The sequence below is a fragment of the Helianthus annuus genome, chromosome 13 (genome assembly GCF_002127325.2).
Source record: "Helianthus annuus cultivar XRQ/B chromosome 13, HanXRQr2.0-SUNRISE, whole genome shotgun sequence".
Lineage (NCBI taxonomy): Eukaryota > Viridiplantae > Streptophyta > Magnoliopsida > Asterales > Asteraceae > Helianthus > Helianthus annuus.
The window spans coordinates 83,474,593-83,546,681 of NC_035445.2; the positions used below are offsets into that span (position 1 = coordinate 83,474,593).

The following is a 72,089-nucleotide window of genomic DNA, read 5'->3' on the forward strand; positions in this document are numbered from 1 at the left end:
ATGACCTTCTTCTTGGGCCTACAAGTGCAACAAACTGAGTCTGGGATATTCATCCATCAGACTAAATATGTTGGTGACATCTTGAGCCGGTTCCAGATGTCTGATGCAACGCCCATTGGTACCCCACTGCCACAAAATCACGGAATTACTCCAGACTTGAAGGGTGAAGCTGTTAGTCCTTCATACTACCGCGCAATGATCGGATCTCTTATGTACCTCACAGCATCAAGGCCAGATATAATGTACCCAACGTGCCTGCTTGCCAGATATCAAGTTAACCCGAAGGCCTCACATCTTGCAGCTGTAAAAAGGATTTTTCGTTATTTGAAGGGTTACCCTGACACCGGTCTATGGTACCCTAGGGATAATAACTTTGAATTGGTCGCTTTCAGTGATTCTGATTTTGGCGGATGCAAAATCGACGACAAATCCACAACGGTGGATGTCAGTTTTTAGGAAATCGCCTAGTCACATGGCAGTGCAAGAAGCAGACGTGCGTCGCTACATCAACATGCGAAGCTGAATACATTGCTGCCTCAAGTTGTTGCTCCCAAGTTCTTTGGATCCAACAACAATTACGCGACTACGGTTTTGAATTCCTAACTACTCCTATTTACGTTGATAATTCTGCTGCATTACAGATCACTAGAAATCCTGTGCAGCACTCAAAGACCAAACACATCGAAATCAAATATCACTTCATACGTGATTGCTTTGAGAAAAGGCTAATCGATGTTGTTAAGGTCCACACCGATGACCAACGTGCCGACCTTTTTACCAAAGCATTTGACAAATCAAGATTTGACTTTTTATTATTGGTAAACGGCATTAAGGTCAAGCAAGAGTAAAACCAACATCGGAAAATCATTTTTGTAAATATCTTTGTGTTTTAAATTTTATCTTAGTTTATTGATTTTAGGGGGAGTAAATCCAAAAATCTGAAAATCCAAAAACATCGAAAAATTTCAAAAACACAAAAACAATAGAAAAACAAAAATGAGTTTCCTGGCGAGCAAAAGAGAAAATGATAGTACATCAGTGGTCTATCCAAACCTCTTTAAACCTTAAATGAAAAACGATAAGCAGCTCTATATAAGATGTATCGGTAGGCTCACAATCATTTTAAAGTGTGCAGGGTGATATAAATCTTAAATCGACTGAAGACCAGGTGGGAACTATTCATTGGCATATGGTCTTAGTACCGAAATTTCGTTTGATAGATTGCCGAGGCTCTGAGATATTCGGTCTTTATGCTGCTTATCATCTGGGTATCATGGTTGTATCTTTTACCGAAAAATAACGGGGACGCAAGTCTAGATCTTCCATGATACTATACATACGTGTACATACTGCATTCGACCTCAATAAGTGATAAACAATCACATGTCCAAACAAATAAGTGATAAAATATCACATTTATCCGGGAGTCAAGTTCGTCTCTCTGCTGTACGGAAGTACTGACCTGTTCACGGACTTGCTCCTGTGCCCTCATGCATATGAAAATCAAGTTCCTCACCAATAAGTGATTCTATCACATAGGGCTTGTTTTCAAATCAAAATAAGTGAGAATCTCACATCATATACGGTCAAACAGATGATAATCGGTATACTCACCGGTAAGATGAACCCTCGTGCATACCTTGATACGGGAATGTGTCGTGATGTGGATGAACACCGGTCGGTAAGTATAAATCATACCTTAATGTATCCCCTCGCCATGATTACATCTGATAAGTTGAGCTTAAGTGGACAACAATACCGATAATTGTTATAGGATGCTTATCTTAATGTTAACTAATTGAACAACAAGAGCGTTTTGGCATGACCTTACACTGATATGATTCTCTTACCCTCGAAACTCGCAAAAAGAATGTCTGTATATATTTATTTACTGCTTTCAGTCTTTACATTTGAAATATTCAAAAAATACCAAACAGATTTTAAATATGTTTTAATATAAACTTTATAAAAGCCAAAAAGATTTTATTTCTATTTTATTTTCGATCGTACGATGTTGGATCTCGAGTCTTCGTTACCTGAAACCTGAACGAAAACTGAATTGACTAAATCTTCATAAGCGGTCGAAATTTGCAAGTTTTGAAAGCTGGAAACTAAAATTGACAAATTTATTAAACTTTCAAACTGTCGGACGGTGTTTGATTGAAACATGGTCATACGTGTGTCATTTGTTTATATAAACTATATTCCAAGCAGTTGTTCTCATTACGCGTTTAGATTTCTTGCATGTGCAGATTCTAAAGGCAAGGAGAACATAGTCGATGACAAGCTTCGGAATGAAGACACGACGTGAAGGCACTTGTTGGTGCACTTGTGTCTGTACTTTGTCTGTATTTCGGTCACGATGTAAACGATGTCCTTGTAAGTCATGTAAGTTGACCAAGTCAACCGTCCTCCTGGTTTGACTCAGTCAACAGTAAGTAAACTTGTTGAAAGTTGTCTGGCTCGAAGGATGAGTGATCGAAGGATAATGTAGATCCTTCGATCACCTCGAAAGATATGCTTCGACTGATGGTCCTCGAAGGATGATCCTTCGAGGTCCTTGCTGATCCTTCGAAAGCATTGTATCCGAAAGATGATCCTTCGGACCATCTATCGGATCCTTCGAGCAGACCTGCTGTGTATGGGTATATATACCCATGCAGTGTGTTGTGTTAGATAGTTCTGAAAGTTCTGCCATTTGCACATCCGAGAGATAGAGAGCTTTGAGAGCATTCTGTCCAGAACTCACACACACACTTAGAGAGTTTATAGAACATTTCTGTAAACATTGAGCTTGTAACCGAACCCTCATTGCATTAATACAAGTTGTGTTAATCGGTGAACTTGTGTGTTTGTTTCTCTACTTGCTACTAACTCGGTTTGCTTGCTAGCTTGGATTCCGCACTCGCTAGTAGGTTTGTATAACAAGGTTTAGGTTCGTAATCCTCCGCGAAAAGGGACCTACAAGTGGTATCAGAGCTTTGGCTCTCTACCTTGTTTAAAACCGGGTTTTTACAAGTTTTGGTGTGTTGAAACACTTGGTTTTGCACCTGTTTTTACTTAGTTTCTTGCATTTTCTTTGGGTAAAAACGTGTCTAAACTAACCGGGAGTGTTTAAAGTGGGGTTGGGTAACTTAGAAACTTGTTTTTGAGTGTTTTGGTGATTTTCGGCATACTCCGGTAACTATTCCGGTCACTGGACTGTGTGGATAAGATTGTCCATATTTGGTAAACTTTCAGGTCATTTCAAAGTTGGTAGAAATCTGTGTCAGACCTTACCTCCTTTTGCCGAAAGTTGACTTACCAACCTGTCACCTTTTCACCAACCCATCACTTTGTGTCTGTGTGTCAGAACCTCTCGAAAGATATCCTTCGACTTCGAAAGATCATCTTTCGATCAAGGAAGGCTCGAAAGATCATCATCCTTCGACCCATCCTTCGAAGTCTGAAACATATCCTTCGATTAAGGAATATTTTCGAAAGATAAGTGTCCGAAAGATAGGGATTTATCTCGAAAGATAAGGATCTTTCAAGTGTGAATCTTTCGAGATTTTGAATCTTTCGAAGCCAGTGCTCGAAAGTCAACAGTGATCCTTCGAACATTGTTGATCATTCGAACAAGTGTGATCTTTCGAAAGTGAGCTATACGAAAGATAAGGATATTTAACTCGAAAGATAAGGATCTTTCAAAGGAGAATCCTTCGAGTTCTTGAATCTTTCGACATCATTGTTCGAGATTCAACAGTAATCTTTCGAGTACTGTTGATCCTTCGAACAAGTGTTGATCTTTCGATTGTGGACAGTTTATTGTTAACAAGTTTCTGTGATTTCAGATCTTTCGGAACAGGATCCTTCGGCCGTGATATCTTTCGGATTACTCACTTAGCATTTATTTTGCTTATCTATCATGAATCCGAATTGGTGGAATCCGGCCCCCGACAGCGGTAAATATACAAGTTCTGGTGTCACTCCCTCATGGTGGGGTACACCGGCGCCAGACAGTGGAAAATACACGTGTACAAGTCTATCACCATCATGGGCCGAATCTCCAGTATCTACATCTTCACAAGCAAATGCTTTACCATCAAATCAATGGGCATTAGTAACGGGTCAAACTCCGAGTGTACAAAGTATCTTATTAAGCGAAAGCGAAACAGGAAGCTTGAATCGACCCCCAAAACTGATGAGTTTGAATGAATATCCAGGATGGGCTGAGAGGTTTAAAACATATGTTCTTGGTCAAAATACGGAACTGTGGATACGTTTCACCACATATTTCGATCAAGCCATAGAGGTTGCTGCTTCAGAGACTGCGTCATTTGCTGATCTTCCCGAAGATAAAAAGAAAACGTATGATCTGGAAAAGAAAGCATACGCCATTCTCACCCAGGCTTTGAGCAAGGATATTTATCACCAGTTTGTCAGCTTCAAGACAACTAAGAAGTTGTGGGACGGGTTGAAAACAAGAGGAGTAGGGAATGAAGCAACACGTCAGCTGCGTCATGATCTACTCAAGAAAGAATTTGACAGCTTCGCTTGCCTGGATAAGGAGTCTCTAGGAGACATGACAAGTCGTTTCTATCACCTGCTTACTGAATTGAACAATTTTGGAGTTACAACAACTCAAGCAGAGGTGGTAAAGAAGTTTGCTGATGCCTTACCTCCGCAATGGAGTAGTTTCTTGGAAATCCTTAAGTATAACGGAGCGTTGAGAACTACAAGTTTTAACGACTTCGTGCAGCTTTTGGAAAACAAGGATCAGGAGGAAACATTGAAGGCGAAGAGAGTTCCATTGCCACAGAATCCGGAAATGTATTATGGAACTTCCAGCTCTTCGTCTGCAAGAACTGGTTCACATGCTCCAATACAAACGGCGTTTGTCACAAGCACAGATTGTTTTGGCAATCCAATACAAGTCCCTGTTAAGCCGCCTCCCACCACAGACATATTTGGAAATCCAATCCAACCACCTCCACCTCCTCCTGCTCAACAACAACGTGCATGTTATGGAGGAACATCATCTGCTGGTCAACAATCAAAGCCAAATACAGTACAGCTCGACACTTCAAGCTTTTCTAAAGTCAGTGTAGAAGTAGCCAAGGAACACATGGAGCTACTTAACACTATAGTGAGCGCGTACTGTGGGTTGATAGAAGGTCAGATTGGTAACATTAATCTGACACAGGAAGACTATCGGCAGATAGATAAAGAAGAGATGGACTTGATGGACATCAAGTGGGCCTTTGCGAGTGCTGTGAGAAGAGCAAAGGATTGGATGGAAAGTACTGGAAGAACCAGCTTGGAAAGTAAGCGAGACACCAAGTATGGTTTCGATAAGCAGGCCGTTAAATGCTTCAACTGTGGTGAACGGGGTCACTTTAAACGGGAATGTGCAAAGCCAGCACAGCATGGAAACCAGAACCCCTTCAGAAACCAGGGCAACCAGCAGAACCAGAACAGAAATAATGAACGTACATTAGTGCCTGTCAACAATCAAGCCAACCGGGCACTTGTAGTTCAGATGGATGAAGGTTGCGACTGGTCAATCCAGTTTGGTGGTGATGCTCCAAATGGTACAGCTTGCTTTGCTCAAGTTGTGAAGAATGTAGTTAACACCAGTGGTGGAGAATCTTCCGCCAGTGGTGGTGAATCTTCTGAGGATGAAGACTCTTCTGGGTACAGCAGGAGTGTTGATGATGATTCATCTAGGTCAGGCGAAGAGAATATGGGTGAGACATCTGGTGTCTCAGTTGATGCTGATATTGATGAACTTTTGGAGGAAGCTGCAGCAGAAACTCAAAGAAGATCTGTTCTGATGGATCAAGCTGCTTGTACTTCGTCTTCTCTCCATTCAGCCTTTATGGCTAATGTCGACAGTTCTTCAAGTCAGGTATGTGTCGATGAACCCATTGCTGTAAACTGTGATAACTGTGATAGCTTGCAGGCTAAATGTGCTGAGTTTGAGGCAAGCATGTCTGAGTTGCAAGCCAAACATGATGCTTTACAAGCTAGTTTGTTTGACTTGCAAGACAAACATGGTTCCTTGAATGATGAGTGGTGTGCATTGCAAAGCAAACACGAGGCTTTGCAAGAAAAATATGATGTGACATTCATCCACAATCAGAAGTTGACTGTGGATCTTTCAAAATGCACAGAAGCCAATATGTTTTATGAAAACCATGAAAAGGAATTTAAGTCAATGATAGAGACATTAAAGAAAGATAAAACTGAATTGACTAAAATGGTTTCCAGAAAACAAACGGACATTAATTTGTACATCTCACGTCTTGAGGCAATGCAAAAAGAAATGGTCTGTGTAAAAACGGAAAGTGAGGCAATCCAACTCAAGCTAGACAGCTATTTGAGCTCTAGCTACGTGTTGGATCACATCATTGACGTTCAGAAAGAAAAGAAGGATGTCACATGCATAGGATACAAAAAATGCCCACCACCAGTCAGACACAATTATGATGCCATGCCTGATGAGGAGGATAGAGTGTTCTTCGAACCATCTGTTCCTCTTGATGTGAAGGAGTTTGCAGCAGGACTCGGATACCAGAAAGAAGTATCCTCAGATTCAAATGTGTCAGCAGATACATCTGTAACTGCTGAACAGAAACAGGATCCCCCAGTTGAGGTTGAGGATGCTGATTCTTCAGATGATGAATCTGATGATGCTGCTCCAGCAAAGTCTGATGCGGTAGTCAAAAATGAGGACATACCTCTTGAGAATCACATTTTATGTGATCCCCCTGCCACACCCGCTAAGACTGTTGCAACTGAGTCCTCGTCTGAGAAGGAGTCGGAGAGTGTGACCTTGCTGTACACTTTGGTTGGTGATGATAAAATTTACTCAGACAAAGATTTTCCGATTAGGAACGTTAATCAATCCTTAATCGATAAAGTCTTTGAAAATTCGACAAGTAAGTTTTTGGGGAAGAAAGGACCACATGTTACAGTTACACAGTGTCCTCAAATCCCAAAGGCTGAAGTTCGAAAACAATTTGGCAACAAGAAATTACTAGCAATGCCAAAACAGCAAAATCACACCAAGCCCAAAGGAAAGGCACCGGCTCAAGTCCAGAAGAAGCCGAATCAAAAGAAGAAGAAAAATGTTAACTTTGTGAAATCGACGGGAACGGACAAAATTGAAACGTTTGAAAATAAATCTAACTTAGATTTTGTCAAGAGAGCTACTGTTTTGAAAAGAAATGAACAAAACAGTTCACAGCCTAGTACCTCGGGTTCACAAAGTTCAACATCATCGGCTAAGAGAACACATGGTTCTTCGAGGTATGTTGAACGAAGATCATGTTTTGAGTGTGGAACCATTGGGCATATAATTCGAAATTGCCCTTATCTTCATAAGCAAAAAGGGAAGGTTGATGATCCCCGTGACAAGACTGACCGTAAGCCATCTGTTTCCACAAAACAAGATCCCCGACTTGTAAAAGAAAGGGAGAAGAAGCAGAAACGCCAACAGGTCAAAAGGATTGAAAAAGCAATTAAAACCGATGTGGTTCAAAAACAATCTGTTTCTGTAAAATCAACAAATTCAAAAACTTCAAACTGTAATGAAGTTAAAATTTTAAAGAATGACACTGATAAAACAAAACAGACATGGAAACCTAAATCGGTTACTGAATCAGGGGGACCATCACAATTTACAAACCATCAAAGACAAGAAGTTATTGTCATTGATGAAAATGGAAGACCCAAGACCACAATGGCTTGGGTCCCTCTCTCCAACTAATCTCTGAATGAGTGTGCAGGAAGTTCCAGGAGGAACTATTGATAGTCTTAGGATTGTTGATAGTGGAATGTCCTTGCACAAGATAGGCGACAGAAGAAATTGTTGCCTTTGATGGAGAGAGAGAAAAGAAAAAGAAAATTTGGATGAATGAAGTTGCAAAATTCGACCAAATGAAGAACGTGTCAAAATTTGGTCATTATGGTTTTTGATCGGGTCCACAGGAACGAATGAAGTGAAATGTGTGTCGATGCCTTGGCGTGGATTTAACATCCGCACACCATTTCTGAAAGAGAAAGTCAAAGACCTTCGCTGGTGAAATGTGGAAGACCAGCCGGACCCGGAGGTTTATGATTTTATTGCTGTCAAGAGACTTTTCAGTAGTTGCAAATTCGACCTTGAAGTCCACACCGGGTGGATATCCAGTTGGGAGAGTGCTTAGATTCCTTGCAATGAACGGAACAGTTGCAGGATACGCCTCTAAATTCTTAATCTCTCCTATACTTGTCGATATTTAAGCTACTTTGTGAATTGTTATTATCTCGTACAGCACTCTTTGACCTGACACGTTGATCTCGGATATCACCTCACACGTGATTGTTTCAATATGAAACTCATCAATGTTGTCATGGTCCGCACCGCTTACCGACATGCCAACTCACTTTTCCAAAATTTGTTAAACCTTTTCTGATAAAACTTAATTTTGGTAAACGACATAAAGGTCAAGCAAGAGTAAACCAACATCGGAAAATCATTTTTGTAAATACCTTTGTGTGCTTTTAAATTTATCTTAGTTTATTGATTTTAGGGGGAGTAAATCCAAAAATCTGAAAATCCAAAAACTTCGAAAAATTTCAAAAACACAAAAACAATAGAAAATCAAAAATGAGTTTCCTGGCGAGCAAAAGAGAAAATGATAGTACATCAGTGGTCTATCCAAGCCTCTTTAAACATTAAATGAAAAACGATAAGCAGCTCTATATAAGATGTATCGGTAGGCTCACAATCATTTTAAAGTGTGCAGGGTGATATAAATCTTAATCGACTGAAGACCAGGTGGGAACCATTCATTGGCATATGGTCTTAGTACCGAAATTTCGTTTGATAGATTGCCGAGGTTCTGAGATATTCGGTCTTTATGCTGCTTATCATCTGGGTATCATGGTTGTATCTTTTACCGAAAAATAACGGGGACGCAAGTCTAGATCTTCCATGATACTATACACACGTGTACATATATACATACTGCATTCGACCTCAATAAGTGATAAACAATCACATGTCCATATCAAATAAGTGATAAAAATATCACATTTATCCGGGTGTCAAGTTCGTCTCTCTGCTGTACGGAAGTACTGACCTGTTCACGGACTTGCACCTGTGACCTCATGCATACGAAAATCAAGTTCCTCATCAATAAGTGATTATATCACATAGGGCTTGTTTTCAAATCAAAATAAGTGAGTATCTCACAATTTATACGGTCAAACAGATGATAATCAGTATACTCACCGGTAAGATGAACTCTCGTGCATACCTTGATACGGGAATGTGTCGTGATGTGGATGAACACCGGTCGGTAAGTATAAATCATACCTTAACGTATCCCCTCGCCATGATTACATCTGATAAGTTGAGCTTAAGTGGACAACAATACCGATAATTGTTATAGGATGCTTATCTTAATGTTAACTAACTGAACAACAAGAGTGTTTTGGCATGACCGTACACTGATATGATTCTCTTACCCTCGAAACTCACAAAAAGAATGTCTGTATATATTTATGTACTGCTTAACTTTTATTATTTCTTTTAAACAGTTTCGTCGTTTGGTGCATATCAGCACGACATTAGCGGTGATGTCGTTTGATAACACTCAAAGGATTTTAAATTGTTGTCTTTTACTTTCAAAAATACCAAAAAGATTTTAGGTGTGTTTTAATATAAACTTTATAAAAGCCAAAAGGATTTTCATTCTACTTTATTTTCGATCGTACGATGTTGGAGCTCGAGTCTTCGTTGCCTGAAACCTGAACGAAAACCGAACTGACTAAATCTTCATAAACGGTCAAAAATTTGCATGTTTGAAAGTTAAAAACTAAAATTGACAAATTTTAAACTTTCAAACTGTCGGACGGTGTTTGATTATGACATGGTCATTCGTGTGTCATGAGTGTATGTTAACTATATTCCAAGCAGTTGTTCTCATTACGCGTTTAGATTTCTTGCATGTGCAGATTCTAAAGGCTGGGAGAACATAGTCGATGACAAGCTCTGGAATGAAGACACGACGAGAAGGCGCTCAAGTGATGAAAATGATCGAGTTGCCGTTAGCCATCTTCAACACCACAAGGATCTCACTTCATAAAGATAAAGTCTTTTCACGAGCATAACTCAAGGGGGAGCTTATGTTAAGGGGGAGTTCGTCAACACACTTCCTACATGATACGGGTAGTTTGTTGATACACTCTCTGCTTTCAAGACGTGAAGACTTTGAAGATCCTCCGACATTGAAGACTTGAAAGGACATCAGAGTTTTGGGAACTCGAAGACCAAAGACCGTCGAAGTTCGAGACGAGTCTACAACTATAGAAGATAAAGACAAAGCTACAGCCAAGGGGGAGTTTGTTGGTGCACTTGTGTCTGTACTTTGTCTGTATTTCGGTCACGATGTAAACGATGTCCTTGTAAGTCATGTAAGTTGACCAAGTCAACCGTCCTCCTGGTTTGACTCAGTCAACAGTAAGTAAACTTGTTGAAAGTTGTCTGGCTCGAAGGATGAGTGATCGAAGGATAATGTAGATCCTTCGATCACCTCGAAAGATATGCTTCGACTGATGGTCCTCGAAGGATGATCCTTCGAGGTCCTTGCTGATCCTTCGAAAGCATTGTATCCGAAAGATGATCCTTCGGACCATCTATCGGATCCTTCGAGCAGACCTGCTGTGTATGGGTATATATACCCATGCAGTGTGTTGTGTTAGATAGTTCTGAAAGTTCTGCCATTTGCACATCCGAGAGATAGAGAGCTTTGAGAGCATTCTGTCCAGAACTCACACACACACTTAGAGAGTTTATAGAACATTTCTGTAAACATTGAGCTTGTAACCGAACCCTCATTGCATTAATACAAGTTGTGTTAATCGGTGAACTTGTGTGTTTGTTTCTCTACTTGCTACTAACTCGGTTTGCTTGCTAGCTTGGATTCCGCACTCGCTAGTAGGTTTGTATAACAAGGTTTAGGTTCGTAATCCTCCGCGAAAAGGGACCTACAGCACTCAAATGATGAAGACGATCGAGTTGCCGCTGACCATCATCAACACCACAAGGATCTTAAGCATTGAAGATCAAGTCATTCACGGGCATAACTCAAGGGGGAGCTTATGTTAAGGGGGAGTTTGTCAACATACTTCCTACATGATACGGGTAGTTTGTTGATACACTTTCTACTTTCAAGACGTGAAGACTTTGAAGATCCTCCGACATTGAAGACTTGAAGGGACGTCAGAGACTTGAAGACACAAAGATGGAGACAAAGCTACAGCCAAGGGGGAGTTTGTTGGTGCACTTGTGTCTGTACTTTGTCTGTATCTTGTCGATATAAAACGATGTCCTTCGTTAGTCTTGTAAGTTTGACCAAGTCAACCGTCCTCCTGGTTTGACTTGGCCAAACAGTTAGAAATTGATTGTAACATGTCTGTGTCGAAGGATGTCTCATCGAAGGATAGTTTAGATCCTTCGATGAGCTCGAAAAATGAACCTTCGATGGATGATGATGGACCTCGATAGATCATCCTTCGAGATATATTTAGATCCTTCGACAGGTTTAACATCGATAGATGATCCTTCGATCAATCTATCAGATCCTTCGACCAGACGTCCAGTGTTGGGTATATATACCCATGTAGTGGGTTCACTTCATGCTAGACACTAGAGAGACTTGGAGAGACACTTCTGTGAACACACACACACTTAGAGAGTTTGCAAAACAGATTTGTAAACATTGAGCTTGTAACAGAACCTTTCATACGCATTAATACAAGTGGTGTTAATCGGTGAATATTGTGTGTCTTGTGTTTGTGCTTGTTTCATCTCGGTTTGCACTCTAGCTTGGATTCCGCACTTGCTAGTGTGTTTCACATAACAAGGTTAAGGTTTGACCTCATCCTCCGAGGGACCTACAAAGAGGTCTTAATTATTAAGTGTTGAACTAGTAAGAGGTCTAAACCGTTAAGAGCTAGTATAATGCTTAACCGTTTAGAGGCAAATGTCTGAACAATTCAGATAAGAGGCCTTTACCATTCAGACTGACTGACTGAGAATAATTTTTACCCATTCAGATGCAAATGTTTACCCATTCAGAGACAAATGTCTGAATCATTCAGACAAGACATTTGCTCACGAAACAAACAAGTCTGAGAATTAACAAAAGCAGCGATCAACAGTCAAATAACTTTAGCTACAAGTAATCTCTTCCTAATAGTAATAGTGCTGATACTCCTAATAGTTGGTCGGTTTGAGATCCAAGCTTCATAGTTCAGGGTCAATGGTTCTAACAATTCACTTTGGAACATGGAACTGACCATGTAAAACGACTAATACATGCACACACAAACACACACATATATATAATATGCATACAAATTTCTTTTTTAGAATATGTAGATATGTATATGTCCTACAATCCTCTTTATGATTTTAAAATTTACTACATACTAATGTTTTTGAGAACAAAAACAATTCAAACTGCCAAAACCCAACAAACCCGGTTCGGCTTGTTGTTTCCAAACTCAGTTAGCTATTCTGTCTAGACTTTACATCAAAACCAATCAAATCAAATCAAATGGGATGGCAAACACCACTAGAAAGCTATGAACATGTATCTTTTACTTTAACTATGACACATCAAACTTTTATGTAAGTGCATAACTCACTCTCTCAGTATCTCTAATGCTTTGTACAAGACATTACAGAAGCTATTGGTCTAAACTCATTAACACAGTCTGGACTTTTTGATTTAGGAATGAAGTTGTGTGAGGTTTTGATGGATAAAGGAAAATCACAACAAACCAACTAGTTCCTCCATAGTTGCAGCAAATTTTCAACTCCGGTTGAATTCACAAAACAAGTAATGAGCAAAGTTGAATTACAGATGGTTAAATCAATTTATTCATAACCCGCTCTCATACGTCAGTTTAAAAAAAAAAAATTCTAGAAATAATTACAAAAGACTAGACAAAATTTAATATCATAACACAAAAGGATTGAATGTAGCAAGGATTGAATAGCATGCAACTTTGACGTAAAGGCCCGTATTAATTGCAACTTAAACTTGTCAAAGATATTTAGAAAGTGATTTGCAAGAATATTTCAAACAAGTAAAACGTCCAAATTTAGGGATGGATTGTGTAATACTGAACCGTCTAAGATACACAAATTATAAGCAATACCTCTGGACATATATCACAAATAAAGATCATGCAATATACACTTGTGAGAACTTGGCTTACAATTTTCTTTTTATCTTGTTAGATTTGACACTTTGGTTTTGTGTGTCCACTTGAAACATGGAAGGAAATTGTGTCGGACCAAAAATAGGCCGGAACAAATAAATGTTACCCAACTATGTTGATGCACTTTTGTGTGGATGGCGCTAGTGATGTTCGAGACCATTCGGGTCACGACCGAAGTCGACGGCCTTCCTCTGTCGGTTCGACTCGACGTACGAGATTCGAGTGGCGAAGATACGAGAACAACATCATCATCATGGCATCATGATGATAATGTCATGAATTGTAGTTTGTATGAAAACATCTGCACAACATTCGTGACTTCATATCCACTTTCGCATGAAGATATACATTGCCACGTTCAGATGGTGAATGACAAAGACCTTCGTTCAAGATGTCATCTTCGCATGAGATCTTGGACAGTTGGACCTTCGCATAGTCTGTATGTACTGTTTAGTATAAATACCATGTTAGGCCATTTGTTTTATAGAGCTTGCATGAGCCATAGAGAGAGAGAGTGTAGAGAGAGAGCGCTTTGTGTGCATTGATTGTACCAAATATTGTAACGAACTCTACTCGATCGAATACACGAACCCGTTTAACGTTGAACCTTTATTGTGTCTAGCTTGGATTCCGAACTCGCTAAGGCATTCGAAACAAGAAATCATCGTAGTCCGACGATCCGTGTCGGGACTACAAATTAGTTTAAAACGAATTTTTCTAGCGGAAGGAAAAAATACACATAAATAACAAAATCATTGTGCAATGATCGTGGGGTTTGTAACTTCGTATCTAAAACTAGGATACTTGGATGACAAATCCTGGAAATTTAAAAAAAACGACCCTTACTTTGTCCAATGTATATAAATGGTTCACCTCTTAATGTAAATATTGTACCATATAGGTACAAAAATGTATATGATTTAAGAAAACCTCATTAAACACTGAGATTGCATTAATCAATTCTTCTTCAACATGTTCGAACACCCCATCGTTTGTTTCACAACATCGACATCTCAATGTAATCTTCAAACACTACCCGTTTAACGTTGAACCTTTATCGCGTTATACTTTCTCTCGCTCGGTTTGTGTGTAGCTTGGATTTTGCACTCGCTACGGCATCCGAAACAAGAAATCATAGTAGTCCGACGATCAGTATCAGAAACTACAAACTAGTTTAAAACGAATTTTTCTAGCGAAAGGAAAAAATACACATTAATAACAAAATCAATGTGCAATGATCATAGGGTTTGTTACTTCGTATCTAACACTGCGATACTGGGATGACAAATCCTGAAAATTTAAATAAAACGACCCTTAAACTTTGTCCAATGTATATAAAAGGTTTACCTCTTAATGTAAATAGTGTACCATATAGATACAAAAATGTATATGTTTTAAGAAAACCTCATTAAACATTGAGATTGCTTTATTCAATTCTTCTTCAACATGTTCGAACACCCCATCGTTTGTTTCACAACTCCGACATCTCAATTTAAAGTGAAATGTTTCTATATGCATTTATTGGTAGCAACATATATTGAGTTATAATTCGCATGCAATATTGAACATCACTCCCTCTTTAGATCTAATACAAAATGACATCGTTGTTTAATATTCGAAGCACAATTTGTGTATCTATAATAACTTATATATTTTTCCACATGGCTTTCCGATTCTAAAAAATTGAACTCATTGCGGAAACATCCATTCTAAACTACTCTCTGATTTTTTTTCTTACTTTGCACGTTTCTTTTACTGCTAACATACCGCCTTCTTCTTCGCATATTAATTGTTTATTCACCCACATAAGGACAATTAGGTGAAAAAATTAAGACATTATATTATCAAGATATGAACGATTAGATTAATAAAAATAGACAAATGAGAGTAAAAGGAGGGGCTAAAATGAAAAAAGAATTCGTTTAGAATTGTAAATATTTCTAGGTTAAACTGATTATAAAACCCTATTAGTTGTTATTCGTTTGTCAGATACTTAATTTTCCACAGATCGACTGCGGCCGCAGCAGTCAGATTATTTATAATCGATGGTTACTGCTTTATCTCCTCTGATTGATGAAATCTGGCCTCTCGATATGGCAAAATCATCTGTAAATTCTTTTCATCAATATCGTTTTTAGTTTGATCAGAAACTGGTTCTGGTTTTATTTCAGTCTTTCGTTTTTTTTTTTTTCATGACATAGAAACGGTATCATCATGCTTGGTGTTGAAGAAAGATTGTTGGCTGTTCAGAGGATTTCGGAAGACAATGTCGTCTCAGGTAACTTTTAATCCATTTAATTTTGTATTCATTTTAACAAGCTTTAATTTCCTATATATTTAAATTTAGAACTTAACTTGATTTGTTGAATTGACTGAAATTTGCCAACATAAATGTTTTTTTTCGGTAAAAAATATGGAATAGTCATAAATCGCGTAGGGGAAAATTAGGTTCCATTTAGTTTCTGTTTAAATTTAATAACGTTTTTATTTAAATTTTGAGCTGATTTGTGGATCTATAATTTTCTATATATTTCTCTGGGGCTTGATTTGGGGTTTTTAATATTTCACTAGGCTTTTTTTCTCGTCGCGCGTTGCGGCGAAACAGAGCAAATGATAATGTAAAACAAACGTTGTTATTTGAAATATAGCATGTTATTTAGAAAGCCAAACCGTTAAAACAGAGCAAATGATAGTGTAAAACAAACGTTATTTGAAATATAACATGTTATTTAGAAAGACAAACCGTTAGAATGGCTTCAGTATATCATTGTATCATTTTACTACCATACAAAATAAATACTTTATTTTGAATATAAATTCGTTTTTAATAAAACTTATACTGATCGAGGGTAAAAATGAAACACAACTACGTTATTAAAAAACTAAAATTAATTGATAAAGTAAAGATGATTTAACAAAAAGCAAAATAATTATTAAAACAAAAATAAATAATAACTGAAATATGGTTTTAGAAAATGAAAATACGTTAAAAGCGAAAATTAAATAGAAAAAAATGAAAATATGTTAAAAGTAAAAAGTAAATATTAAAAATAATATATTAATATAATAAATTATAAAAAAGTATATATTATTTTAAATTGAAAATTACTATGCATGGTCCTTAGTAAACTATATATATGTATAATGTATAATATAATAATGTGCCTATCTTACCAAACGTATTCCTTATGATTTTTAAGAACCATAGTCTTGTTGCTTTTTTTATTTTTTGTTTCATGTAAAATGAATTTTGACCAAGATACAAATGTTAACGCCCTTGCTTTGGGGTTCAATAAAATTTTAAACTTTTGGTTAACTTTTTGGTAATATGAATCAAGATTCATTTTGATTCTTTTGGTAGGTTTTTTAAAAGAGGTTTTACAATAACACATAAAGCTTCAAGTGGTTCATATGCATACAACCTGTACAAAGTTTATACTAAAAAAATTGTGTGGGCTATGACATTGTCATCAAAAACACAAGTACCGTATAAGGCAGAAAACTTGAATCAAACTAGCATTTCATGTGAGGGCTTAACAACTTAACATTCTATGTTATTTCATTTTTTAGGGCAACGAGTCTTCATCTTATCAGGCTCATTTGACTCAAAGAACCACTTACACTACTAAAAAAGTGGTTGCTAGCCACCCTACGTCGCCCGGGTAGTTAGGGTGATCGGTAGGCTCGTAAGGCATTGCCACCTGGCAGTTGGTTCTGCTCGATCGAATGTGGGAGACTTAATTATGTTGTTAAGGTTTTGGTTAACTTTGGAGCACAAGAGGTCCCTGGCAAATCTTGTGGACACCATAACAAATCTTGATGTGAAGTGGGTTGTTGTTCATGGCAAGCATGCTTCAGAAGAAAACAAATTGGAGACTTGGGTGGAATATTTGTCAAGGTATCATAAGAAGACTCTTTGTTGCAGCAGCAGTTCAAGCATTGTGTAATGGTGCAATTCAAAAAGCATATGAAGTTTCTGCCACACTTTCTGGTGCAAGCTAGTGTTTTTTAGCTTTAGTTGAATAACAATCACATAAATGAATCTTGAAGATTATTGATAAAAGTATTAGCTATCTCGTTTTTAATGATAGAATTATACATGTTTGTAGATTAATGATGAAAAATAGTTTTTATCTAATCCTCTATTAAACATGTTATGATAGATTTTGAATTTTTATGTTGATAATGGAAAGTGATGATTTTCTATTCTCCTTTATGATAATTTTTTATCTTTTGGGTTCGTTTTGTAATGCCGTTTTCATTTTTTGTTAATATTAAATTTTAGACACGGACAACTGGATTAATATAATTAAACAGATACGAGGACAATATGATGAAAAGAAAAGAACCATATTAAATATACTATTGTAGACATTAACAACTGGATTTATATAATTAAACTAAATCCAATTATTTAGAGGAAAGAGAATTATATCATATATTCACTATGTATTGCATCAAATTAAATTAGTAATCACATTGTATCATATTACATTATTACATCGTACACTGTATCACTATATATATATATATAATTAAAAACTAATTACACATCCTTATCTAACAAAGGATTTCAAATATTGTCGCGTGTCAGCATCAAATCTTTTCTTCCGATTTTAATTTTATGAGCAAATTGTATTTTGTGTCCATTAGGTTTAAGCCAAATTGCAGGCGGCGGTGCCTTTGGATGTCCTTTATGTTTTATGTTCTATACAAGAAAAGTTTTGGGTTTTTTTTTTTTTGTTTTTGTTTTTTGTGCGAAAATTGTAGAAAAATTGTAATAAAAATTGAGTTGTGGGAAATTTGTGGGAAACTTTTGTAGAAAAATATATAGTTTTCTTGTAGTGAACCTATGTGCCACTCACACACGAGGGTAAAATAGTCTTTTTACTTTTTTACTTAAAAACATATTAAAAGAAATATTTAGTTATTAAAAACCCAGTCTATTTGCGTTATTGTTGATGCATTTTTTGTGTGTCTGTTACTAGTCTTGTAATTATGTGTATTTTGTACGGTCTTTATCAGTTATCGAGTCTGTATTCGCAGTCGACCAAGTCGGATATCCTCCTATCCGCTTGTGTCTGACGTGTTTGTCTCCTAGTTTATGTATTTGGTCTTAAAACAATGCATGTGGCATATTGAGGGTATTTCTGTCATGTTATAATGCAATTTGTGCCATCTGTTTCTGCAAACTGTTATGCAGAAACAGTTAACTGTTTGCAGGCCTTGGCGAAACACTCTGTTTAGTCAAAGACAAGTCGACGAAAGAGAGTTGATGACTTTGGTTTTTGTTTCGTCAAGGTGGTCAACGAATCACATGTGATTCGTTGACTGTTGGGCTTAATGTTGGGCTTTCTCCTGTTTCGTCAGCCCAGTTTGTGTTTCGTCAAGATGTTAAGCCCAGCTGCTATATATAGGCACAGATAGTTCACAGTTTAGTCAGAGATGAGAGAATACCCTTCAAGCTTGTAAGAACTGTGTTTGTATCAGTTGTTATATCTCATCCAGTTAATCAAAAGAGTGTGTTTCTTTGGTTAACCTTTGTGTTCATTGTGTTCTATGTTTGATTGGCTAAGTTAAGTGGATTCCGCACACTTAACTTTGTTTGTTATAAACAAGGATTTGGTAGTGAAAATCGATCCTCCGATTTCGGGACCTACAGTTATCATATGTAATTTTACTATGTTTTTATGTGAATTTTAATAAACCTAAAAGTTTAGTGATCTATTTAAACTAGCTAATCATGTTTCCATTACTATTAAAACACAATATACTTTTTTATAATATACATTTATTAAGTGTTTGTTTATTTGTTCATATTCATTTAATCAATTACATGACATATTAAATTCATTTATAGTTACTTGATGTTTATAATTTTAGGGTTTTTAAATATGACTCAACTTCCCATAAAGAAATATTGTCCTCGAAATTAATTTTACAAGTTACGAATAACCTTGCTAATGCTTTGTACAAGACATTACAGCAAACTAGTGGTCTAAACTCATTAACATAATCTGGACATTTTGATTTAGGAATGAAATGGAAATTGATTGTCAGAATCTGATTAGAGAAAGAACAACAATCACTTCATATAAGCAGCAAATTTACATCTCTAGTTGAATTCACAAAACATGTAATGAGAAAAGTTGAATTTTAGTTGGTTAAAGCAATTGATTCATAACCCACTCTGATACTGGCAGTTGAATTGGCTAAGGGGTGATCGATACCCCCCCCCCTCCAAAATAAAAAATATTTTCACATAAAAAAATTACATTATTTAAGGTCAGTTAAAAATATGTTTAAAAAGTGTCCTAATCACCTTTACTAGTAAAGGGAAAGTAGGCTATCAAATCCACGGGGAATTAATGGAAAGTGTTAAAGTTCATTGCTTCTTATAATTATTTAATTCTAAACTAATTGCTTTTTGCCGATTAAGAGAGTTATTAGAAAAACAAATGTTATTAATGTGGTTGTAAACAATTGTGAGAAAAAGGACCAATCTCTGGTTTTCAGGTTGTGTAGAAACACAGGTAACCTAATTATTACCAATTGGAAAGCACATAGACATGATTTGCTAACTACTTGTTTTGATAAATAATTAACGGATAATATATTTGATTGCAATGATCCACGATCAAAACAGAAAGATTGATGCAACTGAATAGTAACCTAGTTAACTACCAATCCTAGATTTCATAAACATAAACAATTTCAATGGTTAAAGGTTGAAGAACAATGACAACTTAGAATTTAATCCCAATAGTTGATGACAAAACCAAATAACTGATGAACAAGTATGCAAATGATAATCCAACAATGTTTAATAAAAAAATAAACAATAAAGATAAACTAACCGAATGACTTGTCAAATCTCAATCCAAAAGTTTGTAAAACTAAGTCAACCTAGTTTCTAACACAAACCCTAGTCCCGGATATGATCACGGATGATTTAGCCACTCATGTTCTCGATTTGAGCTTCAATCTTGATGAGGAATTGCATGATTGATGATTGAATTGAGGTTGGGAACTCCAAATTTCGTCCTTGGGAAGTGGAAAACAGCTAGGATTAATGATAATTTCGTTTGGGGAATTTTTGGGCTTAAATATCGTGGAAAAACAAGAAATTCGCAAGTCAGATCTTGGATTCAGCGCCCAGTGCGCCAAAAACAGCGCCTAGTGCGCCAAATTGAACTTTCCAAATGTGGTGCGTTGAAATCAGCGCCTAGTGGCACCGATTGTTGCCGAACTTCTCATTTTCCACATTTTGACCTTCCAACTTGTGTGTATGCTTCCAATACTCCGTAATGCCTCCCGAAAACCTTCCGTTAAGCTCCAAAAGCCATTCGTTATGCTCCGAGTATATGTAAATCAAAACCAACTCAAAGTAACCTGTTTTCATACACATAATCATGTAAAACCTCATAATTAAACACTTTCAAACACGATTAAACACCCTCACATCACATCCCCACACTTACCTTTGATTTTCCTCAAGCAAACCGATACAGAACTCCTCACCATGGTAACAACACTTCTAAACCTCTAAACCAATGCAACAGATTAAGTCCCAAGTCATACCTGTTCCATAGACTGACACAATCAAGATTGATAGTCCAACAAGCAATTGGTGCAATTTTTTTTTAAAACTTAAGACTTGTCTATTCAAAACTAACATGCTTAGGATTCTAACACGTGCTACACGCCCCTCACAATCAACTCTCCTCTAGGTTTAAAAATATGAACTAGCGTGTAATGTGCTAGTGTGTGTAACACTCAAAACCAAACTTGAAATCCTGTAATCATAAGCTTGTATAACAATCATACCTCCATTGTATCATATAACACGGCACATATCAAAAGGACTTTCGGTTTTGGGATTAGGCTAAAGGTAGGAAGATTTTAGGCTTATATTTATAGATTTTAATTTAATGTGGCGAACAATCAAACAAACAAACTGTGACAACTTTATTTGCAACACATAACAACTAACACTTTTGGGTTGGTTTCTACCCAAGACATGAACAATATTCACAAAACCTTATTTTTTTCCTTTTTCTTTTTCTATTTTTTTCTATTCTTTTTTTTCTTTTTAATTATTCATAATTCGTCGTTCAAGATCGGTATATGCAAAATGGAGAGAGTAAACACATTACATTGGATCTATAGAAGTGACGTAACACCAACCTAACTCATGTACATGTTTTTGTTAACCTATATAAGGACAATTGGATGAAAAGAAAAGGACGATATTAAATATACTATTGTAGACATGAACAATTGGATTTATATAGTTAAACTAAATCGAGTTATTAGAGGAAAGAGAATTATATCATATATGCATTATGTATTGCATCATATTACATTAGTAATCACATTGTATCATATTACATTGTATATTGTATCACTATATATATAATTAAAAACTAATTACACATTGTTATCTAACAAAGGTTTTCAAACATTGTCGTGTGTCAGCATCACATCTTTTCTTCGGGTTTTAATTTTATGAGCAAATTGTATTTTACGTCCATTAAGTTTAAGCCAAATTGCAGGCTTGGACGTCCTTTATGTTTTATGTTCTATACAAGAGGTGTCCTTTCGCCCTAATTTCAATGAAACCAACCTGTGTGCCACTCACACACACGAGGATAAAATAGTCTTTTTTTTTTTTTGCTTTTTGCTTAAAAACATATTAAAAGAATATTGAATTATTAAAAACCCAGTCTATTTGCGTTATCAGACAAGACATTTGCTCACGAAACAAACAAGTCTGAGAATTAACAAAAGCATCGATCAACAGTCAAATAACTTTAGTTACAAGTAATCTCCTCCTAATAGTAATAGTGCTGATACTCCTAATAGTTGGTCGGTTTAAGATCCAAGCTTCATAGTTAAGGGTCAATGGTTCTAACAATTCACTTTGGAACATGGAACCGACCATGTAGAACGACTAATACATGCACACACAAACACACATATATATAATATGCATACAAATTTCCTTTTTAGAATATGTAGATATGTATATGTCCTACAATCCTCTTTATGATTTTAAAATTTACTACATACTAATGTTTTTTAGAACAAAAACAATTCAAACTGCCAAAACCCAACCAACCCTGTTCGGTTTGTTGTTTCCAAACCTAGTTAGCTATTCTGTCTAGACTTTACATCAAAACCAATCAAATCAAATGGGATGGCAAACACCACTAGAAAGCTATGAACATGCATCTTTTACTTTAACTATGACACATCAAACTTTTATGTAAGTGCATAACTCACTCTCTCGGTATCTCTAATGCTTTGTACAAGACATTACAGAAGCTATTGATCTAAACTCATTAACATAGTCTGGACTTTTTGATTTAGGAATGAAGTTGTGTGAGGTTTTGATGGATAATTGATAATCACAACAAACCAATTAGTTCCTCCATAGTTGCAGCAAATTTTCAACTCCGGTTGAATTCACAAAACAAGTAATGAGCAAAGTTGAATTACAGATGATTAAATCAATTTATTCATAACCCGCTCTGATACGTCAGTTAAAAAAAAATCTAGAAATAATTACAAAAGACTATACTAAATTTAATATCAGAACACAAAAGGATTGAATGTAGCATGCAACTACAAAGGATTGAATAGCATGCAACTTTGACGTAAAGGCCCGTATTAGTTGCAACTTAAACTTGTCAAAGATATTTAGAAAGTGATTTGGAAAAATATTTCAAACAAGTAAAACGTCCAAATTTAGGGATGGATTGTGTAATACTGAACCGTCTAAGATACACAAATTATAAGCAATACCTCTGGACATAAATCACAAATAAAGATCATGCAATATACACTTGTGAGAACTTGGCTTACAATTTTCTTTTTATCTTGTTAGCATTGACACTTTGATTTTGTGTGTCCACTTGAAACATGGAAGGAAATTGTGTCGGACCAAAAATAGGCCAGAACAAATAAATGTTACCCAACTATATATGTTGATGCACTTTTGTATGGATGGCGCTAGTGATGTTCAAGACCATTCGGGTCACGACCGAAGTCGACGGCCTTCCTCTGTTGGTTCGACTCAACGTACGAGATTCGAGTGGCGAAGATACGAGAACAACATCATCATCATGACATCATGATGATAATGTCATGAATTGTAGTTTGTATGAAAACATCTGCACAACATTCCTGACTTCATATCCACTTTCGCATGAAGATATACATTGCCACATTCGGATAGTGAATGACAAAGACCTTCGTTCAAGATGTCATCTTCGCATGAGATCTTGGACCTTCGCATAGTCTGTATGTACTGTTTAGTATAAATACCATGTTAGGCCATTTGTTTTAGAGAGCTTGCATGAGCCATAGAGAGAGTGTGTAGAGAGAGAGCGCTTTGTGAGCGTTGATAATATTGTATCAAATATTGTAACGAACTCTACTCGATCGAATACACGAACCCGTTTAACGTTGAACCTTTATCGTGTTATACTTTCTCTCACTCGGTTTGTGTCTAGCTTGGATTCCGCACTCGCTAAGGCATCCGAAACAAGAAATCATCGTAGTCCGATGATCCGTGTCGGGACTAGCTACAAACTAGTTTAAAACGAATTTTTCTTGCGAAAGGAAAAAATACACATAAATAACAAAATCAATGTGCAATGATCATAGGGTTTGTAACATCGTATCTATAAAACTGGGATACTGGGATCACAAATCCTCACAATTTAAATAAAACGATCCTTAAACTTTGTCCAATGTATATAAAAGGTTCACATCTGAATGTAAATATTGTACCATATAGATACAAAAATGTATATGATTTAAGAAAACCTCATTAAACATTGAGATTGCTTTATTCAATTTTTCTTCAACATGTTCGAACACCCCATCGTTTGTTTCACAACTCTGACATCTCAATGTATCTTCAAACACTACCCGTTTAACGTTGAACCTTTATCGCGTTATACTTTCTCTCGCTCGGTTTGTGTCTAGCTTGGATTCCGCACTCGCTACAGCATCCGAAACAAGAAATTATGATAGCCCGACGATCCGTATCGGAAACTACAAGCTAGTTTAAAACGAATTTTTCTAGCGAAAGGAAAAAATACACATTAATAACAAAATCAATGTGCAATGATCATAGGGTTTGTTACTTAGTATCTAAAACTGGGATACTGGGATGACAAATCCTGAAAATTTAAATAAAACGACCCTTAAACTTTGTCCAATGTATATAAAAGGTTTACCTCTTAATGTAAATATTGTACCATATAGATACAAAAATGTATATGATTTAAGAAAACCTCATTAAACATTAAACATTGAGACTGCTTTATTCAATTCTTTTTCAACATGTTCGAACACCCCATCGTTTGTTTCACAACTCCGACATCTCAATGTAATCTTCAAACACTACTCGTTACATATAAACATACCAAAGTGTTACGTATAAACATACCAAAGTGAAATGTTTCTATATGCATTTACTGGTAGCAACATCTATTGAGTTATAATTCGCATGCAATAATGAACATCACTCCCTCTTTAGATCTAATACAAAATGACATGGTTGTTTAATATTCGGAGCACAATTTGTGTATCTATAATAACTTATATATTTTCCCACATGGCTTTCCAATTCTAAAAAATTGAACTCATTGCGGAAACTTCCATTCCAAACTACTCTCTGATTTTTTTTTCTTACCTTGCACGTTTCTTTTACTTCCAACGTACCGCCTTCTTCGCATATTAATTGTTTATTCACCTACATAAAGACAATTAGGTGAAAAAATTAAGACATTGTATTATCAAGATATGAACGATTAGATTAATAGAAATAGACAAATGGGAGTAAAGGGAGGGGCTAAAATGAAAAAAGAATTCGGGTTAGAATTGTAAATATTTCTATGTTAAACTGATTATAAAACCCTATCACTTGTTATTCGTTTGTCAGATATTTAATTTTCCACAGATCGACTGCGGCCGCAGCAGTCAGATTAGAATCGATGGTTACTGCTTTATCTCCTCTGATTGATGAAATCTGGCCTCTGGATATGGCAAAATCATCTATAAGAGGTATTTGATTTTAAATTCTTTTCATCAATATTGTTTTTAGTTTGATCAGAAACTGGTTCTGGTTTTATTTCAGTCTTTCGGGTTTTTTTTTTTTTTTTTTTTCATGACATAGAATCGGTATCATCATGCAGGGTGTTGAAGAACGATTGTTGGCTGTTCAGAGGATTTCGGAATGTCTCAGGTAGCTTTTAATCCATTAAATTCTGTATTCATTAAATTCTGTATTCATTTTATCCATCTATATATGTTTAATTTCATAAATGTTTTTTTGGGTAAAAAATATGGAATAGTCATAAATCGCGTAGGGGAAAATTAGGTTCCATTTAGTTTCTGTTTTTAGGGACAAAAATGTGTTATAATCCTACAATCAATAACTGTGTTTGGAATTGAAACATGAAGCTAACAACGTTGCCTGTTTATATGTTTGGCTGCAAATAGATGGATAAAGATGTTGATAAACGAGTCAAGTAGCTCCATTCTGAACAGTATTCTGCTGCTGGTAACATTTTTGGAGAGCCACAAATCCCACCTTTGATGACAGAAAATGAGCTAGTCAAACTGATAAACGTACCCGTCTGTGAATTTGGTCTGTCAAACTCATAAACCGGATTGTCATCGGAAGCTTCCAGGTGGTCGATGGTTCATAGTGATGGCGGCGATGATGGTAGCTGGTGGTGAGACTGTTGTTGATGGTGGTGATGGAGCTGGCTTTGACTGATGGCGGCAATGATGGTAGAGGTATAGTTATGGTGGTTGCAGGGGTTTAAGAGATGGAGACGGGGATGTTGACTTTGATTGATATTATTAATTAATAGTAGGGGTATTTTGGTCATTTCACATCCACTTAACACCAAAAACTAACCCTCATTCGCGCTAGGGACTATCCGGAACGAAATTGCAGAAGTTGGAGACTATAGCTGTAATTTTAGAAAGTTAGGGACTAAAGATGAAAAATGGCCAAACCACCGGGACTATCCGGGCATTTTTCGCTTAAATTTAAGAGATTCGTGGATTTATAATTTCCTATATATTTCTTTGGGGCTTGATTTGGGGTTTTTAATATTTCATGTGAATTGCCTATCTTACCAAACGTATTCCTTATGATTTTTAAGAACCATAGTCTTATAGTCTTGTTGCTTTTTTTATATTCTTGTTTCTTCTTTTTTTTTTTTTTTTTGTTTCATGTAAAATGAATTATGACCAAGATACAAATGTTAACGCCCTTTCGTTGGGTTCAATAAAATTTGAAAATTTTGGTTAACTTTTTGGTAAAAATATGAATCAAGATTCATTTTGATTCTTTTGGTAGGTTTTCTTCAAAAGGGTTTACAATAACACATAAAGCTTCATGTGGTTCATATGCATACAACTTGTACAAAGTTTATACTAAAAAAAATTGTGTTGGCTATGACAATGTCATCGAAATCACACGTACCTTTTAAGTATAAGACAGAAAACTTGAATCAAACTAGCATTTCATGTGAGGGATTAACGACTTAACATTCTATGTTATTTCATTATTAGAGCAACAAGTCTTCATCTCATCGGGCTCATTTGACTCAAAGAACCACTTACACTACTAAAAAAGTGGTCATTAGCCTTCCTACATCGCCCGGGTAGTTAGGATTGGTAATAAATAGATGATGGCTAAGGTTATATGGTATTACCAGCCTGAGGACGTAGAAGATGGCAGGAGGTTGTTTCATGGCGAAAGTGAGGTTTCTAGAAACCATTTCGATTTGCAAAGCACAGAGGTCATCCAAGGAAGGTGTGGTTATACCTCACAGAAGTATATAAAGCACACAAATGAATCACAATCTACAACGGCGAAGTTTCTAAGCTTTAGTTGAATAACAAGTACATAAATGAATCTTGAAGATTATCAATTGAAGTTGTAGTTTTCTTTAATTTTTTTATGATAAATTTCTAAACCTTTGTAGATTGATGATGAAAAAATGTATTTATCTAATCCTTCTAAACTTGTGATGAAAGATTTTAAATCCTTATATAATGAAAAGTGTGATGTTGATTATCTATTCTCTTTTATGATAAACTTTTACCTTTTAGTTTAGTTTTGTAACGGCATTTTCAGTTTTGTTCATATTAAATTTAAAAATGTTCAAATTTAATTTAATTTAAAAAAGATACATTTTAGTTATAATCAAACAAAATTAAACTTAAAAATAATTAATTTTTAAACCTGCAACAAATAAAAATTTAATCTAAAAGTATGTATATTAATTTAACATCAAGAAGCAAAAAATATTAGCTTTAAACAAAATATATTTGCAATCTAAAATTAATTAACATTAAGGTACACACGTGACCAACTCCTCAACTTTACTTGAAACCCATAATAAAGAAAAATAACACGTACAAATAGAATTATGCTTCTTAGGCTTTGTTTTACACCCACCCTGCAAGCCTTTGGGGCCCTAGTTGACAATCGGAGTCAAGCCAAGCGGGGAACACCCCGTCGCACCCCGGGACCAAAGCTTTCTAGACCCACTTGAGGTCCTTAACTGATTTTCTATTTTTATTATTATAATATGGTGGTTGACATTTAATTTGATTTATCTAATAGCTTGTGCTAGTTAGCCTTTTAAAAAAATCAAACACACAATTTTGTTTTTTTATGTAATGTTTTTTTTTCTAGTTTATTAACAATGATAACTTTTATGTAATCTTGTTGGTATTTTTAATAGGTCATTATTTCAAAATTAGTGAATTTTATTTGTATTAAAAAATAAAAAATTAAAGGTTGAATGTCAAATATGGGTAAAAGATGAGACGAAACGTGGAAGGTGATGATGTGATGCTAAGGTAGTATATAATGATGAAAGATGAATAATAGGATTGCATTTAATACATGATCTTATAGGTTATATGTATGGTGTATACTAGGTAGGAAAAATAATACTTTTGGGAGCCGCAAGATGGAAATAAAATCAAAGGTTTTAATATTTGAAAATTATGAAGATAATAATATCTCATAGAAGTTTAATGAAAGTAGTAGGACAAAATCTAGTGGTGGGTGTGTAATCAACATAGTTTGTTAGGATCAATATGTTATTTACCTGGGTTGTTGGATAAAAAAGTAGAGAAATGTCATAACTAAATAGAGGTGTATATGTGACAACTCGCAATTTCATGTTAATACTTTAACCTAACCACGGTTAATTTAGACACACATTCATAGAACTGCATTTAACTAAGGTTAGTTAAATGAGTCTACTTTGGTAATTCGGGGAATTACCGGAACACACACGAGTGAATTCTCGAACGTTGACGACTAACTCGAATAATAATTATAAACGGATAGTTTATACAAAACTTATGTGTTGCATGACAAATACGTGAGTTATATGGCTTTAATTGTAAATTACAAGATGTTATGTGCTTTGTGTGAAAGTTAATTAGTTAAGGGTGTTTAGAGTTAATATTGAAACTCTAATAAACTACTCCATAACCTAAAATATCCCTCACAATTCACTGTATGGCAGTTCCCTAATCATTTCTCTAATCATTTGGCTACACCAAGTTCACACACAATCATCAATCTTTAATCTTTCAATTCTTCAAGAACTAACTCTATATCGAATCTAAACAATTGTCCCGTGTTTAGTTGATCATTCTAATTGAATGCGCAATGGTTGGTGAATGATTGTGTAACTGTCTGCCTGATATTAGGATGCTATTGACATGCTAGGATTGCTAAACTGTTGTCTTGATGTGTAACATTGTTGATTAGGGTTTTGATCATACTGTAACAATTATATTGAAAACTGCGATTTTGGTTTTGTTAATCTATGCATTTGTTTGTTCGGAGATAATTGTTAGACTTTGTGAAGTCACAGAGTCCAAGGTTATCATTTTCCGAGTTAAATTATTATAGTTGATCCGAGTTTATTGTTAAAACAAAGTGCCCGGGATTTTAATAAAATTCCTAGTTTACTTGTATTGTTCAGAGTTTATCATAAGCTTTTAGATGAGTCCGAACTTATGAAGGAAACAAAGGAGGGTACGGGTATACTATAATTAAATGAGTTTGGGTATAACATGATCAATTGAGTTTGAGTTTACGAGGACATTTATGTCCGAGTTATAAATCAAAGAAGGGGGGTCCGGGTTTGATTAGTGGACCTAGTTTAATATGGATTTCATGTTTGAGTTTAAATAAAAGAATGTTGTCAGAATTTATATTTTGATTATAAAGGTTTCCGAGTTTAGTATGCCCATGTTTGAGTTTATATAACAACCTAGATATGTCCGATTTACAAGAAGCATGACATGTTCCGAGTTTTGAGTTTTCTAAGAAGACTGAGTTTAATTAAATAAAGTTTTGGGTTTGCAGTTATATTATAATTCTTAGTTATGCATGAAATGGGTCGAGTTTATTACATGTTCTGAAATTAAAACATGTATCCCAAGTCAATATATCTTCCGAATATATATATATATATATATATATATATATATATATATATATACACACACACACACATAAATAGAATCCGAATTTAATTAGGGTCACATGCTCTGAGGTTATATGAATATCATGTGTAAATACACATGGTGTGCAGTGAATATAATGGGCCCAAGTGTATTTATAGTTAGGCCGAGTTATGTGCTTAAATGGTGTGGTTCGAATTTATTTATAAAACCTAAGGTTCCGAGTTTCTTCATGTTATAAGCCGATTCCGAGTATAATCATGTTACATGTTATTTGTTTTGATGTTATTTGTTCCGAGAATACCATGTTGTCCGAGTTATGTGTGCATGTTTCTATTCCGAGTTATGTATATATGAGATGCCTGAGTTTCTCACTACCTATCACCAACTAGAGAATCCACTGTACGTCACTGTATGATAAACTTGATAACCTGGTCACGGTGAACACCGAGTTATTTGGATAATTAGGGTAATACGAACCCTACTCGTATACTTACACTTATTGTACATTAGGTCGGCGTTTAACGGACCTAACATCTTATTAACGCTAGAAGTACGTTAACACATACCGAGCAAACTAAGGTGAGTTCACTACTCTTTTACAAGCATGTGTCCTGGAGGACAAACTAATATTCCTGGGAGGAATACTTTTTAAATGTTGTAGTTTAATTATGATATCGGTTAATAAATTCAAACCCTATCACGAAAGTCCCTACTTACTACCGAGCTAGTTGCATGGGAGGCAACGGAGTATTAGTTGATAGCGTTATTAGGTTTGACAAACTTCGCACCGTGCTGGGAGATAGGCGTGAACTAAGGACCTTAAGCATTAGTATCAAAATGCTGATAGATATTGATGAGGGCACAACAAACGAACAGTCATATCGGTACCGAGTTTATTATTCTTGACATGTCTTTAAGCTAAACACTTACATGATTTACGTTGAACAAAAACTGTGAACTCGCCAACTTTATGTTGACACACTTTTCTGCATGCTTGCAGGTCGTTAGATACATCAATGGATTGGAACTTGCAGTCTGGAGACTTAGAAGTGTCATGGGGCGTGCTACTTGATGTTGGTGCACTTGTGTCTGTACTTTGTCTGTATTCGGTCACGATGTAAACGATGTTCCTTAGTCTTGTAAGTTTGACCAAGTCAACCGTCCTCCTGGTTTGACTTGGCCAAACAGTTAGAAAGATGGTTGTATTGTTCTGTGTCGAAGGTTGGTCCATCGAAGGATTGATTCTATCCTTCGATGACCTCGAAAGATATGTTACGAAGGATAATGTTGGACTTTGAAGGATATGCCATCCTTCGAAGTATATGTGGATCCTTCGAACACTTTGTCATCGATAGATGATCCTTCGATCATCTATCGGATCCTTCGACCGGACATGCTAAGCTGGGTATATATATACCCATGCAGTGTATGTTAGAAGATAGAGGCACACAGACAGAAAGATAGAGAGAGTTCTTGAGAGCATTCTGTCCGAAAACACACACACACACTAGAGAGTTTGCAAAACACATTTGTAAACATTGAGCTTGTAACCGGAATCTTTCATTCGTATTAATACAAGTGGTGTTAATCGGTGAACCTTGTGTGTTTGTGTTTATACTTGTCTCATCCCGGTTTGCTTGCTAGCTTGGATTCCGCACTCGCTAGTGGGTTAGTATAACAAGGTTTGAGGTTCATCATCCTCCGAAGAGGGACCTACAAGTGGTATCAGAGCTAAGGCTCTTTACCTTGTTTAAAACCGGGTTTTGTTCAAGTTCTTGGTGTGTTTGGACACTTGGTTTAGCACCCGTTTTGGTGATTTTTCTTGCATCTTTAAACTGAAAAACGCGTTCTAAACCGTTCGGGAGTGTTCTAGGTTGGGTTGGGTAACTTGAAAACTTGTTTTTAAGTGTTTTGGTGTTTTCCGGCCATATCTCCAGTCAAAAGTTCCGGTGACTGGTTTTAGGATAAGGTGGTCTATTTTGGGTAACATTTTCAAAGTTGGTGGGAAAGTACAACCTGCACATCCCTTTTGCCGAAAGTTGACCTTACCTACCCATCACCTTTTCACCAACCTTTCACATCAGTGTCAGTGTGTCAGAGTTGCTCGAAAGATATCTTTCGACATCGAAAGACCATCTTTCGATCAAGGAAGGCTCGATAGATCATCATCTTTCGACCCATCCTTCGAAGTCCGAAACATATCTTTCGATCAGGGAATCTATTCGAAAGACTTCTATACGAAAGATAAGGATATATACTCGAAAGATAGGGATCTTTCAAATAGTGAATCCTTCGAGTTTGTGAATCTTTCGAAATCATTGTTCGAGATTCAACAGTGATCTTTCGAGCACTGTTGATCCTTCGAACAAGATTTGATCTTTCGATTGTGGTCTGTTTATTGTTAACAAGTTTCTGTGATTTTAGATCTTTCGAACAGGATCCTTCGGTTGTGTGTGATCTTTCGGAATATTAACTTAGCATTTATTTTGCTTATCAATCATGAATCCGAATTGGTGGAATCCGGCTCCAGACAGTGGTAAATATACAAGTTCAGGTTCCACTCCCTCATGGTGGGGTACACCGGCTCCCGATAGTGGAAAGTACACATGTACTAGTCTATCACCTTCATGGGCCGAGTCTCCGGTATCAACATCATCACAAGCAAATGCCATATCATCAAGTCAATGGGCATTAGTATCGAATCAAACTCCGAGCATCCAAAGTATTCTACTGAGCGAAAGTGAAACCGGAAGTTTGAATCGTCCTCCGAAGTTGATGCATTTAAATGAATATCCGGGCTGGGTTGACAGATTTCGTACGTACGTATTGGGGCAAAATACCGAACTGTGGATACGTTTCACCACAGATTTTGATCAAGCTATAGAAGTTGCTGCTTCAGACACTGCTACGTTTGCCGATCTTCCTGAAGATCAGAAGAAAACGTATGATCTAGAAAAGAAAGCATACGCCATTCTCACTCAGGCGTTGAGCAAGGATATTTACCATCAGTTTGTCAGTTTCAAGACAACCAAGAAGCTGTGGGACGGGTTGAAAACTAGAGGAGCAGGGAATGAAGCAACACGTCAGTTACGTCATGATCTGCTCAAGAAGGAATTCGACTGTTTCACGTGCATGGATAAGGAGTCTTTGGGAGACATGACAAGTCGGTTTTATCATTTGCTTACTGAGTTGAATAATTTTGGTGTAACAACAACTCAAGCAGAAGTGGTGAAGAAATTTGTTGATGCTTTGCCTCCCCAATGGAGCAGTTTCTTGGAGATCCTAAAGTATAACGGAGTGTTGAGAACTACAAATATCAACGACTTCGTGCAGCTTTTGGAAAACAAGGATCAGGAGGAAACATTAAGGGCGAAGAGAGTTCCACTGCCTCAAAATCCAGAAATGTATTATGGAACTTCAAGTACTTCGTCTGCAAGAACTGGTCCACATGCTCCATTGCAAACGGCGTTTGTCACAAGCACGGATATGTATGGCAATCCGGTGCAAGTTCCTGTTAAGCCACCTCCCACCACAGACATGTATGGAAATCCAATACAACCACCTCCTCCTCCTCCTGCTCAACAACAACGTGCATGTTATGGAGGAACATCATCTGCTGGTCAACAATCAAAGCCAAGTACAGTATAGCTAGACACTTCCAGCTTCTCTAAAGTCAGTGTAGAAGTAGCTAAGGAACACATGGAGCTGCTTAACACTGTAGTGAGCGCGTACTGTGGGTTAATAGAAGGTCAGATTGGCAACATTAATCTGACACAAGAAGATTACAGGCAGATTGATAAAGAAGAGATGGACTTGATGGATATCAAGTGGGCCTTTGCTAGTGCTGTGAGAAGGGCAAAGGATTGGATGGAAAGTACTGGCAGAACCAGCTTGGAAAGTAAGCGAGACACCAAGTATGGGTTCGATAAACAGGCTGTAAAGTGCTTCAACTGTGGTGAACGGGGTCACTTTAAACGGGAATGTACAAAGCCAGCCTAGCACGGGAATCAAAACCCCTTCAGAAACCAAGGCAACCAGCAGAACAGAAACAATGAGCGTACATTAGTGCCTGTCAACAACCAAACCAACCGGGCACTTGCAGTTCAGGTGGATGAAGGTTGTGACTGGTCAATCCAGTTGGGTGGTGATGCTCCCGATGGAACAGCATGTTTTGCTCAGATTGTGAAGGAGTTAGTTCACACCAGTGGTGGAGAATCTTCTGCCAGTGGTGGTGAATCGTCTGAAGATGAAGACTCTTCTGGGTACAGCAGGAGTGTTGATGAAGAATCATCCAATTCTGGCGATGATCATGTGGGTGAGACATCAAATGCAACAATCGATGCAGATATTGATGAACTTTTGGGGGAAGCTGCAGCAGAAACTCAAAGAAGATCTATTCTGGTGGATCAAGCTGCTTTTACTTCGTCTTCTCTCCATTCAGCCTTTATGGCTAATGTCGACGGTTCATCAAGTCAGGTATGTGTCGATAAACCCACTGCTATTACTTGTGATGAATGTGATAGATTGCGTGCTAGATGTGCTGATGTGGAGAAAAGTATGTCTGAGTTGCAAGACAAACATGATGCTTTACAAGCTAGTTTGTTTGACTTGCAAGACAAACATACTACAGTGAATGAGAATTTGAGTGACTTGCAAAGTAAGCACGAAGCTTTGCAAGAAAAGTATGATGTGACTTTTATCCACAATCAGAAATTGACTGTGGACCTTTCCAAATGCACAGAAGCCAATATGTTTTATGAAAACCATGAAAAGGAGTTCAAATCGGTAATTGAAAAATTAAAGAAAGATAAAACCGAACTAACTAAAATGGTTTCCAGAAAACAAACGGACATTAATTTGTATATATCTCGTCTTGAGACAATGCAAAAAGAAATGGTCTGTGTAAAAACGGAAAGTGAGGCAATCCAACTCAAGTTAGACAGTTATTTGAGTTCTAGCTATGTGTTGGATCACATCATTGATGTCCAAAAGGAGAAAAGGGACGTCACGTGCATAGGCTATAAGAATTGTCCACCACCAGTGAGACATAATTATGATGCCATGCCGGATGAGGAGGACAGGGTGTTCTTTGAACCATCTGTGCCTCTAGATGTGAAAGAGTTTGCTGCAGGACTCGGATACCAAAAGGAAGTATCCTCAGATTCAGATGTGTCAGCAGATACATTTGTAAGTGCTGAACAGAATCAAGATCCTCTAGTTGTGATTGAGGATGCTGATTCTTCTGATGATGAATCTGATGATGCTATCCCAGCAAAGTCTGATGCGGTAGCTAAAAAAGAGGACATACCTCTCGAGAATCACATTCTATGTGATCCCCCTGCAGAACCCGCTAAGACTGTTGCAATCGAGTCCTTGTCTGAGAATGAGTCGGAGAGTGTGAACTTGCTGTACACTCTTGTTGGTGATGATAAAATTTACTCAGACAAAGATTTTCCCATTAAGAATGTTAATCAATCCTTAATCTGTAAAGTCTTTGAAAATTCGACAAGTAAGTTTTTGGGAAAGACAGGACCACGTGTTACAGTTACACAGTGTCCTCCTATTCCAAAGGCTGAAATTCGAAAACAATTTGGCAACAAGAAATTACCAACAGTGCCAAAACAGCAAAATCACACCAAGCCCAAAGGAAAATCACCGGCTCAAGCCCAAAAGAAGCCGAATCAAAAGAAGAAGAAAAACGTTAACTTTGTGAAATCGACGGGAACGGATAAAATTGAGACTTTTGAAAACAAATCTTACTTAGATTTTGTCAAGAAAGCTATTATACAGAAAAGGAATGAACCAAGCAGTTCAAAACCTAGTACCTCGGGTTCACAAAGCTCATCATCATCGGCTAGACGATCACATGATACTTCGGGGTTTGTTGAACGAAGATCATGTTTTGAATGTGGAACAATTGGACATATTATTCGAAATTGTCCATATCTTCATAAGCAAAAAGAAAAGGTTGATGTTCCCCGTGACCACAATGACCGTAAGCGATCTGTTTCTGTAAAACAAGATCCCCGCCTTGCAAAAGAAAGGGAAAAGAAACAGAAACGCCAACAGGTCAAGAAGATTGAAAAAGCAATTAAAACCGATGTGGTTCAAAAACAATCTGTTGCTGTAAAACTAGACAATTCTAAAACTTCAAACAATCAAGAAGTTAAAATTTTAAAGAAAGACACTGGTAAAACAAAACAGACCTGGAAACCAAAATCGGTTACTGAATCAGGGGGACCATCACAATTCACCAACCATCAAAGACAAGAAGTTATTGTCATTGATGAAAATGGAAGACCCAAGACCACAATGGCTTGGGTCCCCATCTCCAACTAATTCATTTGAGTTCATGTGCAGGGTGTTCCAGGAGGAACTGTCAGTAGTCATTGGATTGTTGATAGTGGGGCATCCAGGCACATGACAGGCGACATGAAGCTTCTCTACGACGTCAAATCTATTAGAGGAGGTTATGTTGCTTTTGCTGGAGATAAAGGTGGATATATAACGGGTGAAGGAATGATATCCAACGGGATTGTCAGCTTTGACAAGATCAACTTTGTGCAACAACTTGATCACAATCTTCTTAGTGTTTCTCAAATCTGTGACAAGCAGTTCTCAGTACACTTTGATGCTAATGGATGTTATGTGCTGAAACCCGGCTTCAAAATTCCAAAAGAATGGATTCTCTTGTCGGATCCAAGGATAAATGATTTGTACGTCCTTATATGAGCCAAGCTATTACTACGTCTGCACAAGCAACTTGTTTCGTTTCCAAAGCCACAGAAAAAGACATTATCTCTTGGCACAGACGAATGGGTCACATTCACTTACGCAAAATGAATCATTTGGTTTCAAATGAATTGGTGAATGGTGTTCCCCTCAAAAATTTCCATCTTCAAGACGTCTGTGTTTCGTGCCAGAAGGGAAAGCAAACAAAGAAGAAGCACCCTACTAAGAAGATCAACACGGTGGCAGTTCCTCTTGAACATTTGCACATGGATTTGTTCGGTCCTGTCAAGCACAAGAGTATTCGGGGTGATCAATACTGCCTCGTGATAACTGATGACTATTCAAGATTTTCTTGGGTGGCGTTCATGGCACACAAGAGTGAAACCTTTGGTATTATCAAAAACTTGATCATTCAGATTGAGAATTTGTATAAGTTGAAGGTTAGGCGGATACGTAGCGACAATGGTACTGAATTTAAAAATCATTCCATGATGGAGTTTTGCACTTCAAAGGGTATTCTTCATGAGTTTAGTGCAGCTTATACTCCTCAACAGAATGGCGTCGCTGAACGTAAGAACCGCACATTGATCGAGACTGCTAGGACAATGTTGGTAGAGTCGCAGCTGCCCATTCCATTCTGGACTGAAGCTGTTGCCTCTGCATGTTATACATTGAACCGAGTCCTTACAGTCAAAAGACACAATAAGACCTGCTTTGAGCTCCTTCAAAAACGGAAACCAGATCTGTCTTATCTCGAACCGTTTGGAGCTCCATGCACAATCATCGATCCTAATGGAAAGTTTGGGGCAAAATCAATTGATGGATACTTTCTTGGGTATGCCACCCCTAACTTACGAGTCTGGAATCTAGAGACTAAAAGGGTCGAGGAATGGTCTGAGGTCAGAGTACAAAGGCACACTTTACCAGTCAAATGTCCGGGTCAACCTTGGATGTTTGAGTATGATGACTTCTTCAATTCGATCAATGTTGAAGCCATTGAAGAAAGTGCTGCGGCTAGGATGTTTTTCGAGAGTGACAATGCAACAGTTTCACCGGTGGTTCGTCCAATTCTTGTTAATCAAGAACCATCTTCTTCGGTGAACAATAATACTCTCAACAATGAGGATTTTCATGATGCAAACGAATTGAACGAATCTTCAGAGGATGATGAATTTATAGATGCAGATCAAGAAGTCCAAACAACAGCAGTTCATGGTACTTCAGAGGGTACTCCTCCAGTGGATGCCCATAGAACAGCTGAGGCTACTGCATCATCCTCTTCGTCAATTCCGGGCCTTGATTTGGTTGTTGATCTTAATCTTAACAACCTGGGTATAAATATTCCAGTTCGAGAAAATCCTGAAACTAGGATTCATAATACCCATCCTCAACAAAACATCATTGGAAATGTTCAAAGTGGCATTCAAACACGAAACATGTTGCGAAACAACAACAATGCAGGTTTGTATGCGGCTATTCGAGAATCCGGGCAACAAAACGATTGGTCTTTCGCGTGTTATGTCTCACAGGAAGAGCCAAGAACTTGGAAAGAAGCCTTGAAAGATAACGCTTGGGTTGAAGCAATGCAGGAAGAACTGCAACAATTCCAGAAGCTGGGTGTCTAGAAACTCGTAGAGAAACCTGCTGGATACAAGAAGATTGGTACCCGTTGGGTTTTCAAATGCAAAAAGGATGACCGCGGAGTTGTTATCCGAAACAAAGCACGTTTAGTCGTTCAAGGTTTTCGTCAGATTGAAGGGATCGACTACAACGAAGTGTATGCACCAGTGGCACGTCTCGAAGCAATTCGAATCTTTCTAGCCTATGCGTCCTTCAAAGGATTCAAGGTTTACCAGATGGACGTGAAAAGTGCATTCTTACATGGTGTGGTTGAAGAAGAGGTGTACATCGAACAGCCTCCAGGTTTTGAAGATCCTATCCATCCTGATCGGGTTTGGTTGCTCAACAAAGCTCTCTATGGTCTACATCAAGCACCGCGAGCTTGGTATGCAACCTTATCACACTATCTGCTGGAGAACGGTTTTCGTAGAGGTCTTATCGACTGTACTCTTTTCATCAAAGAACAAGATGGAGATCTTCTTCTGGTACAGGTATACGTTGATGATATTATTTTTGGTTCTACTAATGATGTCTTGTGTAGGGAATTCGAGCGCATTATGCAGGATAAATTCGAGATGAGTGCTATGGGGGAAATGACCTTCTTCTTGGGCCTACAAGTGCAACAAACGGAGTCTGGGATATTCATCCATCAGACTAAATATGTTGGTGACATCTTGAGCCGGTTCCAGATGTCTGATGCAACGCCCATTGGTACCCCATTACCAACAAATCACGGAATTACTCCTGACTTGAAGGGTGAAGCTGTTAGCCCCTCAAACTATCGCGCAATGATCGGATCTCTTATGTACCTCACAGCATCAAGGCCAGACATAATGTTCCCAACGTGCCTGCTTGCCAGATATCAAGTTAATCCAAAGGCCTCACATCTTGCAGCTGTTAAAAGGATTTTTCGTTATTTGAAGGCTTACCCTGACACCGGTCTGTGGTACCCTAGGGATAATAACTTTGAATTGGTCGCTTTCAGTGATTCTGATTTTGGCGGATGTAAAATCGACGGCAAATCCACAACGGCTGGATGTCAGTTTTTAGGAAATCGCCTAGTCACATGGCAGTGCAAGAAGCAGACATGCGTCGCTACATCAACATGCGAAGCTGAATACATTGCTGCCTCAAGTTGTTGCTCCCAAGTTCTTTGGATCCAACAACAAATGCGGGACTACGGTTTTGAATTCCTAACTACACCTATTTACGTTGATAATTCTGCTGCTTTAGATATCACTAGAAATCCTGTGCAGCACTCAAAGACCAAACACATCGAAATCAAATATCACTTCATACGTGATTGCTTTGAGAAAAGGCTAATCGATGTTGTTAAGGTCCACACCGATGACCAACGTGCCGACTTATTTACCAAAGCATTTGACAAATCAAGATTTGACTTTTTATTATTGGTAAACGGCATTAAGGTCAAGCAAGAGTAAAACCAACATCGGAAAATCATTTTTGTAAATACCTTTGTGTTTTAAATTTGTCTTAGTTTATTGATTTTAGGGGGAGTAAATCCAAAAATCTAAAAATCCAAAAACATCGAAAAATTTCAAAAACACAAAAACAATAGAAAAACAAAAATGAGTTTCCTGGCGAGCAAAAGAGAAAATGATAGTACATCAGTGGTCTATCCAAACCTCTTTAAACCTTAAATGAATAACGATAAGCAGCTCTATATAAGATGTATCGGTAGGCTCACAATCATTTTAAAGTGTGCAGGTTGATATAAATCTTAAATCGACTGAAGACCAGGTGGGAACCATTCATTGGCATATGGTCTTAGTACCGAAATTTCGTTTGATAGATTGCCGAGGTTCTGAGATATTCGGTCTTTATGCTGCTTATCATCTGGGTATCATGGTTGTATCTTTTACCGAAAAATAACGGGGACGCAAGTCTAGATCTTCCATGATACTATACATACGTGTACATATTACATAATACATACTGCATTCGACCTCAATAAGTGATAAACAATCACATGTCCATATCAAATAAGTGATAATATATCACATGTATCCGGGAGTCAAGTTGGTCTCTCTGCTGTACGGAAGTACTGACCTGTTCACGGACTTGCACCTGTGCCCTCATGCATATGAAAATCAAGTTCCTCATAAATAAGTGATTATATCACATAGGGCTTGATTTCAAATCAAAACAAGTGAGAATCTCACATCATATACGGTCAAACAGATGATAATCGGTATACTCACTGGTAAGATGAACCCTCGTGCATACCTTGATACGGGAATGTGTCGTGATGTGGATGAACACCGGTCGGTAAGTATAAATTATACCTTAACGTATTCCCTCGCCATGATTACATCTGATAAGTTGAGTTTAAGTGGACAACAATACCGATAATTGTTATAGGATGCTTATCTTAATGTTAACTAATTGAACAACAAGAGCGTTTTGGCATGACCGTACACTGATATGATTCTCTTACCCTCGAAACTCGCAAAAAGAATGTATGTATATATTTATTTACTGCTTTCAGTCTTTACATTTGAAAAATTCAAAAATACCAAAAAGATCTTATTTCTGCTTTATTTTCGATCGTACGATGTTGGAGCTCGAGTCTTCGTTACCTGAAACCTGAACGAAAACAGAACTGACTAAATCTTCATAAACGGTCAAAATTTGCAAGTTTTGAAAGTTAAACTAAAATTGACAAATTTATTAAACTTTCAAACTGTCGGACGGTGTTTGATTGTGACATGGTCATACGTGTGTCATTTGTTTATGCTAACTATATTCCAAGCAGTTGTTCTCATTACGCGTTTACATTTCTTGCATGTGCAGACTCTAAAGGCTAGGAGAACATGGTCGATGACAAGCTTCGGAATGAAGACACGACGTGAAGGCACTCAAAAGTTGAAGATGATCGAGTTGCCGCTGACCATCATCAACACCACAAGGATCTCACTTCATAAAGATCAAGTCATTCACGAGCATAACTCGAGGGGGAGCTTATGTTAAGGGGGAGTTTGTCAACACACTTCCTACATGATACGGGTAGTTTGTTGATACACTCTCTGCTTTCAAGACGTGAAGACCTTGAAGATCCTCCGACATTGAAGACTTGAAAGGACATCAGAGTCTTGAAGACATGAAGATCAAAGATGATCAAGATCGAGACAAATCTGCAACCATCGAAGTTCGAGACAAAGCTACAGCCAAGGGGGAGTTTGTTGGTGCACTTGTGTCTGTACTTTGTCTGTATTCGGTCACGATGTAAACGATGTTCCTTAGTCTTTTAAGTTTGACCAAGTCAACCGTCCTCCTGGTTTGACTTGGCCAAACAGTTAGAAAGATGGTTGTATTGTTCTGTGTCGAAGGTTGGTCCATCGAAGGATTGATTCTATCCTTCGATGACCTCGAAAGATATGTTACGAAGGATAATGTTGGACTTCGAAGGATATGCCATCCTTCGAAGTATATGTGGATCCTTCGAACACTTTGTCATCGATAGATGATCCTTCGATCATCTATCGGATCCTTCGACCGGACATGCTAAGCTGGGTATATATATACCCATGCAGTGTATGTTAGAAGATAGAGGCACACAGACAGAAAGATAGAGAGAGTTCTTGAGAGCATTCTGTCCGAAAACACACACACACACTAGAGATTTTGCAAAACACATTTGTGAACATTGAGCTTGTAACCGGAATCTTTCATTCGTATTAATACAAGTGGTGTTAATCGGTGAACCTTGTGTGTTTGTGTTTATACTTGTCTCATCCCGGTTTGCTTGCTAGCTTGGATTCCGCACTCGCTAGTGGGTTAGTATAACAAGGTTTGAGGTTCGTCATCCTCCGAAGAGGGACCTACACTTGATAAAACATTTAACACTTTTGCATTTTAAAACGATCTGGTTTTGATTATGTTGAAAAAATTACATATGCTTCCACTGAATACATGTTTTGTTGAAATGTTATTTGGAATTACGCTATTCATTTTGGACATGGCGTTTGTGTTTAATAATATTTACTATTAGTTCGACATGATTAGTGGCTAGATTCTGGTACGTCACACGCCTCGCGGTGAAACCCGCACAAGGTAATTTGGGGGTGTGACACTATATAAACTGTTGAAACGACTGAACCATCAAAACTTGTAAGTTCGTGTGTGAGGATGTGGCGGCTGATTAAGGCAAGTGATGGCCGTCTCTAAACTTATTTTTTGCTGGTCATCAAGAATCAACAACTGGTCACGGCTAACAGTTTGTAGCATCCAATACTCATGATTGCATGTTGTGATCAGTCATCAACAATAGTTCGGCGACAATCAACGATTCAAGTAGTGTTTTACGATTTTGATGAACAGTCAAATTACTTAAGTTGCAAGTAATCTCCTCCTATTGATAATAGTTCTGATATTCCTAACAGTTGGTCAGTTTGAGATCCAAGGTTCATAGTTCGGTGTCAATATATGGTTCTAGCAATTCACTTTGGAACTTGGAACCATGTAAACCAACTCATACATGCACACACAAATAATATGCATACATTTTTTTTCTTTTTTTCGGAATATGTAGTATATGTACTACAATCAGTAACCATCTTTATGATTTTGAAATTTAATACATACTAATAATTTTAACAAAAAAAAAACTAAATTCAAACTCCCAAAACCCAACCAACCCAACCGGTTCGGTTTGTTATTTCCAAACCCAGTTAGCCATTCGGTCTAGACTTTACATCAAAACCATCAAATGGGACCATAAACACCACTAAAAACATATATAATACATGACTATGATACATAAATTTTTATGTAACTGCTGTTCGTTTAAGCATATATATTTTACTTTAACTATGATATATAAACTTTAATGTAATTGCATAACTCACTCTCTTAGTATCTCTAGCTACCACTAGTACATGTGCTTATGAGGTTCTCAATTCAAAATTAGATTTTTTTTATGGGCCAAACTATCTGCACACCTTGATTGGCTATCTTCACACTTAGGGTTTACCTACGCTGCGTATAGGTCTATACGCAGCGTATAGGGAAAACTCTATACGCTGCGTATAGATCTATACTCACCGTATATAAACCATGGATTTCAGAGCCTTATCAGCAATCATTGCACAGAAAACAAGGCTTTATATACGCCGCAGCGTATATAACCCATCGGAATTTTTTTTTTTTTGCTATTTTCATGTATTTATGGTATAAATTCTCACCCGGTTCCAACGTTAAATCGCTTAAAATATATAATCGTTAATGTTATACCAATAATATTATATACCGTTAAATTGTATTTAAAAAAAATTAAGTATCGTATCGTATAGTATAAGTCTCGTATAAACCTCGTAAAAGCCTCATGTAGGTCTTGTATCTGCATATTGGCCTATACGGGTGTTATATCGTATCGTACATCATCGTATCGTATCATATAGTGTATAGTATAAGTCTCGTATAGGTTTCCCATAGGCCTATACGCAGCGTATATAAAGGATGTATTTAAAAAAAATTTAAGTACCGTATCGTATAGTATAAGTCTCATGTAGGTCTTGTATCTGCATATAGGCCTATATGGGTGTTATATCGTATCGTATAGCATAGTATCGTATCGTATCGTATCGTATATTGTAGTATAACTCTCGTATAGGTTTCCTATAGGTCTTGTATATGCCTATAGGCTTATACGGGACCTAAACCACACCTACAGGACTATAAGGGACCTCAACCACACATATAAGCCTATACGGGACCTAAACCACACTTATAGACCTATACGGGTGTTATATTATATCGTATAGTATCGTATCGTATCGTATAGTGTAGTATAAGTCTCGTATAGGTTTCCTATAGGTCTTTGTATATGCATATAGGCCTATACGGGAACTAAACCACACCTATAGGCCTATACGGGTGTTATATCGTATCGTACAGTATCGTATCGCATCGTATCTTATAGTGTAGCATAAGTCTCGTATAGGTTTCCTATAGGTCTTGTATATGCATATAGGCCTATACGGGACCTAAACCACACATATAGGCCTGTACGGGTGTTATATCGTATCGTATAGTATCGTATCGTATATTGTAGTATAACTCTCGTATAGGTTTCCTATAGGTCTTGTATATGCTTATAGGCTTATACGGGACCTAAACCACACCTATAGAACTATACAGGACCTCAACCACACATATAAGCCTATACGTGATCTAAACCACACCTATAGGCCTATACGGGTGTTATATCGTATCGTATAGTATCGTATCGTATCGTATCGTATAGTGTAGTATAAGTCTCGTATAGGTTTCCTATAGGTCTTTGTATATGCATATAGGCCTATACGGGACCTAAACCACACCTATAGGCCTATACGGGTGTTATATCGTATAGTATCGTATTTTATCGTATAGTGTAGTATAAGTCTCGTATAGGTTTCCTATAGGTCTTGTATATGCATATAGGCCTATACGGGACCTAAACGACACCTGTAGGCCTATACGGGACCTAAACCACACATATAGGCCTGTAAGGGACCTATACTACATCTATAGGCTTATACGAGTGTTGTATGGTATCCTATAGTATCGTATAGTATCGTATCGTATTATATCTATAGGCCTATACGGGACATATACTACGCTATACGATACGACATCAAACTTATAGGCTCATACGAAGTCAATACGTGACCTATACTACACCTATATGATACGATATCACACTTGTAGGCTTAGACGAGGTCAATACGTGACCTAAACCACACCTATACGATACGATATCGCACTTATAGGCTTATACGAGGTCAATACGGGACCTAAACCACACCTATACGATACGATATCACACTTATACGAGGGCAATACGGGACCTAAACCACACCTATAGGCCTATACGGGTGTTATATCGTATCGTATAGTATAGTATGGTATCGTAGAGTGTATAGTATAAGTATCGTATAGGTTCCCTGTAGGTCTTGTAATTCATAATACTTGTATTATTTTTAATTTTTATAACTCATAATATTTGTATTATTTTTAATTTTTATAATTTATATTTGTATTATTTACCAATAATATTGTTTTTTTATAAATAAACATGGAAATACAATGGAATACACAAAAAAAATTACAAAAATGGAGCTTTATATACGCTGCATATAGATCCCTACGCAGCGTATGAAACAAAAATGACTCAACTACCCTTGTATTTGGCTTCGTATAGCCTCAACACAAGGGTATAAAGGACATTTTTTGACCTTTATATACGCTGCGTATAGGTCTATACGCAACGTATATAAAGGGTAGTTTTTATTTTTAACCCCAAACCTGTGGTAAAATTATCTTTTAACCCTTTATATACGCCGCGTATAGGCCTATACGCAGCGTATATAAAGGGTGTATTTATAAAAGAATTAAGTATCATATCGTATAGTATAAGTCTCGTATAAACCTCGTATAAGTCTCATGTAGGTCTTGTATCAGCATATAGGCCTATACGGGTGTTATATCGTATCGTATAGCATCGTATCGTATCATATAGTGTATAGTATAAGTCCCGTATAGGTTTCCTATAGGCCTATACGCAACATATATAAAGGGTGTATTTAAAAAAATTAAATATCGTATCGTATCGTATAGTATAAGTCTCGTATAAGTCTCATGGTCTTGTATCTGCATATAGGCCTATACAGGTGTTATATCGTATCGTATAGCATCGTATCGTATCGTATAGTGTATAGTACAAGTCTCGTATAGGTTTCCTATAGGCCTATATGCAGCGTATATAAAGGGTGTATTTAAAAAAAATTAAGTATCGTATCGTATAGTATAAGTCTCGTATAAACCTCGTAAAAGCCTCATGTAGGTCTTGTATCTGCATATTGGCCTATACGGGTGTTATATCGTATCGTACATCATCGTATCGTATCATATAGTGTATAGTATAAGTCTCGTATAGGTTTCCCATAGGCCTATACGCAGCGTATATAAAGGATGTATTTAAAAAAAAATTAAGTACCGTATCGTATAGTATAAGTCTCATGTAGGTCTTGTATCTGCATATAGGCCTATATGGGTGTTATATCGTATCGTATAGCATAGTATCGTATCGTATCGTATCGTATCGTATATTGTAGTATAACTCTCGTATAGGTTTCCTATAGGTCTTGTATATGCCTATAGGCTTATACGGGACCTAAACCACACCTACAGGACTACAAGGGACCTCAACCACACATATAAGCCTATACGGGACCTAAACCACACTTATAGACCTATACGGGTGTTATATTATATCGTATAGTATCGTATCGTATCGTATCGTATAGTGTAGTATAAGTCTCGTATAGGTTTCCTATAGGTCTTTGTATATGCATATAGGCCTATACGGGAACTAAACCACACCTATAGGCCTATACGGGTGTTATATCGTATCGTACAGTATCGTATCGCATCGTATCTTATAGTGTAGCATAAGTCTCGTATAGGTTTCCTATAGGTCTTGTATATGCATATAGGCCTATACGGGACCTAAACCACACATATAGGCCTGTACGGGTGTTATATCGTATCGTATAGTATCGTATCGTATATTGTAGTATAACTCTCGTATAGGTTTCCTATAGGTCTTGTATATGCTTATAGGCTTATACGGGACCTAAACCACACCTATAGAACTATACAGGACCTCAACCACACATATAAGCCTATACGTGATCTAAACCACACCTATAGGCCTATACGGGTGTTATATCGTATCGTATAGTATCGTATCGTATCGTATCGTATAGTGTAGTATAAGTCTCGTATAGGTTTCCTATAGGTCTTTGTATATGCATATAGGCCTATACGGGACCTAAACCACACCTATAGGCCTATACGGGTGTTATATCGTATAGTATCGTATTTTATCGTATAGTGTAGTATAAGTCTCGTATAGGTTTCCTATAGGTCTTGTATATGCATATAGGCCTATACGGGACCTAAACGACACCTGTAGGCCTATACGGGACCTAAACCACACATATAGGCCTGTAAGGGACCTATACTACATCTATAGGCTTATACGAGTGTTGTATGGTATCCTATAGTATCGTATAGTATCGTATCGTATTATATCTATAGGCCTATACGGGACATATACTACGCTATACGATACGATATCAAACTTATAGGCTCATACGAAGTCAATACGTGACCTATACTACACCTATATGATACGATATCACACTTGTAGGCTTAGACGAGGTCAATACGTGACCTAAACCACACCTATACGATACGATATCACACTTATAGGCTTATACGAGGTCAATACGGGACCTAAACCACACCTATACGATACGATATCACACTTATACGAGGGCAATACGGGACCTAAACCACACCTATAGGCCTATACGGGTGTTATATCGTATCGTATAGTATAGTATGGTATCGTAGAGTGTATAGTATAAGTATCGTATAGGTTCCCTGTAGGTCTTGTAATTCATAATACTTGTATTGTTTTTAATTTTTATAACTCATAATATTTGTATTATTTTTAATTTTTATAATTTATATTTGTATTATTTACCAATAATATTGTTTTTTTATAAATAAACATGGAAATACAATGGAATACACAAAAAAAATTACAAAAATGGAGCTTTATATACGCTGCATATAGATCCCTACGCAGCGTATGAAACAAAAATGACTCAACTACCCTTGTATTTGGCTTCGTATAGCCTCAACACAAGGGTATAAAGGACATTTTTTGACCTTTATATACGTTGCGTATAGGTCTATACGCAACGTATATAAAGGGTAGTTTTTATTTTTAACCCCAAACCTGTGGTAAAATTATCTTTTAACCCTTTATATACGCCGCGTATAGGCCTATACGCAGCGTATATAAAGGGTGTATTTATAAAAGAATTAAGTATCATATCGTATAGTATAAGTCTCGTATAAACCTCGTATAAGTCTCATGTAGGTCTTGTATCTGCATATAGGCCTATACGGGTGTTATATCGTATCGTATAGCATCGTATCGTATCATATAGTGTATAGTATAAGTCCCGTATAGGTTTCCTATAGGCCTATACGCAACATATATAAAGGGTGTATTTAAAAAAATTAAATATCGTATCGTATCGTATAGTATAAGTCTCGTATAAGTCTCATGGTCTTGTATCTGCATATAGGCCTATACGGGTGTTATATCGTATCGTATAGCATCGTATCGTATCGTATAGTGTATAGTACAAGTCTCGTATAGGTTTCCTATAGGCCTATACGCAGCGTATATAAAGGGTGTATTTAAAAAAAATTAAGTATCGTATCGTATAGTATAAGTCTCGTATAAACCTCGTATAAGTCTCATGTAGGTCTTGTATCTGCATATTGGCCTATACTGGTATAAGTCTCGTATAGGTTTCCTATAGGTCTTGTATATGCATATAGGCCTATACGGGACCTAAACCACACCTATAGGTCTATACAAGACCTTAAACCACACCTATAGGCCTATACGGGATCTAAACCACACATATAGGCCTATACGGGTGTTATATTGTATCGTATAGTATCGTATCGTATAGTGTAGTATAAGTCTCGTATAGGTTTCCAATAGGTCTTTGTATATGCATATAGGTCCATACGGGACCTAAACCACACCTGTAGGCCTATATGGGACCTAAACCACAAATATAAGCCTATACGGGACCTAAACCACACATATAGGCCTGTAAGGAACCTATACTACATCTATAGGCTTATACGAGTGTTGTATGGTATCCTATAGTGTCGTATAGTATCGTATTGCATCTATAGGCCTATACGGGACATATACTACGTTATACGATACGATATCACACTTATAAGCTTATACGAGGTCAATATGTGACCTATATTACACCTATACGATACGATATCACACCTATATGCTTATACGAGGTCAATACGAGACCTAAACCACATCTATATGATACGATATCACACTTATAGGCTTATACAAGGTCAATACGGGACCTAAACCACACCTATACGATATGATATCACACTTATAGGCTTATACGAGGTCAATACGGGACCTAAACCACACCTATAGGCCTATACTGGTGTTATATCATATCATATAGTATCGTATTGTGTCGTATAGTGTATAGTATAAGTCTCGTATCGTATCGTATAGTGTATAGTATAGTATCGTATCGTATCCTCCGACCCTTCGACTTCTCAGCCACTTTTCTCTCGACTCCTCGCGATTCTTGTAAGTTTTCATCTCAAATCTTGTACTTCCTTGATCTACACACACTTTATCATCAATTTCACCAACAAATCTCACTATTTCACCATGAAATCTGCTGATTTGGGTTGTTCAAGTGTGATGTCATCATGGAGTTCTTATGAACATCAAAGTGTGGCATCATCTCACCAAGAACAACTCAGATCTAAAGGATTTCAACAATGTTTAAACACTGATTTCACCAAAATCTAAACATTTTCCAACTGATTTCCACTTTTCTTCTTCAATGTTCTTAACTTTTTCTCAAAATCCGATAGAATCTAAGCTCGTTCAGGCCTTCTACTCGCTCTCTAGTGAAGTGCCAGTATGATAATGGATTACTATCGAAGAGATGACCGACTTAACGGGTTGAACATGAACTTCCGTCAAGAACAGTTACTGATCAGACGGGGTGATTCCCATCCGTTTGGACGACCTGGACTCAATGGGGTTTCCGTTGTTTGACACGTTGTCATAACCGTCTTGGTTTAAACGCAAAAACTTTCTAAACTTAACAAATATTACAAGTTTCATAAACGAACAGGTTGCCAAGCGGATTGCCGTCCGATCGGATCGCTATCCGATCGAACGACAATCCGAACAGATGATTTGTGACTTTAAGCACTTAAACAAATTTCCAAATTTCAAAGTGTGTTAGCCTCCACTCGGATCACCATCCGAGCGGACGGCCATCTGTCCGGATGACCGTCCGACCGGACGACCTGAGAGGTAGGAACACTTCAAGGTTTTTATAATGCTACAACGAAAACTTCAAAGTTCACATCATACACAAACACATCCTTTCCCAAACGAGTGACCATCCGACCGAGTGGTCATCCCTCCGGATGACCATCCGCCTGGACGGTCATCCGATCGGATCACTATCCGACCCACCTCACTCCGACACGCTGTTTAACGCACCGTTCAACGCTTATACTATCGTACTATGTTCAGGCTAATCTCTCAAGCACTCCCTTTCAATCCAAGCGTGTGTTTATTTATTAAACACGAACTATGAGTATACTCGATCCCTTTTTGCTTAACACGCTTTTGGGTGTTACATACGTTACTTATATCAAAATCACATCAACACACAACGCAATTACTTTTATACGCTAACTGTCCTACATGTTATACGTGTTATTCGATGAATGCTTGTATGTTATGTTTACACAGTGATTGTTGCCTGACACCTTAGCAACGATAGTACTATAGTTTGGACTCAGCACCTGTCGTGGACAGGGGTTGTTAAGGGTATTTCTTCACATGTCACAGTGCTGATATGTGTTTTGCATTCTGCAACTTGTAGTCATGTCTGTGCATGTTTCATTGTCGATAACTTGCTAGCTTCAACTTTTAACATGTTACATGCTGGTTATGCGTAAACCGCTTTCGCTACTATTATACTATTAAACTTGTACGCTCACCTTTACACTATGTGTATTGACTTTTATTTTAACGTATGTGACAGGTGTTTAGGACGCTTGCTATGTTTGTTGGACTTCGTGGAATCAAGCTAGGAGAGTCTAGAAACGAATTAAATAAAATCTGAGTTGTCGAAACAATTGATTTGTCTTTGAGAACAACTATGTCTGTAATAACTGCTTTTATTTGATATGTTATGGTATGGGACATAACGCTAAATATCTGGTAATTTTAGTTGTTATGGATTCTCTTGGACAATCTGTTTCGCTCAGTGCCGCGCCCCGATGATTTCGCCATCGGTTAGGGTGTGACACGAGGATCCATCGGTGACGGTTAGTTGTTGCGGCGGCGGTGGTGGTGGTGGTGAGTTGATGGTGGGTATAGTATAGAAGGCACTTTTCTCCCCTCTTCACTTCTCTTTGGAGGTTAAAGCAAATCTAGAAACCCCAGAATTTGCTGCCACCACCACCAACAACAATTTCTCTTTTCAATTCTCCACTATTTCTTCATCTACAGGTATTCTTTTCACCAATTTCATCATGTATGTATCTTCAATCGTCCATTTAATAACTGTTTTGCACCATTCAATTGCATAATTTCTTCCTATCTTTTCCCTATTACGCAGTTCCTGTTTAATTCTACCAATTTTGCGTTAATTATATATGTTTTTATACCTATTTTTGGTGACTATGATTCAGTTATTCATAGCTAGGGTTTGCGATCATGATACTGAGTTAGAATATGTTATAATATTGTGAATTTAGGGTTTCTTGTGTTGATTTTGGCAGGAGATTGTTGAGGATTAGGTTGTATTGAGTTGTGTTGTTTTGAATGGGGAAAGGTACAAAATGCAAGTCTAGATCTCACCGGATGTTTAAAGATAGGGCGAAGAGCCGTGTGGAGGACCTGCAGGTGCTCTTTACGGACCTGCAGTGTGCCAGGAAGGAGAGCCGCAGCGCTGATGTGGCTGTGTATGAAGAACAACTTAATCAGATGCTTATGGAAGAATGAACTTAATCAGCCTTCACCGGCTTCTTCTTTGCAACAGGTTTGAGGCAGTTATTAAAGAAGATTGTATGATGGTTTCATGATGATGATGATGTGGAAATGAATTATGATTAATATTTGTTCGATTTCTTATTTAAGTGTCTAGGGTAAGATGACTAAAATACCCTTATGTGGGGTCTACTTGGTCAGACTTAACCATGAAAACTAACTGCGTTAGGTCTAAAGGACGTAACGTGCAAGGGTTTGCAAACATCGAGTACGTTTTTTGTAGTTTTTAAAGATAAAGGACATACTACTTCGGCATGTCCAAGTGTTTTGGGCTTGTGTAACTCTTTATGGTAAAGGACACACTATTTCGGCATGTCCAATTTGGTGTCAACATAAAGAACAAGTTTTGTAATTTACTCTATGGAAAATACCACGGGGATCATCAGAGTAATTAACTCTGTATTCTTATTTTCCTATATGATATACAACCATTTCGGCATGTCCAAGTGTTTTAGGCTTGTGTAACTTTTTATGGGCCAATTATGTATGCATAAAATAATTAAAAGTTTAGACCGAAAAACAGTGATTTAGTTTTTTAAGGGTTTTTTTATGTATGCATAAAATAATTAAAAGTTTAGAAAAATAGTGATTTAGTTTTTTAATGATTTTAAGGGTTTTTTTTTTTTTTGTATATTAATTTCTAAATTTGAATAAGTCGAATAAACCCAAGTTCAACTTGAGTTCGAATAAGCTTATTTGAATCGGTTTTCGCGAATTTTTGTTGAATTTGAATAAAGTTTTCGAAACTTCTCAAATCCGAACACCTCAATTAGAATAACTTGAATCCAACTTATACAACTCGATGAACATCCATAGTCTAAAAGGGTTAGATACAATTGTGACAACCGTCACTTTTCCGTACATTCCGTACACTAGTTAAACAGTAATCTGTACTGTAATAATTGTGCATGATCTAGTTTACAAGACAAATGAATTTTTGATTACTGTTATATGCATACAATGGCATTTCATATTCGTTGCTACATGCAACACGATATAGTGCTAATAATGCACAGAACAGAATTGGCACCATTATTAGACAAACAAAAAAAAAATACTGACGATGTTCAGTACATAGACAGACAATATTTTGAGGCCCAGTATGAGCCAGAGACCAAGTGATACACTAGTATAGTGTGTTGGGAAGTAAGGACCACAAAACTGCTTTTCTAGGTGATAGATAAAGTGCCGGAAAGTGCCTAAAACACACTAAAAGTGCAGAATTCTACAGAAGATAACCAAAATTCAGCTATTTTCAGCATTTAAAATCTAAATACAATGCAGAAAAATGGTTTAATGGTCCAAAATACTTTCCTAAGTGTCGGGAACCGAAACTGTCATAAAAGACTACATAAAGCACACTAAACGGCGATATTTAGCACTTTAACGAACCAGTAACCAACCGAACAACCGGACATTACCCGGAACACAAAAATATTACTAGAAGCATTGTTTTAGTGTTACGAAGCTAGTTATGGACCCTAAACATCATGTTACTACATAAAACACTATAACACATTAAACACTAAATATTACACTTAAAATCTAACTAGCTTACATAACTTGAAGTTGAAACTCAACTAATCCCCCCCCCCACTTTAGGGCCGGTTATAAAGAGGATCCTACTTGGGATTTTCTTTGATTATTTTATTATACTTGCTAGCTAGATATGGAACACAAGATCCTTGGGGTAAAACAATGTTGGAAGATAGATGTTATAAACCACTAAACATTAATTCTCATCATTCAACCTCATTCCACAAACACCATCCTTCTTCTTCCTCTTCTAAACCTACGGCCCAAACACCCCTACATCATCACCCATTTTTCAATCCATTCCCTAGTGTTCTAAGCATACTCTAAGGTGTTTCAAGCATCACTAAGAAGGTTGAAAGCATAGGAAGTGGAAGGACCATCTTGGAGTGCTTTTATCCACCTCAAATCTTCATCACTTTGCTTCTTGTTCTTCCCTAGCCTTAGTGCTAGTAGTAAGTTCCATTGATCTTGTTTTTACTCATAGTTTTAGTGGTTAAAGTATGAAGTAACTTGGTAAACTAAAGAATCTCAAGAAAACACAAAGATGAACATTATCATAAAGCTCTAAAACATGAAGATCAAGTTGTTCTAGTGGATGTATTGAACTTGTTTGTTGATTTCTTGTGTGTATGGTGTAGATCACCATATGAAGCTTGCTAGGTGATAATTAAACACATGATCTAGCAAGTGTATGGATAGATCTTGAGAAGTTTATAATGATCATCCTTTATGTAAACATGAACTTGAAAATGGAGTTATTTTTATATGATGAAGTATGAAACATGTTATGAATCTTGTAAATGGGTGATTACAAAACTAGTTTTCTCAAGAAACTAAGTTAAATTACAAGATTTACATAAACTTGATTCTTAAAGAAATCAATCACATTTTTAGTGGTTAATCAAGTGTATAAACATGTATTTAACAAGAAAAATGCAAGAAGAAATATTTTTAGAAAAATATTTTACAAGTTGTAAAGATCTAAATTCTTCAAAAATGATGTTTTTAAATAAACAACCACACTTTAAAGAGTAACTAAGCTTACTAAACTCACTAGTAAGTTACTACAATTTTTTTTGTAACTTTTCAAGTTCATGACATAGTGTAAATTTCATATTTTTGACATATGTTAAGTGTTGAATGACTTGTTGATGATTGGTGATGATTTTACAAAAGAAAATGATATGCTTGAAAGCATGGAAACCTCCATTTTCAGGGGAAACTATGGCAAAATTTTCTAAAAATACCAACACTTAGAAAATATTTTCTAAACAAGTGTTTACAAGTGTATTTTTAACTATGATTTTCCATATAAACTTTGCCATAGATTTTTGTAATAAAAATACAAGCATTGGAGGTTGGTTTTTACAAATAAAAATGGGAAAATATGTATTTAGGATGTATATTTTACATTAAAGACATTGTGTGTGATTATGTGAAATAGTTATATTATTTTAGGGAAAATAATATAACTTACAAATACCAAGAACTTACAACACCAAAATAATACAAAAAATTACAAGGAATAAAGTATATAAGTTACACGCTTAAATATTGACAACCGGACAAGAACGTAACATATAAAATATTCCGGAAAATACCATTACAAATATATTTTTGGTAAATATAATTTTGGAAACGAAAGAGGTGAAAACATGATTTTCGTTATTATTACAAAGTATATCATATTTTCGACAAAAAGGAAAGATATTACTTTTGGGAAGTAAAAATATATTTTTTCTTAGAATATTTCAGAAGATATATGATTTTCGAAGAAAATATATATATTCTTGACGATATATTATTTTTGGACAAAACAAGTCTATGTATATTTTCTAAGTGAAAATATATTATTTTGGAAACAACAAATACAAGAATACGAGAATACATGTATGAAATACTCCCATCCTTGGGAAAGAAACGCGAAAATAAATACTTGAAAAGTATTATAACTCTGGATGATGTAAAGACATAAAGAAAACGTAACTCAAAACATGAATACTAAGGCAAGGCACGGCCCGCTCGTCTAATAGACCCTAGCACATTGTAGGTAGTCGTGTTTGCTGACGAGAATTGAGTTATGAGTACTGAAGACGCAAAACAGTGAGTTCATGCCCCCCCTTTTCTTTAACTGTTTTTGGTTTTATAACTCTCGGGGGTGAAATACATGTTACAAATGCTTAAACGGTATGAAACGCCTATGAAATACTAGATCATGTGAGCATAGACTAAATACTAAAAATGCCATAAAGTCTTGGTGAAAACTAGTACCAAACCATTAAAAACATTCATTAATTAGGGACGAGGGTTAGATCTAATAGGTACGGCCGAACCCCACTCATGGTCAAAACTAGTACCTAGTAGTGCTTCGGAGTCCCAGTCGAGGTTAATCGACACAGTCGAGGTTAATCGACACAGTCAAGGAGTCAGAACGAGTACTCCGCCAAGGAATCAGAACGAGTATTCCGACAAGGAGTCATAACAAGTACTCCCCATGTCCTCACATGCCTTAAAGTTCTTGTACAAACATTCATTTAGTATGTTCATACACGCTTTTCATACATGTTTTCAAAGAAGTCTCTCAAAGATTTACAAGAATTACATTACATAAACAAGACGCATGAACTCGCTCAACTTTATGTTGATGTTTTCCGAAATTACATGTATTTCAGGTAACAGGAATGGATCTTGGACACAGGTGTCGTAACTAGAAGTTTGGATGTCATCCACTTTTGTTGGTTTGTAACCTAGTCGAAGGTTGTTTTTAAAAACTTGAATAAACAATGTATGTAATACATAAATTTTATGAATGGATGAACATCGTTTTGATCATGTAGTTTGTTTATTACGATTGAATACAATGATATTAAACCAGTCACACATCATACGCTTCCGTAAAAGACAGGGTGTGATGTCACACCCTGACTTTGCGGAAGCGTGGGTTTATTTGGTGTGACTTCTTAATACCATAGCAACAATCATAACAATGCTATATGATAAAACACGAAATTTTCACCCGTTAATAGAGTTTAGAAAACACCATATACTTGTCTTAAAACATCAAACACAAAATAAGTTACAAACCTTGACTTGATTTAATGAGTTCGTAAAAACTTAGCAAAAGACTTTAAACAATACTAGGTTTAGAGATATGTAACCCGTCCAGGAAGAGGTTACACCTTCTAAACCCTGGCGGACTTCTTTATTCAGACGCAGCTTGAAAATACGTGCATACCTTGCCAGATCCATTAGTTTCCTGAAATACATGTAGTTTGAAAAATCAACATAAAGTTGAGCGAGTTCATGTGTAAGTGAGTAGGTATAAACCTTTGTAAAATGTCTGTATGTATGAAAATCCCTGGTATGTAGCAATTAAGGAAAAAGAGATCACCATTGGGTTGCAAGGCCAATGATATGTATGAAGTGCTATAGGAAGACTAAACCTAGCAAATTTTTGCGTCGGGCTCAAAGTCACCACTTGGTTCATTCAGCGGACTCAGGGGTTGGGTTCGCTACACCCAGATAGATCTACCGCTAATGACCCTCGGTCCTACAATGAGGATTAATGGCCTCTAGTTTCAGCCTACCCACTCACATGATCTAAGTAGTAACCCTCCTTATGCTAACCATACCATGTATAAAAGTATCCGTAAACATTGTAACATGTATTTCACCCCCGAAGTATAAAAACTGAAAACAGTTAAGAGAAAAGGGGGACATGAACTCATAGTATTGCGTCTTCGTACTCGTAACCCAAATCTCCACGGCAATCACGACTACCTACAATGGTCTATTGTCTATTAGACGAACGGGTAGTGCCTTGTCTTAGTATTTGTGTTTTTGGGTTACGTTTTTGGTATTATTCAAAGTTATAACTGTTTTTAAGGTTTTGAATTAATAGTTAGACAACTATTTTAGAGTTATACTTCTCAAGTATTGTATATGCGCATTTCCTTCCCAAGGATGAGGGTAATTTACACTTGTATACTCGTTTTCTTAAAATAATATATGTACCTGTATATCCTTCCAAGTAATGGCGTCGTATTTCGATGTTGTTGTTCCAAATATAAATATGTTAATATATTCCCAAAAATAACATATTTCTGTTTCCACAGTTTCCAAAATAATATTTTACCAAAATATACATATACGTTATAATTTCGAAAAATATGTTTTTAAGTCTCACTTGAAAATATATTTTAAATCACTTGTCCAAAATGTTCTGATTCCAAAATATACATATTTTTCCCAAAAATATTATATTTTACTTCATACAATTTCCCAAAATAATACTTTGTCAAAATACACCATTAAGAGTATTTTCCGAAAATACGCGCGTTACATTTTAGAGTTCGCGTTGTAAAAACAATACCGATGTAATTTAACATTTATTTGTGAGGGCGTTGGTATTATCTTGGAGTCGTATTTTCATGATATGTCAAGTAATATTATTTTTACCCTAAAAATAATATATCTTTAGTTCACAAAATAATCACGTAAGTACACAAGCGTTTTATTATGAAATATATATTCTCAATATATATTTAACAAGTTTCCTTTACAAAAATCCACCTCCGACACTTGGTTATTTTGTAATAAAAACCATGGCGAAATTTATATTTTGAAAACAAGTTGAAAATATACTCATAAACACTTGTTACCAAAAATATTTCTAAGTGTTATATTTTTAGAAAAATTTTGCCAGAGTTTCCTCTGTGGAGGTGGCCACGCTTACTAGCGTATCATTTTCTTTTCAAAATTCAATCAAACAATTCTCCAATCATCAATATACATCATTTAAACATCAAACTTGTCAAAATAAGTATGGATTGCAAACTCATGAACTTGTAAGTTTTGTAAAAATATGTAGCAACCTTTTAACATATTTAGTGGGTCTCGTTACCTTTAAAAAAGAAATTAGTTTCTTGAAAACTTTATTTTTAAAGAATATGTAATTTGACAACTTCTAGTCAAAAGTTACAAAAATATTTCTTTGTTAAACCTTCTTGTTACACAAGTGTTCACACACTTGTTTAGTCACTAAAACACCTTTAGTTTATGAAGGATCCGGCTTTGAAACAAGTCTTGTATCTTTCACTTGGTTCTTCCGAAAAACCACTTGTAGATCTTTAGATCTACTAGTTTAGAACTCCATTTTACAAGAAAAATCACTTTTACACAAATTCATGTTTATGTGTGGAAAGGTTCATCATCTTGCATCCTTCACACTTAACATATCACTAGTTCATGTTCCATGAACATGATCTAGCGTGGTTAGATGACGATCCGTTCCACTACTAGCAACCAACAACATAAAATAACCACAACTAGTCAAGATTTACAAGATTTACACCACTAGTTACACTTTAACCAACTAGTTCATTATTCTTTCAAGACTTTTAGTTTTGATCTTGTAGGTTCTTGAGTTTTAGCCGATAAATCTCTTATTAACCACTTTAAACATGAACAAGAGAGTGTTTAGAAACACTTACTACTAGCTCGTGGCTAGGGAAGAATCAAAGCGTAAACAAGGTGGATAAAAGCAACGTAGTGAGGTTCTTGAGATTCCGAAAGCACCGGGTCTCCTTGTATGATCTCTTGCTTCTATGTATGTATGTAAAATGGTTGCGCAAGAACTTGATGGTGGGAGTATGGTGATGAGGGTGTTCGGCCGATCACAAAGGAGAGGGAAGAGAGAGAGCAATTTTGTGGTGGTGTTTTGTGAATGAAGGTGTTTATCCTATAAGCTTATTTATAAACCATTTAACTCTATTAACCACTATATAATATGTTCACAAGATATTAGACATAATCAAATAAAATATTCAAAAATGTGAGGGGTGTGTCCCCTTTGGGGGACCGATCGGTTAGGGGGGGTTATGGTTTGATTCCAACCAAATAGTTAAGTACTAGTTATGTTTAGTTAGAACTTTAAGTAGGTTATTAGTGAGTTATGTATTATAGAGGGTGTTAGGGTATTCGGGGACCCTAACTAGCTCAGAAAAGTACAAACAATGTCATTGATAATATTTTTATGTTCCGGGTAAAGTCCGGTTGTTCGGTTGGATATTAATCCGTTAAAGTGCTAATTAAGCATTTAGAGTGTCTTTAATATTATTTTTAGTGACACAATGAATTCCCGACACTTTGGGAAGTGTCTATTATTATTTTCCCATGCTTTTGCACCTTACTAATTAAGTAAAATGCTGAATTTTGTAATAAAGTGCAGAATTTTGTAGTTAGAGCATGTTTTAGGCACATCCGGTCACTATAACTATCACCTAGTGACGCAGTTCTACAATCCTCACCTCCCTACATTCCCTACTAGTGTAGCAATCTATTCCCGGCTCATACTGGCCTCAGAGACAATGTCTGTCTAGTGCTGGCAATGTCAGGATGTATACTAAGTTATCCGTTCACTATGCTAACTGTGCTTCTGTGCATCAAGTTTGTCACTATTGTTTGTGTAATGAATAAAGTGACGGTAATAAAATGTGATGCATGAGTATATATGTATCAGTAAACAGTAAGCAGTTAAATCAACAGTTGTAATCAGCACAGTCATTAAGCACAAATTAAATATAAATTAATTGTACGGATACCTGTAATTTTTAGGGTTGTCACATGTGACAGTTTGGTGTCAGAGCTTCGATTGTAGTGAACTAGGATTCCTTCTCGAGTCTAGACTACAATCACTAGAGTTCTCTCACGAAAACGTTTTACAAAAAGGTTTTCATTGCATTCACGTAAGCGTCAAGATCCACGAGTCAAACACTTTTCAAAAAGAAACAAGGCAAGGACATTAGTAGGGAATACCCTCAAGATAAGGTGCCAACTAAGGCATAGTCTACACGAGTTAGACTTGCCAAAATTAAAATACACTCTTGGTGAGAACGAGTACCAAGTAGTGTTTCTGTCGTGAATCGACAACTAGAAAAAAAATGACCCCCCCCCCAAACGAGAGTTATACGTGATATGATCAAAATGCCTGTTGATGCTAAGTAATATATTTGTTTATCAATACATACATACTAATAAGTGTACGGAATAAATATTGACGTGAATACATACTAATAAGTGTACGGAATAATTATTGACATGAACAAGATACTTTCGACTCCAACTCCTATTACTGTACGTAACCCGCACGATGAAGCTATCGACCTCGCGTTCATTGCAAAACTTATAGCTAGAGTGATTACCAGACAAGATTCTGAGCTTGCTTCCGTAGGAGATGGCTGCTCTTCCCTCTCAATCGTGAAGGTGCCTGACTACGGTGATAATGGCGAGGCAGAGGCGGCAACCTTGAACGAATTCTTAATCAACGGGACGAGATCCCTGTGACTCTTGTGAAGCGAGATTGACTACATACTTGACTAGAAAAGGGAGATGAAGTATTCGTCTTGAAGGTGCCCCTCCAACTACTGGGAATTCTCTTTCATCGTGCCTATACGCGCGTAACGATAACGAGTGTTAGCGCATGGACCACCGCAATGGTCCTTCCCATGACAGAGGTATAAGGACAGTAGTATCCCCTCCTTGATTGATCATCTGCTTGGACGAGAGAAAGTTAGGGTAACTGTGCAAGACAATTTATTATTACGGGGGCCCACGTAATAACGACTTGCAGTGCATGGAAATCCCTCCAAAAATAATCTATAGGTGTTCACACCTTCATATGGTAGAACAATGCCTAGACCAGTGCTTTAGCACTTTATAAAGTAGGAAACCTATCTTTGCCTACTTCGTGTCTGACACTTCTACTCGTGTACGAGATTTTTGAGAAACGATATTTAAGCAAGTGAAGCTGGATAACATTCAGAAAGAATAAGTGACGTTACACTCTCTATCACCCCTACATGAACAACTACCACTTGATGAAACTTGTATGACCAGGGCGATGTAGCCTTGAGTTCGTTATTATAAATAATAGGCCAAGTAGCCAAGCCTATGAAGGCTCAGTAATTGTTTCCTAGCTCAAACATTGTTGATTATATATACATGTGAAATTGGGTGATTGCATGATGACTTATGGTGCTATGTACCTCATAGACAATTATGGAATGTTGTCTAACCTACTCCATACCATTTTGAAAGAAAAGAATGACGCCCAGACGAGACACAAACACTAGTATGTTACCAAGGACAGAAGCTGAGCTTCAAGAACGTATCGCACAGGTAATTGCACGACACGAAGCCCTCCGCTCTGAACACAGCGGTGGCATTTTCGGAAATAACCCTCCAACTGGCTGCACTTATAAGCAATTTCTGGACTGCAAGCCACTGAATTTTAATGGCACAGGAGGTGCCGTTGCATTTGTTCGTTGGGCTGAAAAGACTGACTCTGTTCTAAGAATGAGTAACTGTTCGCCCCAGCAGAGAGTTACCTTTATCTCAGGGTTGTTTTTGGATGGCGCACTCTCCTGGTGGAACCTTCAGGTTCAAACCCTTGGTGCAGATGCTGCTTATGCATTGAGCTGGGACGAGCTCAAGGAAATGATGGAAAAGAAATATTGTTCTAGGGCTGAAATCCAAAAGCTTGAGGTGGAGTTCTGGAATTTGAAAATGGACGGGCCAAAGATTCCTGAATATGTCCAACGATTTCATGACTTGTCTAGGGTCGTCCCCTACTTAGTCAAACCGGAATTCAAAAGGATTGAACGATTCATTTGGGGACTTGCACCCCAAATTAGGAGCTTGGTTACTACCTCGAAGCCCTCGACCATCGCAGAGGCTGTCGATTTGAGTGTCACTCTCACTGAAGAAGCTCTACGCATGGGGAAATTTTCGGAATCTAAGGATAACAAGAAGGAGACTCATGTGGAGTCATCAGGCAACAGGAAGAGGAAGTCTTCAAGCCTAAAATCGAGCACCCGAGTCAGCTATGGAAGCTCTAAAGCAAACAAAAGAAAGAAAGTGAATATGCCGCATGGCAGGAAAACTGTTGGAGCCACTAATAAGGCCGGAGGTAAGGTTTACTCGGGGACTAAGCCGAGGTGCGGGGAATGCAATTCTCACCACAAAGGTCGATGTCTGAGGCCTAAGTGCGGAAAGTGTGGAAAAGAAGGGCACAGCCAGGATGCCTGTTGGGCGAAGGATCCAGACGGAAGAGATAATGGTAGAGTACCAAGTTGCTACAAATGTGGTGAAGCAGGGCACTTTAGGAAAGATTGCCCTAAGAAGAATCAAGCAAGGAAGGGTTTTCACGATCAAAACTCGTGAAACATGCCAGGACCCAGGTGTGGTTACGGGTACATTCCCTATTAACCAACCCTATGCATCTATTTTTAATTAATACTGGCATCAACTTTAACCATGCATGCTTAGAACTTAAGAAACTGCTTGGCCTAGTTCGAGTAAAATAGACGTCCCGTATTCTTTAGAAATGGGCATATAGAAGGATAGTTTAAGCAGACGAAGCAAGTAAGGATTGTATTTAGGGACTCAGATGGTCGGAACCCTCTGTTACCATTAACTTGAGAAGTCATAATATAATAGTCAGCATGGATTGGATATCCAAGTGTAGAGCCTGAGAACATCCCCGTTATGGAAGAAATTCCAGAAGCCTTTTTCTGAAGACTTGCCAGGAATGCCCCTCCACAGCGTCAAGAGGAGTTTAGGATAAACCTCGAGCCAGGAGCAACACCGGTGCCGAATGACATCTTACCGATTAGCTTCGTCCGCGAAGCATGAACCTCCGATATAACTGCAAGAGCTGCTAGAGAGAGGAACTTAAGAACATGACATCCTTAGTTAAGGACACAAGGAGAAAGTTGACAGTTTCCATTTTGCAAATATTCCAGAGAATTGGATATCAAGGATTGGTACCCTTTGCCAAGGATTGCTGCCATGAACCGACCAATCATCAGATCCTAGTTACCACTCAAGGATCAACTTGAGGATAGGATGTCCACAACTGTGAATACAAGAAAGAAATATCCTAAAGCGGCCTTTAGGACTCGCTTCGAGCATTATGAGTCCCTTGTCGTACCATTTGGCTTAACACATGCATCGACAAGATTCATGGACCTCATGAATCGAACGTGTAAGCCATACCTGGATAGATCATGATTATATTGGTTGACTACATTCTTATATGGCCAACGACCAAGGAAGGTCGTGGGCAACAGCTGCAATTTACCTTGCAACTCTTAGAGAAAAGAACAGTTATGTGCTATGACGACGGAAGGCGGATTGCGAGTTCGCGAAGTAAGAACTTTAAGATACATGGTGGATAAGAACGAAATTCATGCCAACCCTGCAACCAAGAGCTAAGGAGCTAGAGTTGCAATTATGTGACGCTTCTCGACTAAGTCTCGATTATACGTCGATGCAACGAGACTACAACGTTGCATACGCGGCACATTGATTAAGAGATCATGAAAAGAAGCCATGATCTAGATACCGTATTTGCGCGCCGCAGATTTGACGTCATTACCTCCAGGAAAACGCTACACGATCTTTTCCAACCACAAGGGTTGCAGCACCCCATTGATCGTAAGAACTCGAATATTAACAAAGATGGACTAAGCTACTGAACGATGCAGACTATATGAACACGATACGTGCTTGTGTGATAAACTTTGATAAAAAGTTGGGACACTCACTTGCCTTTAGTAGAGTTTTCCTACGACTACATTTATCACACCGCCGTTTAAACCGCTTCGTGTGAAGCTTTAGGTGGAACATAATAAGTCGATCCCCGTCGTGTTGATCAGAGACTGGGAATAAGCAATCTACTGGCCGAGTTGGTCTAGGAAAAACTAGAGGCAAATCGTTCAGTTATATCGAGACAGCCCGCAGAATACAGAAAGATTAGGCCGATGAGCGGCAGAAATCGTAAGGATTTGAGACAAGAAGTATGACTAAAATGAGAGCCTTGCCTAGAGAAGGCGTAGGGTGATTAGGAAAACGAAAAGGTTGAATCCCCGATGTAGGGATCGGAACCATGGCTCACAAGATGAAACTTCTAGAAAAAGATCAGTAGTGATCGCGACACATTCATATGTCTAGTCTTCAGAGGAGTCTGACTCAAGGAACAGTCGTTGTTCCCATAAATAAGATTCACTTCAATGACAAAAACGACAAAATTACTATAAAACCTGTTAAGGTTTCGGACCAAGAGTCCACAATACTATAAAACCTGTTAAGGTTATGGACCAAGAGTCCACAAGACACCGAAAGGACATAATTGACTTACTTGAGTACGATAGAATTTATAACATGACCCAGAGTACATGGGCACATGAAGACAAATGTTAAACATAAGTGACCATATCTGATTCACAACTCCCCCGCGACCAATGGCATCGCTTGAATTTCGGGACGAAATTCTTTTAACGGGAGGAGACTGTGACAACCGTCACTTTTCCGTATATTTTGTACACTAATTAAACAGTAATCTGTACTGTAATAATTGTGCATCTAGTTTACAAGACAAATGAATTTTTGATTACTGTTATATGCATACAATGGCATTTCATATTCGTTGCTACATGCAACACGATATAGTGCTAATAATGCACAGAACAGAATTGGCACCATTATTAGACAAACAAAAAAAATACTGACGATGTTCAGTACATAGACAGACAATATTTTGAGGCCCAGTATGAGCCAGAGACCAAGTGATACACTAGTATAGTGTGTAGGGAAGTAAGGACCACAAAACTGCTTTTCTAGGTGATAGATAAAGTGCCTAAAACACACTAAAAGTGCAGAATTCTGCATAAAATAACCAAAATTCAGCTATTTTCAGCATTTAAACATCTAAATACAATGCAGAAAAATGGTTTAATGGTCCAAAATACTTTCCTAAGTGTCGGGAACCGAAACTGTCATAAAAGACTACATAAAGCACACTAAACGGCGATATTTAGCACTTTAACGAACCAGTAACCAACCGAACAACCGGACATTACCAGGAACACAAAAATATTACTAGAAGCATTGTTTTAGTGTTACGAAGCTAGTTATGAACCCTAAACATCATGTTACTACATAAAACACTATAACACATTAAACACTAAATATTACACTTAAAATCTAACTAGCTTACATAACTTGAAGTTGAAACTCAACTAATCCCCCCCCCCCCACTTTAGGGCCGGTTATAAAGAGGATCCTACTTGGGATTTTCTTTGATTATTTTATTATACTTGCTAGCTAGATATGGAACACAAGATCCTTGGGGTAAAACAATGTTGGAAGATAGATGTTATAAACCACTAAACATTAATTCTCATCATTCAACCTCATTCCACAATCACCATCCTTCTTCTTCCTCTTCTAAACCTACGGCCCAAACACCCCTACATCATCACCCATTTTTCAATCCATTCCCTAGTGTTCTAAGCATACTCTAAGGTGTTTCAAGCATCACTAAGAAGGTTGCAAGCATAGGAAGTGGAAGGACCATCTTGGAGTGCTTTTATCCACCTCAAATCTTCATCACTTTGCTTCTTGTTCTTCCCTAGCCTTAGTGCTAGTAGTAAGTTCCATTGATCTTGATTTTACTCATAGTTTTAGTGGTTAAAGTATGAAGTAACTTGGTAAACTAAAGAATCTCAAGAAAACACAAAGATGAACATTATCATAAAGCTCTAAAACATGAAGATCAAGTTGTTCTAGTGGATGTATTGAACTTGTTTGTTGATTTCTTGTGTGTATGGTGTAGATCACCATATGAAGCTTGCTAGGTGATAATTAAACACATGATCTAGCAAGTGTATGGATAGATCTTGAGAAGTTTATAATGATCATCCTTTATGTAAACATGAACTTGAAAATGGAGTTATTTTTATATGATGAAGTATGAAACATGTTATGAATCTTGTAAATGGGTGATTACAAAACTAGTTTTCTCAAGAAACTAAGTTAAATTACAAGATTTACATAAACTTGGTTCTTAAAAAAACCAATCACATTTTTAGTGGTTAATCAAGTGTATAAACATGTATTTAACAAGAAAAATGCAAGAAGAAATATTTTTAGAAAAATATTTTACAAGTTGTAAAGATCTAAATTCTTCAAAAATGATGTTTTTAAATAAACAACCACACTTTAAAGGGTAACTAAGCTTACTAAACTCACTAGTAAGTTACTACAATTTTTTTTGTAACTTTTCAAGTTCATGACATAGTGTAAATTTCATATTTTTGACATATGTTAAGTGTTGAATGACTTGTTGATGATTGGTGATGATTTTACAAAAGAAAATGATATGCTTGAAAGCATGGAAACCTCTATTTTCAGGGGAAACTATGGCAAAATTTTCTAAAAATACCAACACTTAGAAAATATTTTCTAAACAAGTGTTTACAAGTGTATTTTTAACTATGATTTTCCATATAAACTTTGCCATAGATTTTTGTAACAAAAATACAAGCATTGGAGGTTGGTTTTTACAAATAAAAATGGAAAAATATGTATTTAGGATATATATTTTACATTAAAGACATTGTGTGTGATTATGTGAAATAGTTATATTATTTTAGGGAAAATAATATAACTTACAAATACCAAGAACTTACAACACCAAAATAATACCAAAAATTACAAGGAATAAAGTATATAAGTTACACGCTTAAATATTGACAACCGAACAAGAACCTAACATATAAAATATTCCGAAAAATACCATTACAAATATATTTTTGGTAAATATTATTTTGGAAACGAAAAGGTGAAAATATGATTTTCGTTATTATTACAAAGTATATCATACTTTCGACAAAAAGAAAATATATTACTTTTGGGAAGTAAAAATATATTTTTTCTTAGAATATTTCAGAAGATATATGATTTTCGAAGAAAAATATATATTTTCTTGACGATACATTATTTTTGGACAAAACAAGTCTATGTATATTTTCTAAGTGAAAATATATTATTTTGGAAACAACAAATACAAGAATACGAGAATACATGTATGAAATACTCCCATCCTTGGGAAAGAAACGCGAAAACAAATACTTGAAAAGTATTATAACTCTGGATGATGTAAAGACATAAAGAAAACGTGACTCAAAACATGAATACTAAGGCAAGGCACGACCCGCTCGTCTAATAGACCCTAGCACATTGTAGGTAGTCGTGTTTGCTGACGAGAATTGAGTTACGAGTACTGAAGACACAAAACAGTGAGTTCATGCCCCCCCCCCTTTTCTTTAACTGTTCTTGGTTTTATAACTCTCAGGGGTGAAATACATGTTACAAATGCTTAAACGGTATGAAACGCCTATGAAATACTAGATCATGTAAGCATATACTAAATACTAAAAATGCCATAAAGTCTTGGTGAAAACTAGTACCAAACCATTAAAAACATTCATTAATTAGGGACGAGGGTTATATCTAACGGGTACGGCCGAACCCCACTCATGGTCAAAACTAGTACCTAGTAGTGCTTCGGAGTCCCAGTCGAGGTTAATCGACGTCACACCCCGACCATGTAAAACATCAAATCGTGGCGGAAACGTCGGGGAGTGTTGTAACAGAATTATTGTTTCACAACCATGGCATACAAAGTTTTATTTTATTAATCAAACAAACGAGTTTCATTGTCTTAAACAAAAGATACAAGAGTACATCACACAAATTTAACTAAGTCTATCTTCATTTTATGTCACTAAGGCCTAAGTCCACCCTAGCGTGTCACGATCATCCTAAGAAACAGCACCTGAAAACACATGTGAAAATAGGTACGTCAGCATAAAAATGCCTGTGAGATACATAGGTTTTGTGAAAATAGGATTCATGACTTGAGTTTAAAGAAAATGTTTAATAAAAATCAGTCATGAACCTTGTTAAGTGTTTTCTTTTATAAATCATTTGAAAAACGATAGCAAAATCAGATGATAAGTATATGTAAAAGAATAACGTATGGTTAAAAGAGTAACCACGTAAAAAGAGTTTGTATAAACCAAGTTATTTGTAAAACAGTGTTTAAGCGAAAATGTGTTGTAAAAGTAACATGTCTAAACTGAATGGCTTAAATAACGCTACGATATGTAATATCATACAAGCACTTATATATAGGAAGTACCAGCGGCGTATCCACCATGCTTGTATCACATCACACATGCCTCGTTATTCAAGTCACCCAAACCAACCAACAATGTAATCGTTCGTGTTTGAACCAATAGTCAAATGTCATAGTATGACCCAAGTTAAGTGTAAGTCATGTAATGTGTAAACAAAAGTTATGTATGGTAAGTAAAAAAATGAGACTACTTAAACCATAAGTAAAAATGAACAAAACAAGTATTTGAAATAAATTAAAAGTTATGTTTTGTAAAATGAATGCATGTTTTATTGATACAAACACTTATGTAGTAAGTTAACGCATACATCCAAGCCTTGAGACAGCAGGATAACCTTAGAGTAATGGTTATCAAAGTAAAATGTTTTCGGATTCAGTCATTCCTTACACCCAAACAAACCTAGGATGTCAGGAACGGGATTTGTCAAGTCCTATGGTACCACTACTTACTACCGAGCGGCATGATCGGTGTTAATGAATGTAATAAAGATCCATTAAACAAACCAAATGTTATACCAAATGTAAACAAGTTATGTGAAAACAATGTACTAAGTATGCTAAGTGAACATACAAAGCAGAAAAGTCATGTAAATCAATGTGCTAGCATGTTAAGTAAACATACATAGCAAAAGAAATGTAATGTAAAACAATGTGCTAGCATGTCAAGTAAACACACATAGCAAAACATAATGAAATCAAGTACTATAAGTGTACTAATGAACATAGCAAGCATAAGATGTGAAAACATGGAATGCACCAAAGTAACAAGTAGGCACATGTGTTTCACCCCAAAATGTTTGAAAAACAGTAAAAGAGGGGTACTATGTACTCACTTGAGATTGCTTAATAGACTTTAGATATCCACCAAGCAAGCTAGAAGATCACGGATTCAAACGGCACCTAATATAGGTATCTACATTAATAAACGGACCTAATCGGAGGATCGGGTAGTACGAGGGTTTGTAAACCAAATAAGTGTGGGAACTTATGTAATATGGTTTAACAAAGCCTATATACTAAAACGAAACCTATCCTAAGTGCTTTTGACCTGTTACAACCCGTTTAGGTAGCTTATGCTACTTTAACGCGTCGTTCGCATAAAACGCGTTCGGATCGTCTAACTAGTCCTACGACAAGTATTATATGCCCTAACATACTTAATTATGTTGCATAATTAGTTAAATGACAAAAGTTTGGGTTACATGTGCTTAAATATCAATTATGCATGAAAAGGGTATTTTGGTAATTTTCCTAAGGCATATAAACTACCTATCATACAACTACTTAAACGAAGTGACCATAAGGTATAACCTCGAAAGGTTATTCCCTATACAACTATGGTCACCTAATGTATTTGGTCGGATCCTAAAGATCGACCAAACGGGTCGGGTTCGAAGTATAAGCAATTGATTAGATCGCTTACCTTACGACCCTATATAAGCACTAAACCTAAAGTGACGAGCTAAACATGTTAAAACATGTTTAACGAATTTAGAAAACAGGTTTGATATCAAAACAAACGGTTTTGATACCTAAAAGTAGTTTGGTTACAAAATACGCAAGAATACGTATTTTGGCCGAAACTACGACTCGTCACTACACCTAGATAACGTGGTAATCAGTAGGTATAGTCACTAGGGACTATAACCATCGTGATTACGCTCACGTTATGAAGTTCAAACGAACTTCGCATTGACCATAAACTGGTCAATGTAGAAAGTCAAACGCAGTTTGACTTTTACGGTAAAAATGAATGAAAAGAACGAAGGAATACTTACAAAGGGTCCCCGCAAGCTTTGATTTCCCAAGTATTCTCAGGTATGAAGTGGTTTAGCACTCCAACTTAGAGAAATCTCAAGAAATCAAGTGGGTTTTGCAAGTGAATGGTGAGGGGTATTTATAGGAATTCAAGAACCGTTAGGATCGTTTCTCGAAGATTTAGCTTCGATCTGGATCGTACACATGTGGCCCATGGTTTTGGGATACTAGGGGTGCCTCAAAACCAGCTAACGGTATTGAAAAAGTTACAAAATAGACCCCCAAGTTCGACCCCATTGCTGAAAAATGAAGAAAATCAACTTTCTGTCCAGATCAGTCACTCACGCCGCACTACAGGGAGAGCAGTTGGTGCTCGCGCAGCGCTAGCAAGTGCCAGCTTCAGAAAAGTTTCAAAAATTACAGTTTTGGTCCCTGCACATGTTTAAGGCCTTTTTCGATGCGTTTAAACCCCGTTAACCTCATTTCAAGGCTCTAAAATGAAGTTAAAGTATAGGGAACTCAAAACATGCTCAAAAACATCTCGGATGTCGGTTCGTTTGGTCGTACAATCGCGTTATTCGCTTAATTACGACGGAAGTCGTATCGAACGCAAAAACGATCCAAATTAAGCGACGATGGAATTTTATCATGCCAAACACTAAAATAAAATGTTTTAATGCTTACATAAATTTTTGGATGTCCGGATGTACTCAGAACGTAAAATATGCGCGAAAGTGCAAACTTATGCACTTTTTGACGCTTTTAGTCCCTATTAATCAATAAAGTTTATTTTTAGCATACCGAACTCCTCAAAGCCTATTTCTAAGCTTTGCAAAGGATATTTAAGGTGTGTTTAACTTATGATCATGTTCCGGAATGTTCGTTACAGTTCAAATCGGCATACTTTCGTAGTTTGTCAAATTTAGTCCCTGTAAGCGAATTAACTTGATTTTTGCCATACCAAAGCCTTCAAAACTTATTTCTAAGTTATGTAAAGGTTATTTAAGTCATGTTAAACATAAATTGATGTTCCGGAGTATTTGTCGCATTAAACTGATCACGTTTACGCACCAGTTTGCGTATAATTCTCCAAAAAGCGATATAGAGTTTGAAATTGGATAAAAACCAAAACATGAAAAACATCAAACATAAACAAACAAACATTGGGATCAAATAAACTTTATTTCATTGATAACTGAATTGTTTACAATGATTACAAGCACAGATGTCACAATCAACACAATCGAGGGTAATCGACACAGTCAAGGAGTCAGAACGAGTACTCCGCCAAGGAATCAGAACGAGTATTCCGACATGGAGTCATAACAAGTACTCCCCATGTCCTCACATGCCTTAAAGTTCTTGTACAAACATTCATTTAGTATGTTCATACACGCTTTTCATACATGTTTTCAAAGAAGTCTCTCAAAGATTTACAAGAATTATATTACATAAACAAGACACATGAACTCGCTCAACTTTATGTTGATATTTTCCAAAATTACATGTATTTCAGGTAACAGGAATGGATCTTGGACGCAGGTGTCGTAACTAGAAGTTTAGATGTCATCCACTTTTGTTGGTTTGTAACCTAGTCGAAGGTTGTGTTTTAAAAACTTGAATAAACAATGTTTGTAATACATAAATTTTATGAATGGATGAACATCGTTTTGATCATGTAGTTTTTTTTATTACAATTGAATGCAATGATATTAAACCAGTCACACATCATACGCTTTCGCAAAAGACAGGGTGTGACAACAATCAACTTGACATGTTTGGGATTGACCCTCTATATGAAAAATTGATTGGTTATTTTATTTAAAATTTAAGAGATAAATAAAGTTTAAATATAACTTCTTAGATTATGTA

At 36.8% G+C, this 72,089-nt stretch overlaps 1 protein-coding gene and 1 long non-coding RNA gene across 2 annotated transcripts in view; both read left to right on the forward strand.

Moving 5' to 3' along the window:
- Nucleotides 1-25,232: 25,232 nt before the first annotated feature.
- On the forward strand, nt 25,233-26,455 carry LOC110898403. The gene is made up of 3 exons (XR_002569390.1): nt 25,233-25,341; nt 25,473-25,522; nt 25,780-26,455. It is a non-coding gene; the product is annotated as an uncharacterized LOC110898403 (long non-coding RNA).
- Nucleotides 26,456-62,191: 35,736 nt separating this feature from the next.
- The window catches only part of LOC110901155, a 13,206-nt gene continuing 3,308 nt past the window's right edge, over nt 62,192-72,089 (forward strand). Inside the window, exon 1 of the mRNA XM_022148000.1 lies at nt 62,192-62,384. Coding sequence (XP_022003692.1) covers nt 62,192-62,384 — 193 coding nt within the window. The remainder of the gene's footprint in view (nt 62,385-72,089) is intronic.